The 72,089-nt window shown below is 45.4% G+C and overlaps 2 non-coding genes and 3 pseudogenes across 2 annotated transcripts; all 5 read right to left on the bottom strand.

The window, feature by feature from the left end:
• Window positions 1-21,004: 21,004 nt before the first annotated feature.
• On the bottom strand, window positions 21,005-24,188 carry LOC149578902 (25S ribosomal RNA; annotated as a pseudogene).
• Window positions 24,189-25,038: 850 nt separating this feature from the next.
• Window positions 25,039-26,615, bottom strand: LOC149578901 (18S ribosomal RNA; annotated as a pseudogene).
• Window positions 26,616-62,403: 35,788 nt separating this feature from the next.
• Window positions 62,404-65,717, bottom strand: LOC149578900 (25S ribosomal RNA). The gene has a single exon (XR_016357939.1). It is a non-coding gene; the product is annotated as a 25S ribosomal RNA (ribosomal RNA).
• Window positions 65,718-65,903: 186 nt separating this feature from the next.
• Window positions 65,904-66,057, bottom strand: LOC149578899 (5.8S ribosomal RNA). The gene has a single exon (XR_016358197.1). It is a non-coding gene; the product is annotated as a 5.8S ribosomal RNA (ribosomal RNA).
• A 25-nt stretch (window positions 66,058-66,082) lies between these two features.
• Window positions 66,083-67,132, bottom strand: LOC149578898 (18S ribosomal RNA; annotated as a pseudogene).
• Window positions 67,133-72,089: the final 4,957 nt, after the last annotated feature.

The following is a 72,089-nucleotide window of genomic DNA, read 5'->3' as shown; positions in this document are numbered from 1 at the left end:
TTGGTGAGAGTACTTGGCAGGGTGAACTGATGAACAGACTTAAAGAGTCGACTTGGTGGGAGTACTTGGTGGGCTGACCTGGTAGGGTGACTTGATAAATGGACTTAAAGAGTTGACTTGGTTAGAGTACTTGTTCTTGTGACTTGAGGAATGAACTTGAAGGGTTGACCTGGTGGGTTGACTTGATGAAAGGAATTAAAGAGTCAACTTGGTGAGAGTACTTGGTGGGGCGACTTGATGAACGGACTTAAAGGGTCGACTTGGTGGGGTGACTTGATGAACACAGTTGAAGGGTCGACTTGATGGGGTGACTTGATGAACGGACCTAAAGAGTTGACATGGTGAGAGTAATTGGTGGGGTGACTCATTAAACAGAGTTAAAGAGTCGACTTGGTGAGAGTACTTGGTTGGGTGACTTGATGAATGCACTTGAAGAATTGACTTGGTTAGAGTACTTGGTGGGGCAACTTGATCAACGAATTTAAAGAGTCGACTTGGTGGGCCGACCTGGCGGGGTGACTTGATGAACAAACTTAGAGAGTCGACTTGGTGAGAGTACTTGGTGACTTGGTGGGCCGACCTAGCCGGGTGACTTGATGAATGAACTTAAAGAGTGCACTTGGTGGGCCGACCTAGCATGGTGACTTGATGAATGAACCTAAAGAGTCAACTTGGTGAGAGTTCTTGGTGGGCAGACATAGCGGGGTGATTTTATGAACGAACTTAAAGAGTCGACTTGGTGAGAGTACTTGGTGGGTTGACCTCATGAATGAACCTAAAGAGTCAACTTGGTGGGCTGACCTAGCAGGGTGACTTGATGAATGAACTTAAAGAGTTGACTTGGTGGGCCGACCTGGCAGGGTGACTTGATGATCAAACTTAAAGAGTTGATTTGGTGAGAGTACTTGGTGGGCCGACCTGGCAAGGTGAGTTGATGAAGAAACTTAAAGAGTCGACTTGGTGAGAGTACTCGATGGGCTGACCTGGTCATGTGACTTGATGAATGAACTTAAAGAGTCAACTTGGAGGGCCAACTTGGTCGGTTGACTTGATGAATGAACTTAAAGAGTCAACTTGGTGGGTCAAACTAGCAGGGTGACTTGGTGAGAGTACTTGGTGGGCTGACCCGGTAGGGTGACTTGATGAATGAAGTTAGAGAGTCAACTTTGTGAGATTACTTGGTGGGTCAAACTGGCAGGGTGACTTGATGAACAAACTTAAAGAGTCAACTTGGTGAGAGAACTTGGTGGGCCGAGCTGGCGAGGTGAATTGATGAACGAACCTAAAGAGTCAACTTTGTGAGAGTACTTGGTGGGCCGACCTGGTGGGGTGACTTGATGATCGAACTTAAAGGGTTGACTTGGTGAGAGTACTTGGTAGGCTGACCTAGCAGAGTGACTTGATCAACAAACTTAAAGAGTCAACTTGGTGAGAGTACTTGGTGGGGTGACTTGATGAACAAACCTAAAGAGTCAACTTGGTGAGAGTACTTGGTGGGATGACCTGGCGGGGTGACTTGGTGAGCAAACTTAAAGAGTTGACTTGGTGAGAGTAGTTGGTGGGCTGACCTGGTGGGGTGACTTGATGAATGAACTTAAAGAGTCGACTTGGTGGGCTGACTTGGCAGAGTGACTTCATGAACAAACTTAAAGAGTCCACTTGGTGGGCTGACTTGGTGGGGTGACTTGATGAACGAAGTTAAAGAGTCGACTTGGTGAGAGTAATTTGTGGGCTAACCTGGCAGAGTGACTTGATGAATGAACTTAAAGAGTCAACTTGGTGGGGTGACTAGATGAACGCACTTGAAGGGTCAACTTGGTGGGGTGACTCTATGAACGGACCTAAAGAGTTGAATTGGTGAGAGTACTTTGTGGGGTGACTTGATGAACAGACTTAAAGAGTCGACTTGGTGAGAGTACTTGCTGGGGTGACTTGATGAGCAGACTTGAAGAATCGACTTGGTTAGAGTACTTGGTGGGGTGACTTGATGAACGAACTCAAAGAGTCAACTTGTTGAGAGTACTTGGTGGCTCGACTTGATGAGTAGACTTAAAGAGTCCACTTGGTGAGAGTACTTGGCGGGGTGAACTGATGAACGGACTTAAAGAATTGACTTGGTGGGAGTACTTTTTTGGTTGAACTGGTGGGGTGACTTGATGAATGGACATAAAGAGTCGACTTGGTGGGAGTACTTGTACTTGTTCTAGTGACTTGATGAACAGATTTAAAGGATGACTTGGTGGGGTGACTTGATGAAAGGACTTAAAGAGTTGACTTGGTGAGAGTACTTGGTGGGGTGACTTGATGAAAGAACTTAAAGGGTCGACTTGGCAGGGTGACTTGGTGAACAGACCTAAAGAGTTGACTTGGTGAGAGCACTTGGTGGGGTGAGTTAATGAATGGACTCAAAGAGTCGACTTGGTGAGAGTACTTGGCGGGCCGACCTAGCAGAGCATCTTGATGAAAAAACTTAAAGAGTCAACTTGGTGAGAGTACTTGGTGGGGTGATTTGATGAACAAACCTAAAGAGTCAAGTTGGTGAGAGTACTTGGTGGGTCGACTTGGCGGGGTGACTTGGTGAGAAAACTTAAAGAGTCGACTTGGTGAGAGTACTTGGTGGGCTGACCTGGCAGGCTGACTTGATGAATGAACTTAAAGAGTCAACTTGGTGGGCCAACTTGGTAGAGTGACTTCATGAATGAACTTAAAGAGTCCACTTGGTGGGCCGACCTGGTGGGGTGACTTGATGAACGAACTTAAAGAGTCCAGTTGGTGAGAGTAATTTGTTGGCTGACCTGGTAGGGTGACTTGATGAATGAACTTAAAGAGTCGACTTGGTGGGGTGACTTGATGAATGCACTTGAAGGGTTGACTTGGTGGGGTGACTCTATGAACAGACCTAAAGAGTTGACTTGGTGAGAGTACTTGGTGGGGTGACTTGATGAACAGACTTAAAGAGTCGACTTGGTCAGAGTACTTGGTGGGGTTACTTAATGAGTGCACTTGAAGAATCGACTTGGTTATGGTACTTGGTGGGGTGACTTGATGAATGAACTCAAAGAGTCAAATTTCATAGAGTACTTGGTGGCTCAACTTGATGAGCTGACTTAAAGAGCCCACTTGGTGAGAGTACTTGGCGGTGGGAACTGATGAATGGACTTAAAAAATCTACTAGGTGGGAGTACTTGGTTGGTCAAACTCATGGGGTGACTTGATGAATAGACATAAAGAGTCGAATTGGTGAGGGTACTTGTACTTTTTTTGGTGACTTGATGAATGGACTTAAAGAGTCGACTTGGAGGGGTGACTTGATGAGAGGACTTAAAGAGTTGACTTGGTGAGAGTACTTGGTGGGGTGACTTGATGAAAGAACTTAAAGGGTCGACTTGGTGGGTTGACTTGGTGAATGGAACTAAGGAGTTGACTTGGTTAAAGCACTTGGTGGGGTGACTTGATGAATGGACTCAAAGAGTCGACTTGGTGAGAGTACTTGGTGGCTCGACTTGATGAGAAAACTCAAATAGTCCACTTCGTGAGTGTACTTGGTAGGGCGAAGTGATGAAAAAACTTAAAAAATTGACATGGTGGGCTGACCTGGTAGGGTGACTTGATGAAGGGACATAAAGAGTCAACTTGGTGAGAGTACTTGTTTTGGTGACTTGATGAACGAACTTAAATAGTTGACTTGGTGGGGTTACTTGATGAAAGGACTTAAAGAGTCAACTTGGTGAGAGTACTTGGTGGGGTGAGTTGATTAATGCACTTGAAGAATCGACTTGGTTAGAGTACTTGGGGGGGTGACTTGATGAACGAACTCAAAGAGTCGACTTGGTGAGAGTACTTGGTGGCTCAACTTGATGAGCAGACTTAAAGAGTCAACTTGGTGAGAGTACTTGGTGCAATGAACTGATGAACAGAGTTAAAGATACAACTTTGTGCGCCGACTTGGTGGGGTGACTTGATGAACGGACTTAAATAGTTGACTTGGTTAGAGTACTTGTTCTGGTGACTTGATGAACAGACTTGAAGAGTCGACTTGGTGGGGTGACTTAATGAAAGGACTTAAACAGTCGACTTGGTGAGAGTACTTGCTGGGGTGACTTGATGAATTAACTTAGAGAGTCGACTTGGTGAAAGTACTTGGTAACTTGGTGGGCCGACCTAGCCAGGTGACTTGATGAACAAACTTAAAGAGTCCACTTGGTGGGCTGACCTAGCAGGGTGACTTGATGAATGAACCTAAAGAGTCGACTTGGTGAGAGTACTTGGTGGGTAGACATAGCGTGGTGATTTGATGACCAAACTTAAAGAGACGACTTGGTGAGAGTACTTGGTGGGGTGACTTGATGAACGAACCTAAAGAGTCAACTTGGTGGGCCGACTTGGCAGGGTGACTTGATGAACAAACTTAAAGAGTTGACTTGGTGGGTCAACCTGGCAGGGTGACTTGATGAATAAGCTTAAAGAGTCGACTTGGTGAGAGTACTTGGTGGGCCGACCTGGTGGGGTGAGTTGATGAAAAAACTTAAAGAGTCGACTTCGTGAGAGTAGTTGGTTGGCTGACCTAGTCACATGACTTTATGAACAAACTTAAAGAGTCAACTTGGTGGGCCAACTTGGCCAGGTGACTTGATGAAAAAACTTAAAGAATTCTCTAGGTGGGTCAAACTAGCATCTTGACTTGGTGAGAGTACTTGGTGGGCTGACCTGGTAGGGTGACTTGATGAATGAACTTAGAGAGTCAACTTTGCGAGAGTACTTGGTGGGTCGAACTGGCGGGGTGACTTGATGAACGAACTTAAATAGTTGACTTGGTGAGAGAACTTGGTAGGCCATGCTGGTGGGGTGAATTGATGAACAAACCTAAAGAGTCAACTTTGTGAGAGTACTTGGTGGGCCAACCTGGCGGGGTGACTTGATGACTGAACTTAAAGGGTCGACCTGGTGAGAGTACTTGGTCGGCCGACCTGGCAGAGTGACTTGATGAACGAACTTAAAGAGTTAACTTGGTGAGAGTACTTGGTGGGGTGACTTGATGAGAAAACCTAAAGAGTCAACTTGGTGAGAGTACTTGGGGGGCCGACCTAGTGGGGTGACTTGATGAGCAAACTTAAAGAGTTGACTTGGTGAGAGTACTTGGTGGGCTGACCTGGCGGGGTGACTTGATGAACGAAATTAAAGAGTCGACTTGGTGGGCTGACTTGGCGGAGTGACTTCATGAACGAACTTAAAGAGTCCACTTGGTGGACCGAGCTGGCGGGTGACTTGGTGAACAAACTTAAAGAGTCGACTTGTTGAGAGAAATTTGTGGGCCGACTTGGCAGGGTGACTTGATGAACGGACCTAAAGAGTTGACTTGGTGAGAGTACTTGGTGGGGTGAACTGATGAACGAACTTAAAGAGTTGACTTGGTGGGAGTACTTGGTGGGCCAACCTGGTGGGGTGAGTTGATGAACGGACTTATAGAGTTGACTTGGTGAGAGTACTTTTTCTGGTGACTTGATGAATGGTCTTAAAGAGTCGGCTTGCTGGGGTGACTTGATGAAAGGACTTAAAGAGTCAACTTGGTGGGGTGACTTGATGAACAAACTTAATAGGTCAACTTTGCAGGTGACTTGATGAACGGACCTAAAGAGTTGACTTGGTGAGAGTACTTGGCAGGGTGACCTGATGAACAGACTTAGAAAGTTGACTTGGTGAGAGTACTTGGTGGGCCGACCTGGTGGAGCGACTTGATGAACAAACTTAAAGATTTGACTTGGTGAGAGTACTTGGTGGGGTGACTTGATGAACAAACCTAAAGAGTCAACTTGGTGAGAGTACTTGGTGGGCCGACCTGGCGGGGTGACATGATGAACAAACTTAAAGAGTTGACTTGGTGAGAGTACTTGGTGGGCTGACCTGGCAGGGTCACCTAATGAACGAACTTAAAGAGTCGACTTGGTGGGCTGACTTGGCAGAGTGACTTCATGAATGAACTTAAAGAGTCCACTTGGTGGGCCGACCTTGTGGGGTGACTTGATGAACGAACTTAAAGAGTCAACTTGGTGAGAGTAATTTGTGGGCTGACCTGGTGGGGTGACCTGATGAATGAACTTAAAGAGTCAACTTGGTGGGGTGACTTGATGAACGCACTTGAAGGGTCAAATTGTTAGGGTGACTCTATGAACGGACCTAAAGAGCTAACTTTGTGAGAGTACTTGGTGGGGTGACTTGATGAACAGACTTAAAGAGTCAACTTGGTGAGAGTACTTGGTTGGGTGACTTGATGAGCGCACTTGAAGAATCGACTTGGTTAGAATACTTGGTGGGGTGACTTGATGAACAGACTCAAAGAGTCGACTTGCTGAGAGTACTTGGTGGCTCGACTTGATGAGCATACTTAAAGAGTCCACTTGGTGAGAGTACTTGGTGGGGTGAACTAATGAACGAACTTAAAGAATCGACTTGGTGGGAGTACTTGGTTGGTCAAACTGGTGGGGTCACTTGATGAACGGACATAAAGAGTTGACTTAGTGAGAGTACACGTACTTGTTTTGGTGACTTGATGAATGGACTTAAAGAGTCGACTTGGTGGGGTCAATTGATGAAAGGACTTAAAGAGTTGACTTGGTGAGAGTACTTGGTGGGGTAACTTGATGAAAGAACTTAAAGGGTTGACTTGGCGGGGTGACTTGGTGAACGGACCTAAAGAGTTGACTTGGTGAGAGCACTTGGTGGGGTGACTTGATGAATGGACTCAAAGAGTCAACTTGGTGAGAGTACTTGGTGGCTCGACTTGATGAGTAGACTCAAAGAGTCCACTTGGTGAGAGTACTTGGCGGGGTGAACTGATGAAAGAACTTAAAGAGTCAACTTGGTGGGAGTACCTGGTGGGTTGACCTGGTTGGGTGACTTGATGAAGGGACATAAAGAGTCAACTTAGTGAGAGTACTTGTTCTGGTGACTTGATGAACGGACTTAAATAGTTGACTTGGTGGGGTGACTTGATGAAAGGACTTAAAGAGTTGACTTGGTGAGAGTACTTGGTGGGGTGACTTGATGAACGCACTTGAAGAATTGACTTGGTTAGAGTACTTGGTGGGGTGACTTGATGAATAGACTCAAAGAGTTGACTTGGTGAGAGTACTTTGTGGCTCGAGTTGATGAGAAGACTTAAAGAGTCAACTTGGTGAGAGTACTTGGTGAGGTGAACTAATGAATGGACTTAAAGAGTTTACTTGGTGCGAGTACTTGGTGGGCCGACCTAGTGGGGTGACGTGATGAATGGACTTAAAGAGTCTACTTGGTTAGAGTACTTGTTCTGGTGACTTGATGAATGGACTTGAAGAGTTGACTTGGTGGGGTGACTTGATCAAAGGACTTAAAGAGTTGACTTGGTGAGAGTACTTGGTGGGGCGACTTGATGAACGGACTTAAAGTGTTGACTTGGTGGGGTGACTTGATGAACACACTTGAAGGGTCGAATTGGTGGGGTGACTTGATGAACAGACCTAAAGAGTTGACTTGGTTAGAGTACTTGGTGGGGTGACTTGATGAACAAAGTTAAAGAGTCAACTTGGTGAGAGTACTTGGTCGGGTGACTTGATGAACGCACTTGAACAATTGACTTGGTTAGAGTAGTTGGTGGGGTGACTTGATGAAGGAACTTAAAGAGTCAACTTGGTGGGCCAATCTGGTAGGGTGACTTGATGAACGAAATTAGAGAGTCAACTTGGTGAGAGTACTTGGTGACTTAGTGGGCCGACTTGGCCAAGTGACTTGATGAACAAAGTTAAAGAGTCCACTTGGTGGGCTGACCTGGTGGGGTGACTTGATGAATGAACCTAAAGAGTCAACTTGGTGAGAGTACTTGGTGGGTAGACATAGCGGGGTGATTTGATGAACGAACTTAATGAGTCGACTTGGTGAGAGTACTTGGTGGGGTGACTTGATGAACGAACCTAAAGAGTCAACTTGGTGGGCTGACCTGGCAGAGTGACTTGATGAACGAACTTAAAGAGTCAACTTGGTGGGCAAACTTGGCAGGGTGACTTGATGAACAAACTTAAAGAGTTGACTTAGTGAGGGTACTTGGTGGGCCGACCTGGCGGGGTGACTTGATGAACAAACTTAAAGAGTCAACTTGGTGAGAGTACTCGAAGGAATGACCTGGTCATGTGACTTGATGAAAGAACTTAAAGAGTCAACTTTTTGGGCCAACTTGGCTGGGTGACTTGATGAACGAACTTAAAGAGTCAACTTGGTGGGTCGAACTAGTGGGGTGACTTGGTGAGAGAACTTGGTGGGCTGACCTAGCAGGGTGACTTGATGAAAAAACTTAGAGAGTCAACTTTGCAAGAGTACTTGGTGGGTCGAACTGGCAGGGTGACTTGATCAATGAACTTAAAGAGTTGACTTGGTGATAAAACTTGGTGGGCTGAGCTGGCGGGGTGACTTGATGAGCAAACTTAAAGAGTCGACTTGGTGAGAGTACTTGGTGGGCTGACCTGGCGGGGTGACTTGATGAACTAACTTAAATAGTCAACTTGGTGGGCCGACTTGGAAGAGTGACTTCATTAACAAACTTAAAGAGTCCACTTGGTGGGGTGACCTGGCGGGGTGACTTGATGAACGAACTTAAAGAGTCGACTTGGTGAGAGTAATTTTTTGGCTAACCTGGTAGGGTGACTTGATGAATTAACTTAAAGCATCGAATTGGTGGGTTGACTTGATGAATGCACTTGAATGGTCAACTTGGAGGGGTGACTCTATGAACAGACCTAAAGTGTTGACTTGGTGAGAGTACTTGGTGGGGTGACTTGATGAACAGACTTAAAGAGTTGAATTAGTGAGAATACTTGGTGGGGTGACATGATGAGCGCACTTGAAGAAATGACTTGGTTAGAGTACTTGGTGGGGTGACTTGATGAACGAACTCAAAGAGTCGACTTGGTGAGAGTACTTGGTGGCTCGACTTGATGATTGGACTTAAAGAGTCCACTTGGTGAGAGTACTTAGCAGGGTGAACTGATGAACGAACTTAAAAAATTGACTTGGTGGGAGTACTTGGTTGGCCGAACTGGTGGGGTGATTTGATGAATGGACATAAAGAGTCGACATGGTGAGAGTAATTGTACTTATTTTGGTGACTTGATGAATGGACTTAAAGAGTTGACTTGGTGGGGTGACTTGATGAAAGGACTTAAAGAGTTGACTTGGTGAGAGTACTTGGTGGGGTGACTTGATGAAAGAACTTAAAGGGTCGACTTGGTGGGGTGACTTGATGAATGGACTTAAAGAGTTGACTCGGTGAGAGCAATTGGTGGGGTGACTTGATGAATGGACTCAAAGAGTCGACTTGGTAAGAGTACTTGGTGGCTCGACTTGATGAGTAGACTTAAAGAGTCCACTTGGTGAGTGTACTTGGCGGGGCGAACTGATGAATGGACTTAAAGAGTCGACTTGGTGGGAGTACTTGGTGGGTTGACCTGGTGGGGTGACTTGATGAAGGGACATAAAGAGTCGACTTGGTGAGAGTACTTGTTCTGGTAACTTGATGAACAAACTTAAACAATCAACTTGGTGGGGTGACTTGATGAAAGGACTTAAAGAGTCGACTTGGTGAGAGTACTTGGTGGGGTGACTTGATGAACGCAATTGAAGAATCGACTTGGTTAGAGTACTTGGTGGGGTGACTTGATGAATGGACTCAAAGAGTCAACTTTGTGAGAGTACTTGGTGGCTTGACTTGATGAGCAGACTTAAAGAGTCAACTTGGTGAGAGTACTTGGCAGGGTGAACTGATGAACAGACTTAAAGAGTCGACTTGGTGGGAGTACTTGGTGGGCTGACCTGGTAGGGTGACTTGATAAATGGACTTAAAGAGTTGACTTGGTTAGAGTACTTGTTCTTGTGACTTGAGGAATGAACTTGAAGGGTTGACCTGGTGGGTTGACTTGATGAAAGGAATTAAAGAGTCAACTTGGTGAGAGTACTTGGTGGGGCGACTTGATGAACGGACTTAAAGGGTCGACTTGGTGGGGTGACTTGATGAACACAGTTGAAGGGTCGACTTGATGGGGTGACTTGATGAACGGACCTAAAGAGTTGACATGGTGAGAGTAATTGGTGGGGTGACTCATTAAACAGAGTTAAAGAGTCGACTTGGTGAGAGTACTTGGTCGGGTGACTTGATGAATGCACTTGAAGAATTGACTTGGTTAGAGTACTTGGTGGGGCAACTTGATCAACGAATTTAAAGAGTCGACTTGGTGGGCCGACCTGGCGGGGTGACTTGATGAACAAACTTAGAGAGTCGACTTGGTGAGAGTACTTGGTGACTTGGTGGGCCGACCTAGCCGGGTGACTTGATGAATGAACTTAACGAGTGCACTTGGTGGGCCGACCTAGCATGGTGACTTGATGAATGAACCTAAAGAGTCAACTTGGTGAGAGTACTTGGTGGGCAGACATAGCGGGGTGATTTTATGAACGAACTTAAAGAGTCGACTTGGTGAGAGTACTTGGTGGGTTGACCTCATGAATGAACCTAAAGAGTCAACTTGGTGGGCTGACCTAGCAGGGTGACTTGATGAATGAACTTAAAGAGTTGACTTGGTGGGCCGACCTGGCAGGGTGACTTGATGATCAAACTTAAAGAGTTGATTTGGTGAGAGTACTTGGTGGGCCGACCTGGCAAGGTGAGTTGATGAAGAAACTTAAAGAGTCGACTTGGTGAGAGTACTCGATGGGCTGACCTGGTCATGTGACTTGATGAATGAACTTAAAGAGTCAACTTGGAGGGCCAACTTGGTTGGTTGACTTGATGAATGAACTTAAAGAGTCAACTTGGTGGGTCGAACTAGCAGGGTGACTTGGTGAGAGTACTTGGTGGGCTGACCCGGTAGGGTGACTTGATGAATGAAGTTAGAGAGTCAACTTTGTGAGATTACTTGGTGGGTCAAACTGGCAGGGTGACTTGATGAACAAACTTAAAGAGTCAACTTGGTGAGAGAACTTGGTGGGCCGAGCTGGCGAGGTGAATTGATGAACGAACCTAAAGAGTCAACTTTGTGAGAGTACTTGGTGGGCCGACCTGGTGGGATGACTTGATGATCGAACTTAAAGGGTTGACTTGGTGAGAGTACTTGGTAGGCTGACCTAGCAGAGTGACTTGATCAACAAACTTAAAGAGTCAACTTGGTGAGAGTACTTGGTGGGGTGACTTGATGAACAAACTTAAAGAGTCAACTTGGTGAGAGTACTTGGTGGGATGACCTGGCGGGGTGACTTGGTGAGCAAACTTAAAGAGTTGACTTGGTGAGAGTAGTTGGTGGGCTGACCTGGTGGGGTGACTTGATGAATGAACTTAAAGAGTCGACTTGGTGGGCTGACTTGGCAGAGTGACTTCATGAACAAACTTAAAGAGTCCACTTGGTGGGCTGACTTGGTGGGGTGACTTGATGAACGAAGTTAAAGAGTCGACTTGGTGAGAGTAATTTGTGGGCTAACCTGGCAGAGTGACTTGATGAATGAACTTAAAGAGTCAACTTGGTGGGGTGACTAGATGAACGCACTTGAAGGGTCAACTTGGTGGGGTGACTCTATGAACGGACCTAAAGAGTTGAATTGGTGAGAGTACTTTGTGGGGTGACTTGATGAACAGACTTAAAGAGTCGACTTGGTGAGAGTACTTGGTGGGGTGACTTGATTATCAGACTTGAAGAATCGACTTGGTTAGAGTACTTGGTGGGGTGACTTGATGAATGAACTCAAAGAGTCAACTTGTTGAGAGTACTTGGTGGCTCGACTTGATGAGTAGACTTAAAGAGTCCACTTGGTGAGAGTACTTGGCGGGGTGAACTGATGAACGGACTTAAAGAATTGACTTGGTGGGAGTACTTTTTTGGTTGAACTGATGGGGTGACTTGATGAATGGACATAAAGAGTCGACTTGGTGGGAGTACTTGTACTTGTTCTAGTGACTTGATGAACAGATTTAAAGGATGACTTGGTGGGGTGACTTGATGAAAGGACTTAAAGAGTTGACTTGGTGAGAGTACTTGGTGGGGTGACTTGATGAAAGAACTTAAAGGGTCGACTTGGCAGGGTGACTTGGTGAACAGACCTAAAGAGTTGACTTGGTGAGAGCACTTGGTGGGGTGAGTTAATGAATGGACTCAAAGAGTCGACTTGGTGAGAGTACTTGGCGGGCCGACCTAGCAGAGCATCTTGATGAAAAAACTTAAAGAGTCAACTTGGTGAGAGTACTTGGTGGGGTGATTTGATGAACAAACCTAAAGAGTCAAGTTGGTGAGAGTACTTGGTGGGTCGACTTGGCGGGGTGACTTGGTGAGAAAACTTAAAGAGTCGACTTGGTGAGAGTACTTGGTGGGCTGACCTGGCAGGCTGACTTGATGAATGAACTTAAAGAGTCAACTTGGTGGGCCAACTTGGTAGAGTGACTTCATGAATGAACTTAAAGAGTCCACTTGGTGGGCCGACCTGGTGGGGTGACTTGATGAACGAACTTAAAGAGTCCAGTTGGTGAGAGTAATTTGTTGGCTGACCTGGTAGGGTGACTTGATGAATGAACTTAAAGAGTCGACTTGGTGGGGTGACTTGATGAATGCACTTGAAGGGTTGACTTGGTGGGGTGACTCTATGAACAGACCTAAAGAGTTGACTTGGTGAGAGTACTTGGTGGGGTGACTTGATGAACAGACTTAAAGAGTCGACTTGGTCAGAGTACTTGGTGGGGTTACTTAATGAGTGCACTTGAAGAATCGACTTGGTTATGGTACTTGGTGGGGTGACTTGATGAATGAACTCAAAGAGTCAAATTTCATAGAGTACTTGGTGGCTCAACTTGATGAGCAGACTTAAAGAGTCCACTTGGTGAGAGTACTTGGCGGTGGGAACTGATGAATGGACTTAAAAAATCTACTAGGTGGGAGTACTTGGTTGGTCAAACTCGTGGGGTGACTTGATGAATAGACATAAAGAGTCGAATTGGTGAGGGTACTTGTACTTGTTTTGGTGACTTGATGAATGGACTTAAAGAGTCGACTTGGAGGGGTGACTTGATGAGAGGACTTAAAGAGTTGACTTGGTGAGAGTACTTGGTGGGGTGACTTGATGAAAGAACTTAAAGGGTCGACTTGGTGGGTTGACTTGGTGAATGGAACTAAGGAGTTGACTTGGTTAAAGCACTTGGTGGGGTGACTTGATGAATGGACTCAAAGAGTCGACTTGGTGAGAGTACTTGGTGGCTCGACTTGATGAGAAAACTCAAATAGTCCACTTCGTGAGTGTACTTGGTAGGGCGAAGTGATGAACAAACTTAAAAAATTGACATGGTGGGCTGACCTGGTAGGGTGACTTGATGAAGGGACATAAAGAGTCAACTTGGTGAGAGTACTTGTTCTGGTGACTTGATGAACGAACTTAAATAGTTGACTTGGTGGGGTTACTTGATGAAAGGACTTAAAGAGTCAACTTGGTGAGAGTACTTGGTGGGGTGAGTTGATTAATGCACTTGAAGAATCGACTTGGTTAGAGTACTTGGGGGGGTGACTTGATGAACGAACTCAAAGAGTCGACTTGGTGAGAGTACTTGGTGGCTCAACTTGATGAGCAGACTTAAAGAGTCAACTTGGTGAGAGTACTTGGTGCAATGAACTGATGAACAGAGTTAAAGATACAACTTTGTGCGCCGACTTGGTGGGGTGACTTGATGAACGGACTTAAATAGTTGACTTGGTTAGAGTACTTGTTCTGGTGACTTGATGAACAGACTTGAAGAGTCGACTTGGTGGGGTGACTTAATGAAAGGACTTAAACAGTCGACTTGGTGAGAGTACTTGCTGGGGTGACTTGATGAATTAACTTAGAGAGTCGACTTGGTGAAAGTACTTGGTAACTTGGTGGGCCGACCTAGCCAGGTGACTTGATGAACAAACTTAAAGAGTCCACTTGGTGGGCTGACCTAGCAGGGTGACTTGATGAATGAACCTAAAGAGTCGACTTGGTGAGAGTACTTGGTGGGTAGACATAGCGTGGTGATTTGATGACCAAACTTAAAGAGACGACTTGGTGAGAGTACTTGGTGGGGTGACTTGATGAACGAACCTAAAGAGTCAACTTGGTGGGCCGACTTGGCAGGGTGACTTGATGAACAAACTTAAAGAGTTGACTTGGTGGGTCAACTTGGCAGGGTGACTTGATGAATAAGCTTAAAGAGTCGACTTGGTGAGAGTACTTGGTGGGCCGACCTGGTGGGGTGAGTTGATGAAAAAACTTAAAGAGTCGACTTCGTGAGAGTAGTTGGTTGGCTGACCTAGTCACATGACTTTATGAACAAACTTAAAGAGTCAACTTGGTGGGCCAACTTGGCCAGGTGACTTGATGAAAAAACTTAAAGAATTCTCTAGGTGGGTCAAACTAGCATCTTGACTTGGTGAGAGTACTTGGTGGGCTGACCTGGTAGGGTGACTTGATGAATGAACTTAGAGAGTCAACTTTGCGAGAGTACTTGGTGGGTCGAACTGGCGGGGTGACTTGATGAACGAACTTAAATAGTTGACTTGGTGAGAGAACTTGGTAGGCCATGCTGGTGGGGTGAATTGATGAACAAACCTAAAGAGTCAACTTTGTGAGAGTACTTGGTGGGCCAACCTGGCGGGGTGACTTGATGACTGAACTTAAAGGGTCGACCTGGTGAGAGTACTTGGTCGGCCGACCTGGCAGAGTGACTTGATGAACGAACTTAAAGAGTTAACTTGGTGAGAGTACTTGGTGGGGTGACTTGATGAGAAAACCTAAAGAGTCAACTTGGTGAGAGTACTTGGGGGGCCGACCTGGTGGGGTGACTTGATGAGCAAACTTAAAGAGTTGACTTGGTGAGAGTACTTGGTGGGCTGACCTGGCGGGGTGACTTGATGAACGAAATTAAAGAGTCGACTTGGTGGGCTGACTTGGCGGAGTGACTTCATGAACGAACTTAAAGAGTCCACTTGGTGGACCGAGCTGGCGGGTGACTTGGTGAACAAACTTAAAGAGTCGACTTGTTGAGAGAAATTTGTGGGCCGACTTGGCAGGGTGACTTGATGAACGGACCTAAAGAGTTGACTTGGTGAGAGTACTTGGTGGGGTGAACTGATGAACGAACTTAAAGAGTTGACTTGGTGGGAGTACTTGGTGGGCCAACCTGGTGGGGTGAGTTGATGAACGGACTTATAGAGTTGACTTGGTGAGAGTACTTTTTCTGGTGACTTGATGAATGGTCTTAAAGAGTCGGCTTGCTGGGGTGACTTGATGAAAGGACTTAAAGAGTCAACTTGGTGGGGTGACTTGATGAACAAACTTAATAGGTCAACTTTGCAGGTGACTTGATGAACGGACCTAAAGAGTTGACTTGGTGAGAGTACTTGGCAGGGTGACCTGATGAACAGACTTAGAAAGTTGACTTGGTGAGAGTACTTGGTGGGCGAACCTGCTTGGGTGACTTCGTGAATAGACTTAAAGATTCAACTTGGTGGGAGTACTTGGTGTGCTGACCTTTTGTGGTGACTTGATGATCAAACTTAAAGATTTGACTTAGTGAGAGCACTTCGTGTGCCGACCTGGGGAGCTGAGCTGGTGAGTCAAATTGGTGAGCGAGCTTAAAAAGGCAACTTGGTTGGGAAAGTTGGTGAGGAAAGATGGTAGGCTAACTTGGTGAGCCAACTTGTCGAGCAAACTAAAAGAGTCAACTTGTTGAGGATACTTTGTGGGGTGGCCTGGTGACCCCACTTGGTGAGGTGACCCAGTGAGCGAAGCTATCCAACCCTTGGTTGCCAGCCCTAAGGAGATTCAACTTGACAAGCTGACTTGGTGAACAGACTTAAAGGGTCAATTTGGTGAGGTAACTAGATGAGTTGGGTCATTGAGGTGACTTAGTGGGGTGACTCGATGAGCTGACCATGCGAGAAGACCTTGTGAGAAAACTAAAAGTGTCAACTTGGTGAGCGTGCTTAAAAACTTGACTTGTTCAACTGACTTGGAAAGCCGACATTGTGAGTAGGGCTTAAGACGTGACTTGGTGAGGTAACGTAGGAAGGTCTCATTAATACCATAAACTTATAACAGAACCATAGAAATAATAGAAAATGTGAGAAAAAAATATGGTCTTGTCATTTGGAACACAGAAGTGGAATTGCATAATTCATAAGCACAATATGCTAACCCACACGGGTGCCTTCACTACAACAGTCTGCAAGACAAGCTGCCAGCTATCACCTAGAGTTGTCCCAGACAATGTTCGGGCCTTTCTTATATAGGCAATTGTATGCCAGTCGGGAAGGTTCTAGATGCTCAGACTTAATGCCTATGCCTGGAAGACCCTGACAATACACATAAGTCTTCCTAATACATCTTTGACAAATTATTTTAGAAATTTCGATAGCCCAACTTTCGAAAGCCATAACTCACGAATCATTGCTTTGATTGGCTATTATAACCACTTTTCAGAAATGCCAGCTCCTGGTCTACAGGCTCAAGAATGCTATTATAACCCTTCCCTCAATTTTTTGAACCTCATTCGGGCACTCTAAGGCTTCCAATGGTGAGCCTAAATATTTTAAGCATATTTTTCCACCAAAAATTTGCAATAAATTCTCGACACTTATGCTTGAGCTAACTTGGTGGGCGGACTTAGAGAGTCAACTCATTGAGGCGACTTGGTGGGGTTGACCTGGCAAGGTGAAACCCACTTGGTGAGAAAACTACAAGATTCAGCTTGGTGAGCGCGCTAGAATTGTCGGCTTGGCGAGTTGACATGGTGAATGGGATAAATGAGGAGAGTTGGTGGGGAAACTTGGTGAGTGGAATTAAAGAGCCAACTTGGTGAGGTGACTTGGTGAGTTAGTTCATTTAGATGACATGGTGAGTCAAATTGAGGAGGCGACCTGGCGAGCGAACTTGGTGAGCTGACTTGGCGAGCCGAATTGGGGAGTCAACTTGGCGAGAAAACTTGAAGAGTCAACTCATTAAGGAAACATTGCAAGTCCACCTTGTGAACTAACCTAAGGAGATGACCTAGGGGCAGACTTGGTGAGCGTGCTTGAATTGTTGGCTTGGCAAGCTGACACGGGGAGCGAACCTAGCGAACCGACGTGGTGAGTGGGCCCAATGGGGCGAGTTGGTGGGGCGACTTGGTGAGTGGAATTAGAGAGCCAACATGGTGAGGTGACTCGATGAATTGGTTTGTTGAGATGACATGGTGAGCTAACTTGGTGAGTCGACTTGGCGAGCGAACTTAAAGAGTCAACTTGGCAACATACTCGAGTTGACTTGGTGAGGTGACCTGGCGAGCGGGCTCAAAGAGTCAACATGGTGAGGTAACTCATGGTGAGGAGCTATCCTTGAGGCAACTTGGTGGGCCTACTTGATTAGTCAACTTGGTGAGCCGACATGATGATCTGACATGGTGAGCGGGCTTAAAGAGGTGACTTGGTGGGGTAACTCGGCAAGCAAACTTATCGAGGCGAGATGGTGAGTCGACTTGGTGAGCTGACTTGGTGAGAACACTTAAAGAGTCAACTTCGTGAGGTGACTCGACAAGTTAGCTTGCTGATGCAACTTGGGCAAGCCGACCTGGCAAGCAAAATTAAAGAGGCAACTTCGGCATGCTAACCTGGTGAGAAAACTTAAAGAGTTGACTTGGCAACATACTTGAACAACCAACTTGGTGAGCTGACATTGTGAGTGGGCTTAGAGAAGCAACTCGGTGGGGCAACTTGGTGAGCACACTTGTTGGGGCAAGGTGGTAAAAAGACTAGGTGAGTTGACTTGGTGAGCTGACTTAGGGAGCTGACTTGGTGAGCGAACTTAAGGAGTTAACTTGGTGAGGCAACTTGAATAGTCAACTCGGTGAGCTGACTTGGGGAGCCAACATGATGAGCGGTCTTAACGAAGAGGCAACCTGGTGGGGCAACCTGGTGAGGCGAGATAGTAAGTCATCTTGGTGAGCTAGCTTGATGAGCTGTGAGCGGACTTAAAGAGTGAATTCTTGATTTTGCAAAGACCACATAGTCAGATGACTTGGTGAGCTGACCTAGCTAGCAAAATTGGAAAGCAAACTTATAGAATCAACTTGCTATCCCCAACCAGGATCACACACCTGGTTTGACCCAACTTGGGTCACCCAACTGGGTCAATCCATCGTCGTTGCGCCAGCCTCGGGCGACCCGACTAGGTCACCAGAGTGGGTCGACTAGGGAAAAAAAATCATGGGAGGCCCTGTACAGCGAAAAGTGCTAAATTTTGGGCATTACAAAAAAAAAGACAAGTTACCCACTTTTTAATCATGCATAGGTTTTAGTTCACGTATTGTCGAGCTGACTCAAGGCGTTACGCCTAGCTAGCCAGATTCAAGGTAGGGTAGCTAAAATGATCTGATTTGAGAATTTTCTTTATAAAAAGAGATCATGATAGGCCCTGTAAGGCAAAAAAGAAAGAAATTTTGGGAGTTCAAAAAAAAAGTTACCCGATTTTGGATCACGCATAGGGCTTGGGTCACATAGCATCGAGGTGGCCTGGGTGACATGATTCGAGCAAAAAGTCAATAGTGGCATGTGTCATGCAAAAACATTGGAGGCCATTAAGGCTCAAGGCGCTTTGAGTTAAGGTTTCCGAGGTAGGTCGGGTTGAAAACTTTTGGCATTAACCAAAAAGAAAAAGTTAACCGCTTTTGGATCACGTACATGGCTTGGGGCACTTAGAATCAAGTCGAGCATGGTGACATGAGTCATGCAAAAAATTTGGAGATGACTCGAGTCAGGGCATCTGACTCTATTTGAGTTCAAAACTTTGGGACTTGACAAAAAAAAGAAAAAAGAAAAAGTTACCCAGTTTTGGATCACGTAAGTGACTCGGGCCACTCAGAATCAAGGCGAGTGCGGTTACATGAGTCGAGCAAAAAAAATGGAGGCCGTTAAGGCTCGAGGGAATTCGAGTCGAGGTAGCTGAGTCGATTCAAAAACTTTGGCCATTAGCTAAAAAAAGAGTTAATCACTTTTGGATCATGTACATGACTTGGGGCACATAGAATCAAGTCAAGCATGGTGACATGAGTAGTTCAAAAAAATTGCAGGCGATTAAGGCTCGAGGCGATTTGAGTCAGGGTTGCTGACACGATTCGAGTTCAAATCTTTGGGTGTTAACCAAAGAAGGAAAAAGTTAACTACTTTTGGATCACGTACATGACTTGGGGTACCAAGTCAAGTACGGTGACATGAGTCCTACGAATAAACTGGAGGCGGTTAAGGCTCGAGGCGATATGAGTTGGGGTTGTCGACACAATTTGGGTTGAAAACTTTGGGTGTTAACCCAAAAAAAGAGTTGACCGCCTTTGGATCACGCACATCACAAGATGCACTTAGAATCATGTTGAGCATAGTGACATGAGTCGTGCAAAAAAATTGGAGGCAGTTAAGGCTCGACATGATTTGAGTCAGGGTTGCGGTAGTTGGGGCGATTCGTGTCTTGGTTGCCGACATGGTTCGAGTTGAAAACTTTGGGCATTAACCCAAAAAAAAAAGTTGACCTCTTTTAGACCATGTACATGACTCAGGGCACTTAGAATCAAGTTGAGCACGGTGACATGGGTTGTGCAAAAAATTCAGAGGCGATTCGAGTAGGGGTAGCCAACATGATTTGAGTTCAAAAATTTGGGTGTTAACCAAAAAAAATAAGTTGACCGATTTTGGATCACGTACATGAGTTGTCTGCCCTCACAAAAATTACAAAATCTGGGGACCTGCCTGGAATTTTCAGTTGGAAGATTTTTCTTCCCTCACAAAAATTTACAAACCCCACTCGCTCGAAATTTGAACTTGGAAGATTTTTTCGCCCTCGCGAAATTTACAAACCCCACCCACTTAGAATTTGGCACTTGGAAATTACGAAACCCCGCCCGCCCAAAATTTGAACTTGGAAGATTTTTCTGCCCTCACAGAAATTGCAAACTTGACTCGCCCAAAATTGCATTGATTACGAACCAGACCCACATGGAAATTGCACTTGGAAGACTTTTTTGCCCTTGAGGAAACTTTGGCACTCGAGAGATTTTTTTGCACTCGCGAAAATCACAAAACCCCACCCGCCTAGAATTCAGCACTTGGGAGATTTTTCTGCCCTTCCGAAAATTGCAAACCCCACTAGCTCAGAATTTGGGACTTGGGAGATTTTTTTCCCCCTCGTGGAAATTTTACAAAACCCCACTTGCCCAAAATTTGGCACTCGGGAGATTTTTTTGCCCTGGCAGAAATTTCTACAAAACCCCTCCCTCCTACCCAAAATTTGGCACTGGGGAGATTTTTCTACCCTGGCGGAAATTGCAAACCCCACCCACCAGGAATTTGGCACCTAGGAGATTTTTATGCCCTCCCAAAAATTGCAAACCCCACCCACTGAGAATTTGGCATGCAGGAGATTTTTCTGCCCTGGCAGAAATTGCAAACTCCACCCGCCAAGAATTTGGCACCTGGGAGATTTTTACGCCCTTGCAAAAATTGCAAACCCCACCCACTAAGAATTTGGCACTTGGGAGATTTTTTCACCCTCGCAAAATTTTTTACAAAACCCCAAACACTCGAAATGTGGCACTTGGGAGATTTATTTGCCCTCGCAGAAACTTTTACAAAACCCCACCCGCCGGGAATTTGGCACTTGGAAGATTTCTTTGCCCTCGCGGAAATTTTCACAAAACCCCACCCACTCAAAATTTGGCACCTGGGAGAGTTTTTCTGCCCTTGTGAAAATTGCAAACCCCACCCACCCAGAATTTGGTACTTGGTAGATTTTCCCGCACTCGCACAAATTGCAAACCCCTCTTGCCGGGAATTTGGCACCTGAGAGATTGTTATGACCTTGCAAAAAATAACCTTCCAAACCCCACCCACCTAGAATTTGGCACTTGGGAGATTTTCTTGCCCTCGCACAAACTACAAACCCCACCCACCTCAGAGTCGAAAAAGGTTTTACAAATTGAGGCGACAGAGGGCTGAATCTCAGTGGATCATGGAAGCAAGGCCACTCTACCACTTACAATACCCCCATCACTTATTTAAGTCATCTGCAAAAGATTCTTCTCACTGACTGCTTGAAATTAATATCCAAGGTTGCTCCAACGGGCTAGTGCACCGATCAGAGATGGCCAATGACACGAGCCCCTAGGAGTGCAAGAGCACCCCTAATGCGGGTTGCGATGCAGCCAGAGAGAGATATGCACTGCATCTAGCATGGATTTTGACTTAGAAGCATTCAGTCATAATTCGCCACGCGGTAGCTTTGTGCCACTGGCTTTTCAACCAAGCGCGATGACCAAATGTGTGAATCAATAGGTCCTCTCGTATTAAGTTGAATTACTATCGTGACGTGAATCATCAGTAGGGTAAAACTAACCTTTCTCACGACGATCTAAACCTAGCTTACGTTCCCTATTGGTGGGTGAACAATCCAACACTTGGTGAATTCTGCTTGACAATGATAGGAAGAGCTAACATCGAAGGATCAAAAAGCAATGTCGCTATGAACGCTTGGCTACCACAAGTGAGTTATCCCTGTGGTAACCTTTTTGACACCTCTAGCTTCAAATTCTGAAAGTCTAAAGGATTGATAGGCCACACTTTCATAGTTTGTATTCATACTAAAAATCAAAATCAAATGAGCTTTTACCCTTTTGTTCCACACAAGATTTCTATTCTCATTGAGCTCATCTTAGGACACCTGCGTTATCTTTTATCTTTTAATAGAGTCAAGCTCAACAGGGTATTCTTTCCCCGCTGATTCTGCCAAACCCATTCCCTTGGCTATGGTTTCGCTAGATAGTAGATAGGGATAGTGGGAATCTTTTTAATCCATTCATGCATGTCACTAATTAGATGATGAGGCATTTGGCTACCATAAGAGGGTCATAGTTACTCCCGCTGTTTACCCGCGCTTGGTTGAATTTCTTCACTTTGACATTCAGAGCACTGGGTAGAAATCACATCGCGTCAGCATCCACAGGGACCATCGCAATGCTTTTTTTTAATTAAACACTTGGATTCCCCTTGTCTGTACCATTTCTAAGTCGACTGTTTGCCACCTAGGGAAACCCCTCCGAAGGGGGCATCTTGCATTCATCGCCCGATCGGCACGTGACGGCCCACCCTCACCGCGGGAGCAGCTTGGGCAGGCTGCCAATAGGCCACAAGTTTGGGGTGCAGACCCCTAGGCCTAGCCCTCAGAGCCAATCCTTTTCCCAAAGTTATGGATCCATTTTGTCGACTTCCCTTACCTACATTGTTCTATTGACCAGAGGTTGTTCACCTTGGAGACCTGATGCGATTATGAGTACGACTGGGCATGAACAGTACTTGGTCCTCTAGATTTTCAAGGGCCGTCGAAGGCACACCAGACACCGCAGGACGTGTGTTTCTCTTCTAGCCGTTGGACCCTATCTCTGGTTTAACCTATTTTAGGGTGGGTAGGCTATTAAAAAGAAAAGATAAATCTTCCCGGGGCCCTCGCCGACGTCTCTAGATTTCCTGACATTGCTGTCCGCCGCCATGTCTCGATTCATGAATATTAACCAGATTCCCTTTCGATGATTGCGTAAAGTGCACCCTTGAAATAGGGTTTCCCCATCTCTTAGGATCGACTAACCCATGTCCAAGTGCTATTCACATTGAACCTTTCCTCACTTCACTCTTCAAAGTTCTCATTTGAATATTTTCTACTACCACCAAGATCTGCACTAGGGGCCAGTCCACCTAGGCTCACGCCCAAGGTTTCACAACAACCCCCGCATCCTCCTACTCATCGGAGCCTGGCACTTGCCTCGACGGCCGAGTATAGGTTGCGTGCTTCAGCGCCATCCATTTTTGGGGCTAATTGATTTGGCAGGTGAGTTGTTACACACTCCTTAGAGGATTTTGACTTCTATGACCACCATCCTACTGTCTTAATCAACCAACACCCTTTGTGGGATCTAGGTTAGCGCGCAATTTGGCACTGTATCTCGGTTTTTGGTTCATCCCGCATCACCAGTTCTGCTTACCAAAAATGGCCCACTTGGAGCTCATGATTCTGTGGCGCAGCTCAATAGAGCAGCTGTGTCCACTTACCTATTTTAAGTTTGAGAATAGCTCAAGGGCGTTATGCCCCCGATGCCTCTAATCATTTACTTTACTCGATAAAACTCGCACGTGAGCTCCAGCTATCCTGAGGGAAACTTCGAAGGAAACCAGCTACTAGATGATTCGATTAGTCTTTTGCCCCTATACCCAAGTCAAATGAACGATTTTCATGTCAGTATCGCTGTGGGCCTCCACCAGAGTTTCCTCTGGCTTTGCCCTGCTCAGGCATAGTTCACCATCTTTCAGGTCCCAACAGGTGTGCTCGCACTCAAACCCTTCATAGAAGATCAGAGTCGGTCAGCGGTGCACCCCCTGAGAGGGATCTCGCTAGTCAACTTCCTTGCGCCTCATGAGCTTTCCCAACCTGCCAACTCGCACACATGTTAGACTCCTTGGTCCGTGTTTCAAGATGGGTCAGATGGAAAGCCCGCTGGCCAGCGCCACGAGAATATAGGTGCCCAAGAGCTTGCCATAAAGGTGTGAGCTTCGCTCCTTGATCGCCACGATAGAAGTATTTGTGCAACCAGAAGGTCACACTTGTGCTGCCGTAACAGCCCACGCTAGCATGTCCCATGAACTGAGTGGAAAATTGGCTCACAGCATTCCACATGTGACTGTGGCACATCGTCGGCTTCCATCCACTTTGCTCCCAGCAATTTCAAGCACTCTTTAACTCTCTTTTCAAATTCCTTTTCATCTTTCCCTTGTAGTACTTGTTTGCTTTCGGTCTCTCACTCATATTTGGCCTTGGACAGAATTTACCACCCGATTAGGGTTGCATTCCCAAACAACCTGACTCACCGACAGTGCCTCATGGTACGACAGGGTCCAGGTTTGACGGGGCTCTCACCCTCTTTGGTGCCCCCTTCTAGGGGACTTGGGCCTGGTCCATCACTGAGGATGCTTCTATAGACTACAATTTGATAGGTGCAACCATCAATTTTCATGTAGGGCTCTTCCCAGTTCGCCGCTGAGCCACTTGCGGATAGGGACAGCCATATCTGCTCCTCGCTGGGGAGGGCAAAATTTTGTAGTGCGACGCCCAAGAAGACATGTCCTTGGCCGAGGCCTCGGGTGCAACTTGTGTTCAAATACTTGATGATTCATGGGATTCTACAATTCACACTAAGTATCGCATTTCACTACATTCTTTATCATGGCGAGAGCCGAGATATCCATTCTCGAGAGTCATGATTTTGGTATGTTTTTGTCTTTTGGCTACCCAAGCGCACAAGGCACTAGCTCGTGCTTCATTCTTTGGATTTCTAAGGTGCACAATGCACCTGTGTGTTGGGTGTTGACACATCCCGAACCCTGAGCACCCAATGGGTGTGATAAGGAATGTTGTGGTGTGTCCCCACCCCATCACTTCGCAAAGGTGGGAGTCGACACATGGGAGAGCCGTGTCAGCAGACGGGGCCCCTGGCCTACAAATCATGTGAGTGCACCCATCCTAAACACAAAATGCTCCAAGAGATGAGTCAACACACCTGGGCAAGGCAACGGGGGGTTACGACAGTCCTGACTTGCCGCCGTTGAAATAACAGATCCCTAGCACAGTGCCACGCACGCGATTGAAACATGAAATCTCAACAGGGGATGAGGCCCAGACCCCCTCTAAACTACAACTGAGCAAAGAGCTCTCGCTCTAATGTGAACATCGTTCGAAGGCACCAATCCTAATCTAGATTGCATCTAAGTCTCTTCTTTGCCTCGCGGGAAATCCACACTTTTGATCACAGCATTCGATATGACCCTCAACCTCAACGGTGCTGCACCCATAGCTTAGTCATCCAGCACATCACTGCAGGGCCAAGTGTCCGCACATCACTAAGATTTTGGGGGCAAGGAGGAGGCTAGCTCCATCCCCTACATGATTCAGGTCTTTAACCAACAATGATCCTACCGCAGGTTCACCTACGGTAACCTTGTTATGACCTCTCCTTCCTCTAAATGATAAGGTTTAGGGAACTTCTTGTGACATTGCCAACAGGAATTGCCATTGTCATCGTGATCAAAACACTTCACCAGATCATTCAATCAGTAGGAGCAACGAGCGGTGTGTACAAAGGGCAGGGACATAGTCAATGCGAGCTAATGACCTGCACTTACTAGGAATTCCTTGTTGAAGATCAATAATTGCAATGGTCTATCCCCATCATGATGCAATTTGGCAATATTTCCCAAACCTTTTAGGCTAGGGAGAGAAACTCGTTGGTTGCTTCAGTGTAGCATGCGTGTGGCCCAAAAAATCTAAGGGCATCACAGACCTATTATTGCCTCAAACTTCCATGGCCTAGGAGGCCATAGTCCCTTCCGTCAATTCCTTTAAGTTTCAGCCTTGTGACCATACTCCCCCCAGAACCCAAACACTCTGATTTCTCAAAAGGTGCTGGCGAAGTCCTTAGAGCAACATTCACTGATCACTGGTCGGCATCGTTTATGGTTGAGACTAGGACGGTATCTGATCATCTTCGAGCCCCCAACTTTCGTTCTTGATTAATGAAAACATTCTTGGCAAATGCTTTCGCAATGGTTTGTCTTCCATAAATCCAAGAATTTCACCTCTGACAATGAAATACGAATGCCCTTGACAGTCCTTATTAATCATTACTCTGGTCCTAAAGGCCAACAGAACAGAACCAGACTCCTATCGCGTTATTCCATGCTAATGTATTTAGAGCGTAGGCTTCCTTTGAGCACTTTAATTTTTTCAAAGTAACGGTGCCGGAACCACGACCTAGCCAATTAAGGCTAGGAACACGCTACCGGCAGAAGGGATGTGAGGGCCAGTGCATACCCAGAAGGTGGACTGACCGTGATGACCCAACGTCCAACTACGAGCTTTTTAATAGCAACAAATTAAATATACGCTATTGGAGCTAGAATTACCACGGCTTCTGGTACCAGAATTTCCCTCCAAAGGATCCTCATTAAGGGATTTAGATTGTACTCATTCCAATTACCAGACTTGATGAGCCCAACATTGTTATTTATTGTCACTACCTCCTCGTGTTAGGATTGGTTAATTTGCGCGCTTGCTACCTTCCTTAGATGTGGTAACCGTTTCTCAGGCTCCTTGTCTAGAATCAAACCCTAATTCTTCATCATCTGTCACCACCATAGTAGGCCTCTATCCTACCATCAAAAGTTGACAGGGCAAAAATTTGAATGAAGCGTCGCCAGCACAAAGGCCATGCGATCCGTCGAGTTATCATGAATCACTAGAATAGCGGGCGACCCCGTGCCAGCCTTTTATCTAATAAATGCATCCCTTCTTAGAGTCAGGATTTGGTGCATGTATTAGCTCTAGAATAACTATGGTTATCTAAGTAGCAAAGTACCATCAAAGAAACAATAAGTGATTTAATGAGCCATCTACAGTTTCACAGTCTGAAATAGTTCATACTTAGACATGCATGGCTTAATCTATGAGACAAGCATATGACTACTGGCAGGATTGACTAGGTAGCTTCTAACAATGAGGGGACCCCCAAGACCTGCTACAGCCAAGGGATGCCCACCGTGATGGGAAACCAAAATTTGCATTCGCTATGTCATGCATCCAAACATAATCTGTTGCACAAGCAACAAGAATGATGTTCACAGCACATGTAGGACTCACAATGCTCAAAGATTTCACACAAGAGGAAAGTGTCCCATCATCGACCAAAGAGGGCCAAATAGGGAGCCTCGATTCACAGGCACTTGGGAAGAAGATCTCATACAGAACCCTTTACCCTCAAACTCATTGTCGCCACTACTCAGAAAGAAGCCTCGAGACTGTATGAGATGCACCACGCACGTAGCCACCTCAATTGTAAGGCCACTCAAAGACATCCATTTCCCAGGTATATGCCTCCTAAATGCCTATTGAGGTGCACCCACATAGACAAAATCCTTCTCGATCGCAACAAACATTTTCCCATGACGAAGAGCTGGTTGCTCAAGTGCCAACGGAGACTACCGTGCTGAAGGGTGAAGGGTCGTGAAAGTTGAAAACATGGCTAGTTATGCGATTGGCAGGGGCATCACTATGCATGCGACCACCTCAATTATAAGGCTACTCAAGGGCATCGTGTATAACACCCCCTCAGCACATTTGTAGGTGATGAGAGCCTGCTCGCATACACAGACATGTCTAACCTCTAGAAAATATCTCCTTTCCTAGCATAGCCTCGCTAACCATTCCCCATGACATGTGATCTACCAGTGCAAGTACAAAAAAGTTCCTATGGGTGAACACTCACACTAGTGTTGTCAGACCAGCTTCAATCTCATGCACATGCACATACCGAAGAACTGCACCACGAGGGAACCACCCGCGAGCACCCACATCTCAGCAAAAAGCATTTGTGTGATTTCTTCCCCTAGACAGACACATTGGGCCTACACTTGTTAGAGCATTGCAAAGACGAGCACTTTGGTTCGGAGGAGCCTGAGAAAAACATCTCGTACGAAACCCATTCCCCCAAAATGCTTGAATCACAAATGCTCGCAGCAGAGTCATAATGCAAAGATGTACACCGTGCATGCGATCAAGTAAGGACACTCAGAGACATCCATTTCCCAGGCATATGCCCCCTACATGCTTTTTGGTGCACCCCATACAAATTTCCATACTTCGACAAGCCCTCACAGAATTTTGCATTTGAAGAGAGATGAAATGCCTTGGGCTTTTTGTCTACACAATGCAAACAACGAACGCTCTCTTTAGGGGGAAGCTGAAGAAGAGTATCTCCCACAAAACCCATGAGCCACAACCATTCAGATCACATGGGTACGATAGGGTATGGAGAGTTTCCACATCCAAACAAAAATTATTAGTAATACTCTATGCTTCTACTAGCCCAGACCACAAAATTTGTCACGACAGTGCCATGCACTTCTGTAGGATGAGATAGTGAAGAGGCGAGCACGCACCGAGAATGCACTAGCAAATAAATTATGTGGCATCCAAAGCTTTCGCCGGCCCCACTCTCAATCCCAAGGCTCTACCAATCAGCAAAAACTTAGGGTGGAGAGTGGACCCTTGATGAAATTAGGGACGTCGAGCAATGCACCCGTGCAACCATCTCTTTCCTTCTTGCCATCTGGGCAGGATAAAAATTCAATGATAGAATGTGCCATGAGATGAAGGCCTTGGCTAAAAGATACAATTCCATACACTCAGCAACAAGCGCATCTTAGAATCAAACACCAAATGTGCAGTGCATTGCAAGCCGTGCATACACCTACATATAGGGTATCCAACAAAACTAAGTGACAAGTACTTCCCACCAGCTTCGCCATTTCAATTACTGAATGGGATATACTCACTACCATAGATTAATGACCATCATTACCATCTCAGAATAGATACAAGAACATCGAGCTTGATCCGATCAATTGGATGAATTTCACCTTCAAGGGGCCCAATCCAAAAGTTTCGGAGGTCATCTCCTAGAACTGTCAAGAATAAGGCCCATCTTACATGCAATCTCTGCTACTGCGCAAACATAGGTTGCAATTAAAGAGAAATTGCAAGGCCATCACAATGGCCCAAGGCCAATGCTCTAACTAAGTCAATTTTCTCTTGCAATCACCATGCCACCATTCACAGAGAGATCTCCCCATTCACTTGTAATGACACACAATCCAAGTGCTAGACACGAGCTCGCCCTTGAAAGACCACTTTCCAAGACATCCCATTGACACATTGGAATGATAGCTGCTGTCAAACCATTCCCAATGTTGTGCCGATTGAGTTGCATAGAGGTGACCTTAATGAGCTCTCGCATAGAAATCGGGATGTACTTTTGTACCCATCTCTCACAAAAACCAATGTTAGCTGTGAACAAATTTAGAATCCAAGGCTCGTATCCATCAATATTGTCGGTACTGGGTCTATATTCAAAGGCCACGGAGAGGTTTCGATAAGAGAAGCTCCCCTGCTCGCTTGCACAAACATCCCAAATGCTAGACACCAGCTCCCGCCCTTGGCATTACTCTCGAGATCATTGTAATGACACATTGGAATGACAATGTCTATCGAACAACTCCCAAATTTGTGGCAATGGAGTGAGAAAGAAGAGCAACTTTGGGGAGCCGTGCATAGAAAACGGGATACTACTTCATTCTGCTCTTATATATAGATCCGATGTTGTTTATTTCATTTGGAATCTAAGGTTGCATTCATCCTTTCTCAAATAAGCAATGGCTCTTTTGATCGAATGACCAAGGGGAGCTTTCGATAACAAAGGCTCCCTTGTCACTCGTGATGCACAGCCCAACTGCTAGATGATAGCTCGCCCTTCGGATCGCTGCCCAGGCAACCACCACAATGGCAACATTGGAATGACAATTGCTGCCAAACCATTCCAAAAATTTTGCACCAAAGAAGTTGTTGCAAAGAGAATGACTCTGGGGAGAGAGCCCTCGCATAGCAAAATTGGGATGGCTTTACGACCCTTCCAATAGAAATGGTGCTGGTGCCAATATTCAAAATCCAAATAACATGTCTTTCTCGAACACCAGCACTGGTTCTATTAGGGAGGGTCACCGAGAGCTTTATTTATCAAAGCCTCCCATTGTAGCCACGATAGGCATGCAAAAATTTGCTAGAGTGCCAAACACCCACCTCATGGCTAGACAAGGGCTCGCCATTAGATCAACTTCAAAATCGCTGAACAGACGCATTGTAGACTGGCAACCGCTGCCAAGCCTCTTCCGTAATTGCATCGGTTGAGTGATCAAAGAAGGTGATCTAAGAGAGGGTCCAAGGGTAGGCATTCCTTGGGGGATTCGTGCCGATATAAAAAATTTATGCAATACCCGAGCAACATCGGATGGAGGTGCTAGACGAGGGCTCCCGTTTTAGATCAAGTTTTAAAATGACCAAGTAGAAATGGTGAGGGTTGGCACAGGAGAGGCTCGCGACAACCACCTCTCCTATATAAGCTATTAATGCAAGGCTCGCTCTGCATTAGAAATTAGCGAACACACCGACATCTACCTTAAAAATCCAAATCGTTGAAAATTCTGACCAAACAGCCATCCACGACCAAATTTTTTATGAGGTCGACAGAGGAGCAAAAGATTGTCATCGGTTAGGAGATGTAAATTCATGGAGCTAAGGGACTGAAATGGTCATCGAGCTCATCCGATCAACTGGATGAATTTCACCTTGAGGGGGCCCAATCCAAAAGTTCAAAAGGTCATCTCCTGGAACTGTCAAGAACAAGGCCAATCTTACATGCAAACTCTGCTACTGCGCAAACATAGGTTGCAATTAAAGAGAAATTACAAGGCCGTCACAATGGCCCAAGGCCAATGCTCTGACTAAGTCAATTTTCTCTTCCAATCACCATGCTTCTGTTCATAGAGAGATCTCCCCATTCACTTATGATGCGATGCACAATCCAAGTGCTAGATGCAAGCTCGCCCTTGAAAGACCACTTTCAAAGACATCCCCCGATGACACATTGGAACGAAAACTGCTATCGAACCATTCCCAATGTTGTGCCAATCAAGTTGGCACAGAGATGACCTTAGGGAGCTCCTGCATAGCAATCAAGATGTGCTTTTGTACCCATCTCTCACAAAAACCAATGTTAGCTGTGAACAAATTTTGAATCCAAGGGCTCGCATCCATCGATATCGACGGTACTGGGTCTATATACAAAGGCCACGGAGAGGTTCTGTTAAGAGAAGCTCCCCTCTCGCTCGCACAAACACCCCAAATTCTAGACACAAGATCTCACCCTTAGCATTGCTCTCTAGATCACCACAATGACACATTTGAATGACAACCGCTATCAAACAACTCCCAAAATTGTGGCAATGGAGTGAGAAAGAAGAGCAACTTTGGGGAGCTGCACATAGAAAATGGGTTGTTGTTGCTTTATTCTGCTCTTATATAGATCCGACGTCATTTATTTCGTTTGGAATCTAAAGCTACATTCATCCTTGCTCACACAAGAAATGGCTCTTCTACTCAAATGGCCACGAGGAGCTTCCGATAACAAAGGCTCCCTTGTCACTCGTGATGCGCAGCCCAACTGCTAGACGACAGCTCGCCCTTTAGATCGTTTCCCAGGAAACCACCACAGTGGCACCATTGGAATGACAACTGCTACTAAACCATTTCAAAAATTTTGTGCCAAAGAAGTAGTTGCAAAGAGAATGACTCTAGGGAGAGAGCCCTTGCATAAAAAAATTGGGATGGCTTCACGGTCCTCCCAATAGAAAGGATGCTAGTGCCAATATTCCAAATCTAAATAATGTGTCTTTCTCGAACACCAGCATCGATTCTATTGGGGAGGGTTGCTGAGATCTTTTTTTATCAAAGCTCCCATTGTAGCCATGATAGGCAAACAAAAAATTGCTAGAGCACCAAGCACCCACCTCATGGCTAGACAAGGGATCGCCATTAGATCAACTTCGAAATCGCTAAACAGATGTGTTGTAGAATGGCAACCGCTGCCAAGTCTCTTCCGTAATTACATCGATCGAGTGATCAAAGAAGTTGATCTAAGAGATAGTCCAAGGAGAGGCATTCATTGGGGGATTCGCGCCGATAGCAAAAAATTATGCAATACCCGTGCAACACCAGATGGATGTGCTAGATGAGGGCTCCCATTTTAGATCAAGTTTTAAAATCACCAAGTAGACACAGTGAGGGCTGGCAACCACTACCAAACCTTTTTTCAAAATTGCACCAGCTGAGTGACAGGAAAACATGATCTAAAGGAGAGTCTAGGAATAGCACCTCGAGGGTGGGCTTCATGCCCCTCTAATTGATTCAACGTTGGCGTCCACCTATTCAAAATCTGACATATCCATCCGCCTTAACATTGATGTTTAATCAATGAGGGGGGCATGGGAGAGGCTCATGGAAACCATCTCTCCCATTGTAGCTGTGATAGGCACACAAAAAATTGCTAGAGCACCGAGCACACACCTCATGGCTAGACAAGGGCTCACCATTAGATCAACTGCAAAATCGCTGAACAGACGCACTGTAGAATGGAAACCGCTGCCAAGTCTCTTCCATAATTACGTCGGTCGAGTGATCCAAGAAGGTGATCTAAGAGAAATTCCAAGGGTAGGCATTCATTAGGGGATTCACACTGATAGCAAAAATTTATTCAATACCCAAGAAACATTGGACGGACATGCTAGATGAGGGCTCCCATTTTAGATCAAGTTTTAAAATCATCGAGTAGACGTGATGAGGGTTGGCAACTGCTGCCAAACCTTTTTCTAAAATTGAACTAGCTAAGTGACAAGAAAGCATGATCTAAAAGAGAGTCCAAGAATAGCACCTCGAGGGTGGGGCTTCATGCCCCTCTAATTGATTCAATGTCAGCGTCCACCATTTCAAAATCTGACATATCCATATGCCCTGACGCCGACATTGAATCAATGAGGGGGGCACAAGAGAGGCTCACAGCAACCACCTCTCCCATTATAGCTGCGATAGGCACACAAAAAATTGCTATAGCGCCAAGCACCCAACTCATGGCTATAAACAAGGGCTCGCCATTAGATCAACTTCAAAATCGCAGAACAGACGCGTTTCAGAATGGCAACCGCTGCCAAGTCTCTTCCATAATTGCGTCGGTCGAGTGATCGAATAAGGTGATCTAAGAGAGGGTCCAAGGGTAGGCATTCATTTGGGGATTCACATCGATGGAAAAAATTTATGCAATACCTGAGCAACACTGGATGAAGGTGCCAGACGAGAGCTCCTATTTTAAATCAAGTTTTAAAATCACCAAGTAGACATGGTGAGGGCTAGCAATCACTGCCAAACCTTTTTCTGAAATTGCACCTACTCAGTGACAAGAAAATATGATTTAAAGGAGAGTCTAGGAATAGCACCTCGAGGGTGGGCTTCATGCCCCTCTAGTTAATTCAACATCGACGTCCACCATTTCAAAATCTGACATATCCATCTGCCCTAACATCGATGTTGAATCAATGAGGGGGGCACGGGAGAGGCTTGCAGCAACCACCTCTCCCACTGTAGCCACGATAGGCACACAAAATTTTTTTCTAGAGTGCCCACCACCCACCTCATGGCTAGACAAGGGCTTGCCATTAGATCAACTTCAGAATTGCTGAATAGACACGTTGTAGAATGGCAACTGCTACCAAGTCTCTTCTGTAATTGCGTCGATCGAGTGATTGAAGAAGGTGATCTAAGAGAGAGTCCAAGGGTAGGCATTCATTGGGGGATTCTCACTGATAGCAAAAAATTATGCAATACCCGAGCAACACTAGATGGAGGTGCTAGACGAGGGCTCCCATTTTAGATCAAGTTTTAAAATCACCAAGTAGACACGGTGAGGGCTAGCAACTGCTGCCAAACCTTTTTCCAAAATTGTGCTAGCTAAGTGTCAAGAAAACATGATCTAAAGGAGAGTCGAAGAATAGCACCTCGAGGGTGGGATTAATGCCCATCTAATTGATTCAACGTCAGCGTCCACCATTTCAAAATTTGACATATCCATCCACCTTGACACCGACATTGAATCAATCAGAGGGGTATGGGAGAGGCTCGCGACAACCACCTCTCCCATTGTAGCCATGATAGGTAGACAAAAAATTGGTAGAGTGCCAAGCACCCACATCATGGCTAAACAATGGCTCGTCGTTAGATCAGCTTTGAAATCGCTGAACAAAAGCGCTATAGAATGGAAACTGCTACCAAGTCTCTTCCATAATTGCATCGGTTGAGAGATCGAGGAAGGTGATCTAAGAGAGAGTCCAAGGGTAGGCATTCATTGGGGGATTTGAACCGATATGCAATACCCGAGAAACACCGAACGAAGGTGCTAGATGAGGGCTCCCATTTTAGACTGAGTTTTAAAATCACCAAGTAGATGCGGTGAGGGCTGGCAACCACTCCCAAACCTTTTTCTGAAATTGTGCTAGCTGAGTGACAAGAAAACATGATCTAAAGGAGAGTCGAGGAATAACACCTCGAGGGTGGGCTTCATGTCCCTCTAATTGATTCAACGTCGGCATCCACCGTTTCAAAATCTGACATTTCCATCTGCCTTGACACCAGTGTTGAATCAATGAGAGGGGCACGGGAGAGGATCATGGAAACCACCTCTCCTATATAAGCCATTAGTGCAAGGCTCACTCTGCATTAGAAATTAGTGAACACACCAAAATCTGCCTTAAAAATCCAAATCATTGAAAATTCTAACCAAACAGCCATCCACAACCCAATTTTTTATGAGGTCGGCAGAGGAGCAAAAGATTGTCATCGATTAGGAGATGTGAATTCATGGAGCCAAGGGACTAAAATGGTCATCGAGCTCATTTGATCAACTGGATGAATTTCACCTTGAAGGGGTCCAATCCAAAAGTTTAGAAGGTCATCTCCTAGAATTTTCAAGAACAAGGCCAATCTTACATGCAAACTCTGCTACTGCACAAACATAGGTTGCAATTAAAGAGAAATTGCAAGGCTGTCATAATAGCCTGAGGCCAATGCTCTGACTAAGTCAATTTTCTCTTGCAATCACCATGCCATCATTCACAGAGAGATCTCCCCATTCACTTATGATGCGATGCAAAATCCAAGTGCTAGACGCGAGCTCGCCCTTGAAAGACCACTTTCCAAGACATCCCCAAATGACAGATTGGAATGACAATCGCTTTCGAACCATTTCCAATGTTGTGTCAATTGAGTTGGGATAGAGGTGACCTTAGGGAGCTCCCGCGTAGCAATTGAGATGTGCTTTTGTACCCATCTCTCACAAAAACCAATGTTAGCTATGAACAAAGGCTCCCTTGTCACTCGTGATGCGTAGCCCAACTGCTAAATGACGACTCACCCTTCAGATCACTACCCAAGAAACCACCACAATGGCACCATTGGAAAGACAACTGCTGCCAAACCATTCCAAAAGCTTTGTGCCAAAGAAGTTGTTGCAAAGAGAATGACTCTGGGGAGAGAGCCCTCACATAGAAAAATTGAGATGGCTTCACGGCCCTCCCAATAAAAAGGATGCTGGTGCCAATATTCCAAATTTGAATAACATGTCTTTCTCGAACACCAGAACTGATTCTATTGGGGAGGGTTGCCAAGAGCTTTTGTTATCAAAGCTCCCATTTTAGCCGTGATAGGCACACAAAAAATTGCTAGAGCATAAAGCACCCACCTCATGCCTAGACAAGGGCTCGCTGTTAGATCAACTTCAAAATTTCTGAACAGATGCGCTATGGAATGGAAACAACTGCCAAGTCTCTTCTGTAATTGCATCGGTCGAGTGACCGAAGAAGGTGATCTAAGAGAGAGTCCAAGGCTGGGGATTTTTTGGGAGATTCGCAACAATAGAAAAAATTTATGCAATACTCGAGCAACACCGGACGGAGGTGCTAGACGAGGGCTCCTATTTTAGATCAGGTTTTAAAATTACCAAGTAGACACGGTGAGGGCTGGTTTTAAAATTGATTCAATGTTACCATCCACCATTTCAAAATCTGACATATCCATCTGCCCTGACACCGGTGTTGAATCAATGAAGGGGGGTAGAAGAGAGGCTCACAGCAACCACCTCTCCCATTGTAGCTGCGATAGGCACACAAAAAATTGCTAGAGCGCCAAGCACCCACCTCATGGCTAGACAAGGGCTCACCATTAGATCAACTTCGAAATCACAGAACAGACGTGGTGTAGAATGGCAACCACTGCCAAGTATCTTTCGTAATTGTGTCGGTCAATTGATCGAAGAAGGTGATCTAAGAGAGGGTCTAAGGGTAGGCATTCATTGGGGGATTCACGCCAATAGCAAAAAATTATGCAATACCTGAGCAACACCAGACGGAGGTGCTAGACAAGGGCTCCCATTTTAGATCAAGTTTTAAAATCACCAAGTAGACGTGGTGAGGGCTGGCAGCTACTGCCAAACCTTTTTCTAAAATTGTGCTAGCTGAGTGACAAGAAAACATTATCTAAAGGAGAGTCAAGGAATAGCACCTCGAGGGTGGGCTTCATGTCCCTCTAATTGATTCAACGTAGGCGTCCACCATTTCAAAATTTGACATATCCATCTACTTTGACACTAGCATTGAATCAATCAGAGGGGCACGAGAGAGGCTCACGGCAACCACCTCTCCTATTGTAGTGGTGATAGGCACACAAAAAATTGCTAGAGCGCCAAGCACCCACCTCATGGCTAGACAAGGGCTCGTCGTTAGATCAACTTCAAAATCACTGAACAGATGCGCTATAGAATGGCAACTGCTGCCAAGTCTCTTTCATAATTGCGTCAGTCAAGAGATCGAGGAAGGTGATCTAAGAAAGAGTCCAAGGGTAGCCATTCATTGGGGGATTTGCGCTGATAGCAAAAATTTATGCAATACTTGAGCAACACCCGACGGAGGTGCTAGACGAGGGCTCCCATTTTAGATCGAGTATTAAAATCACAAAGTAGATGTGGTGAGGGCTCGCAACCGCTGCCAAACCTTTTTCTGAAATTGCACCAGCTAAGTGACAAGAAAACATGATCTAAAGGAGAGTTGAGGAATAGCACCTCGAGGGTGGGCTTCATGGCCCTCCAATTGATTCAACGTCGGCATCCACTATTTCAAAATTTGACATTTCCATTTGCCTTGACACCAACATTGAATCAAAGAGAGGGGCACGGGAGAGGCTCACAGCAACCACCTCTCCTATATAAGCTATTAGTGTGAGGATCACTCTGCATTAGAAATTAGCAAACACACCGTCAACTACCTTAAAAATCCAAATCATTGAAATTTTTGACCAAACAACCATCCACGACCCAATTTTTTATGAGGTCGGCAAAGGAGTAAAAGATTGTCATTGGTTAGGAGATGTGAATTCATGGGGCCAAGGGATTGAAATGGTCATCAAGCTCATCTGATCAACTAGATGAATTTCACGTTGAATGGGCCTAATCAAAAAGTTCCAGAGGTCATCTCCTAGACTTGTCAAGAACAAGGCCAATCTTCTATGCAAACTCTGGTACTTTGCAAACATAGGTTGCAATTAAAGAGAAATTGCAAGGCCGTCACAATGGCCTAAGGCCAATGCTCTGACTAAATCAATTTTCTCTTGCAATCACCATGCTTCCATTCATAGAGAGATCTCCCCATTCACTTGTGATGCGACACACAATCCAAGTGCTAGACGCGAGCGTGCCCTTGAAAGACCACTTTCCAAGAAATCCCCCAATGACACATTGGAACAACAACTACTGTCGAACCATTCCCAATGTTGTGCCGATCGAGTTGGCACAGAGGCGACCTTAGGGAGCTCCCACGTACCAATCGGGATGTGCTTTCATACCCATCTCTGACAAAAACCAATGTTAGCTGTGAACAAATTTAGAATCCAAGGCTCGTATCCATCGATATTGTCGGCACTGGGTCTATGTTCAAAGGCCACAGAGAGGTTCCAATAAGAGAAGCTCCCCTGCTCGCTCATACAAACATTCCTAATGCTAGACACAAGCTCCTGCCCTTAGCATCGCTCTCCAGATCATCGCAATGACACATTGGAATGACAACTGCTATCGAATAACTCCCAAATTTGTGCCGATGGAGTGAGAAAGAAGAGCAACTTTGGGGAGTTGCGCATAGCAAGCAGGCTGCTGCTTCATTCTGCTCTTATATAGATCCAATGTCATTGATTTAATTTAGAATTTGAGGCTCACCCTTCAGATCGCTACCTAGGCAACCACCATAACGGCACCATTGGAACGACAACCGCTACCGAACCATTCAAAAAATTTTGTGCCAAAGAAGTTGTTGCAAAGAGAACCACTCTGGGGAGAGAGCCCTCACACAGTAGAATCAGGATGGCTTCACGACCCTCCCAATAGAAATGATGCTAGTGCCAATATTCCAAATCTGAATAACGTGTCTTTCTCAAACACCAGTATTGATTCTATTGGGGAGGGTCACTGAGAGCTTTTGTTATCAAAGCTCACAGTGTAGCCATGATAGGCACATAAAAAATTTCTAGAGCACCAAGCACCCACCTCATGGCTAGACAAGGGCTCACCATTAGATCAACTTCAAAATTGTTGAATAGATGCACTATAGAATGGCAACCGCTGCCAAGTCTCTTCCATAATTGCGTCAGTCGAGTGATCAGAGAAGGTGATCAAAGAGAGAGTTCAAAGCTAGGCATTCGTTGGGGGATTCATGTCGATACCAAAAATTCATGCAATACCCAAGCAACACTGGATGGAGGTGCTAGACGAGGGCTCCCATTTTAGATCAAGTTTTAAAATCACCAAGTAGACATGGTGAGGGCTAGCAACCACTGCCAAACCTTTTTGCAAAATTGTGCTAGCTGAGTGACAAGAAAACATGATCTAAAGGAGAGTCGAGGAATAGCACCTTGAGGGTGTGCTTCATGCCCCTCTAATTGCTTCAATGTCAACATCCACAATTTCAAAATTTGACATATCCATCTTCCCTGACACCAGCATTGAATCAATGAGAGGGGCATGGGAGAGGCTCGAAGAAACCACCTCTCTTATATAAGCTATTAGTGTGAGGCTTGCTCTGCATTAGAAATTAGCAAACACACCAACAACTGCCTTAAAAATCCAAATCGTTGAAAATTTTGACCAAACAGCCATCCACGACCCAATTTTTTATGAGGTCGTCAGAGGAGCAAAAGATTGTCATCGGTTAGGACATCTGAATTCATGGAGCCAAGGGAGTGAAATGGTCATCGAGCTCATCTGATCAACTGGATGAATTTCACCTTGAAGGGGCCGAATCCAAAAGTTCTGGAGGTCATCTCTTGGAACTGTTTAGAACAAGGCCAATCTTACATGCAAACTCTACTACTGCACAAACATAGGTTGCAATTAAAGAGAAATTGTAAGGCCATCACAATGGCTTGAGGCCAATGCTCTGACTAAGTCAATTTTCTCTTGCAATCACCATGCGGTCATTCATAGAGAGATCTCCCCATTCACTTGTGACATGACACACAATCCGAGTGCTAGACACAAGCTCACCCTTGAAAGACCACTTTCCAAGACATCCCCCAGTGACACATTGGAATGACAACTGCTATGGAACCATTCCCAATGTTGTGGCAATCGAGTTGGCACAAAGGCAACCTTAGAGAACTCCCACATAGCAATTGAGGTGTGCTTTCATACCCATCTCTCACAAAAACCAATGTTAGCTGTGAACAAATTTAGAATCCAAGGCTCATATCCATCAATATCGTCGGCACTGGGTCTATATATTCAAAGGCAACAAAGAGGTTCCGATAAGAAAAGCTCCCTTGCTCGCTTGCACAAACATCCCAAATGCTAGACACAAGCTCCCGCCCTTAGCATCACTCTCTAGATCAATGCAATGACACATTGGAATGACAACTTCTATCGAACAACTCCCAAATTTGTGCCGAAGGAGTGCTAGACCCGAGCAACACTGGACAAAGGTGCTAGACGAGGGCTCCCATTTTAGATAAACTTTTAAAATCACCAAGTAGACATGGTGAGGGGTGGCAAATGCTGTCAAATCTTTTTTTGAAATTGCGCCAGCTAAGTGACAAAAAAATATGATCTAAAGGAGAGTCAAGGAATAGCACCTCGAGGGTGGGCTTCATGCCCCTCTAATTGATTCAACATCAGTGTCCACCATTTCAAAATCTGACATATCCATCTTCCTTAACACCGGCATTGAATCAATGAGAGGGGCATGAGAGAAGCTCACGACAACACCTCTCCTATATAAGCTATTAGTGTGAGGCTCGCTCTGCATTAAAAATTAGTGGACACACCGATAACTGCCTTAAAAATCCAAATCGTTGAAAAATGTGACAAAATAGCCATCCACGACCCCATTTTTTATGATGTTGGTAGAGGACCAAAAGATTTTCATTGGTTAGGAGATTGGAATTCATTGAGCCAAGGCAGTGAAATGGCCACCTTTTGGAGATCGGGCGGAACAGCTTGAGTCTGGTGGAATAGCTCGGGTAGGACAACTCGACAATACCATTTGCCTTAGTGCCTTTTTTGAGGTTTACTTGAGAGGAGCGGACATAATGTCAGCCTTGATCATCTAGGAGTCTGAGTAGGATGGCATGGTAATAACGGCTTGGCATTTGGAGTGTCTATGGCAGCTGGATGGGATTTGAATTCATTTAGCCAAGGGAGTGAAATGGTCATCAAGCACATCTGATCAGCTGGATGAATTTTACCTTGAAGGGGCCCAATCCAAAAGTTTTAGAGGTCATCTCCTGGAACTATCAAGAACAAAGGCCAATCTTACATGAAAACTCTACTACTGTGCAAACATAGGTTGCAATTATAGAGAAATTGCAAGGCTGTCACAATGGCTCGAGGCCAATGCTTTGACTACTAAGTCAATTTTCTCTTGCAATCACCATTCTGCCGTTCACGAAGAGATCTCCCGATTCACTTGTGACGACACACAATCCAAGTGCTAGATGCAAGCTCGCCCTTAAAAGGCCACTTTCCAAGACATCTCGATGACACATTGGAATGAAAACCACTGTCGAGCTATTCCCAATGTTGTGCTGATCGAGTTGGCACAGAGGTGATCTTAGGGAGCTCTTGCGTAGAAATCAAGAAGTGCTTTCATACCCATCTCTCATAAAAACCAATGTTATCTCGGCCAGATCGGGTCAACAAAAATGGCTCATCCAGATCGAGTCATCCAGAATGGCTCGCCCAGATCATGTCGGCCAAAATGGCTCGCCCAGATCGGGTCGGCCAACATGGCTCACCCAGATCGCGTCGGCCAGAATGGCTCACCCAGATCGCATCTGCCAGCATGGCTCGACCACCATTTTTTGCTTAGAGCTTTTGGTATTAATGTTCCCATGTGGCCATGATAAGTACACCATGAAAAATTGCTAGAGTGCCAAGCACCCATAGCAAATTGCCATTATACCAAGCAACGTCGGAGTGCTAGACAAGGGCTCACGTTTAGATCAAGTATTAAAATCACCAAAAAGACACACCATGGATCGGCAACCACTGCCTCACCTTTTCCAAAATTGAGTCATTAGAAAACATGATCTAAAGGAGAGGCAAGGAAAAGCACTAAGATCCCTTCATGCCCCTTTCATTGATTCAACATCAGCATACACCATTTGAAAACCCAACAATCCGATCCGCCTAGACACCAATGTTGAATCAATGAAAGGGGCATGGGAGAGGCTCACGGCAACCACCTCTCCTATATAAGCTATTAGTGTGAGGCTCCTTCTACATTTGAAATCTACGATAGCATGGACAACTCCCTTAAAAATCCAATTCAATGAAAAATGTGACCAAACAACCATCCATGACACCATTTTTGGAGCTCGTCCAGATCGACTCGACCAGAATGACTCGGCCAAATTGGCTCAGCCAAAATGGCTTGCCAAGATCAGCTCAACCAGCATGGATCAACCAACATGGCTCAGCTAGCATGTTCAGCTAGCATGGCTCAGCCAGCATGGCTCTACCAGATCGGGTCGGCCAGAATGGCTCACCCAGATCGGCTCGGCCAGCATGGCTCGCCAACCATTTTTCAAGCACACTACCTCCCCTATATAATCTATTAGTGTAAGGCTTACTCTACATGATAAATTTAAATTCAGTGGACAAGTACCTTAAAATCCAATTCAATGAAAAATGTGATCGAATAGCCATCCACAACCCCATTTTTGATGAGGTTGTCAACAAAGACAAAGATTGGCATTGGTTAGGCAATTTGATTGCATTCGTCAGGGGGGTAAATTGATCAATTTTTGGAGACCGACTAGAATGGCTCGACGACCATTTTATATCGAAAGCTACCCGATTTGAGAATTATGACTCAAGTAAAATGGCTCGGGTACCCATTTTATATTGCAAGCTACCCAAATTTGAAAATTATGGCTCGACTTGAATTTTGTATCGTAGGCAACCCAATTCAAAAAGTATGCCTCGGCTAGAATGGCTCAACTTCAATTTTATATCCAAGGGTACCCGATTTGAAAATTATGACTCGACTTTATTTCAAGCACACTGCCTCTCCTATATAAGATATTAGTGCAAGGCTTGCTCTGCATTTGAGAATATGCATTCATGTAGACAAGTGCCTTAAAAAAATTAATTCATTGAAAAATGTAACCGAATAGCCATCCACAATCCCGTTTTTGCTGAATTTGGCAATGAAGCCAAAAACTGACATCAATTAGGTGGCATGATTTTATGAGCCACGAGAGTATATTGACAGTGATGAAAGATGGTAAGTCAACTGGGTGAGATGACTTGACTCGGTGAGCTGACCTAGCGAGCGGACTTGGTGAGCGAACTTAAAGACTCAACTTGGTGGGCACCCTTGAACTTTTGACTCGTGAGCCACCTGGGCAAGCTGACTTGGGGAATCGAGCTAGAAATCTGACATGATGAGCAAACTTTAAGATGTGACCGGGTAGGGCACATTGGTAAGGTGACATGGTAAGTCAATGTGGTGACTTGACTTGGTGAGCATCTACTTAAAGAGTCAACTCGTTGAGGCAACTTTTTGGGGTGACTTGGCGAGCCCACATGGTGAGATGCCTCGGCGAGCAGAGCTGGCTAGCCTAGTGGTGAGATGACTTGGCCAGAGGACTTGGCTAGCCTAAATGAACTTAAAGAGTCAACTTGGCGAGACTACCTGGTGGGCTAACCTTGTGGGGTGACTTGGTGAGAAAACTTAAAGAGTTGACTTGGTGAGAGTACTTGGTGGGCTGACCTAGCGAGGTGACTTGATGAACGAACTTAAAGAGTCAACTTGGTGGGCCGACTTGGTAGAGTGACTTCATGAATGAACTTAAAGAGTCCACTTGGTGGGCCGACCTGGTGGGGTGACTTGATGAACAAACTTAAAGAGTCGACTTGGTGAGAGTAATTTGTGGGTTGACCTGGTAGGGTGACTTGATGAATGAACTTAAAGATGACTTGGTGGGGTGACTTGATGAACGCACTTGAAGGGTCGACTTGGTGGGATGACTCTATGAACAAACGTAAAGAGTTGACTTGGTGAGAGTACTTGGTGAGCTGACTTGATGAACAGACTTAAAGAGTCAACTTGGTGAGAGTACTTGGTGGGGTGACTTGATGAGCGTACTTGAAGAATCAACTTGGTTAGAGTACTTGGTGGGGTGACATGATGAACAAACTCAAAGAGTCAACCTACTGAGAGTACTTGGTGGCTCGACTTGATGACCAGACTTAAAGAGTCCACTTGGTGAGAGTGCTTGGCAAGGTGAAATGATGAATGGACTTAAAGAATCAACTTGGTGGGAGTACTTTGCTGGTTGAACTGGTGGGGTGACTTGATGAAGGGACATAAAGAGTCAACTTGGTGAGAGTACTTGTACTTATTTTGGTGACTTGATGAACGGACTTAAAGAGTTGACTTGGTGGGGTGACTTGATGAAAGGACTTAAAGAGTTGACTTGGTGAGAGTACTTGGTGGGGTGACTTGATGAAAGAACTTAAAAGGGTCAACTTGGCAGGGTGACTTGGTGAACAGACCTAAAGAGTTGACTTGGTGAGAGCACTTGGTGGGGTGACTTGATGAATGGACTCAAAGAGTCAACATGGTGAGAGTACTTGGTGGCTCAACTTGATGAGCAGACTCAAAGAGTCCAGTTGGTGAGAGTACTTGGCGGGGTGAATTGATGAATGAACTTAAAGAGTAAACTTGGTGAGAGTACCTTGTGGGCCAACCTGGTGGGGTGACTTGATGAAGGGACATAAAGACTCGACTTGGTGAGAGTACTTGTTTTGGTCACTTGATGAATGGACTTAAATAGTCGACTTGGTGGGATGACTTGATAAAATGACTTAAAGAGTCGACTTGGTGAGAGTACTTGGCATGGTGAACTGAGTAACAAACTTAAAGAGTCAACCTGGTGGGAGTACTTGGTGGGCCGACCTGGTGGGGTGACTTGATGAACGGACTTAAAGAGTCAACTTGGTTAGAGTATTTATTCTAGTGACTTGATGAACAGACTTGAAGAGTTGACTGGGTTGGGTGACTTGATGAAAGGACTTAAAGAGTCAACTTGGTGAGAGTACTTGGTTGGGCGACTTGATGAACGGACTTAAAGGGTCGACTTGGCAGGGTGACTTGATGAACGCACTTGAAGGGTCAACTTGGTGGGGTGACTTGATGAATGGACCTAAAGAGTTGACCTAGTGAGAGTACTTGGTGGGGTGACTTGATGAACAGAGTTAAAGAGTCAACTTGGTGAGAGGACTTGGTCGGGTGACTTGATGAATGCACTTGAAGAATCGACTTGGTTAGAGTAACTGGTGGGGTGACTTGATGAACGAAATTAAAGAGTCGACTTGGTGGGCTGACCTAGCAGGGTGACTTGATGAACGAGCTTAGAGAGTTGACTTGGTGAGAGTACTTGGTGACTTGGTGGGCTGACCTGGTCAAGTGACTTGATGAGTGAACTTAAAGAGTCCACTTGGTGGGCCAACCTGGCGGGGTGACTTGACGAATGAACCTAAAGAGTCGGCTTGGTGAGAGTACTACGTGGGTAGACATAGTGGGGTGATTTGATGAAAGAACTTAAAGAGTCGACTTGGTGAGAGTACTTGGTTGGGTGACTTGATGAATGAACCTAAAGAGTCGACTTGGTGGGCCGACCTGGCAGGGTGACTTGATGAACAAACTTAAAGAGTCAACTTGGTGGGCTGACCTAGCAGGGGGACTTCATAAACAAACATAAAGATTTGACTTGGTGGGCCGACCTAACGAGGTGAGTTGATGAACAAACTTAAAGAGTCAACTTGGTGAGAGTACTCGGTAGACTGACCTGGTCACATGAGTTGATGAACGAACTTAAAGAGTCAACTTGGTGGGCTGACTTGGCTGGTTGACTTGATGAACGAACTTAAAGAGTTGACTTGGTGGTTTGAACTAGCAGGGTGACTTGGTGAGAGTACTTGGTGGGCTGACCCGACAGGGTGACTTTTTGAACGAACTTAGAGAGTCGACTTTGTGAGAGTACTTGGTCGGTCGAACTGGTAGAGTCACTTGATGAAAAAATATAAAGAGTCGACTTGGTGAGAGAACTTGGTGGGCTAAGCTGGTGGGGTGAATTGATGAATAAACGTAAAGAGTCAACTTTGTGAGAGTACTTGGTGGGCCGACCTAGCAGGGTGACTTGATGACCAAACTTAAAGTGTCGACTTGGTCAGAGTACTTGGCAGGCCGACTTGGCAGAGCGACTTGATGAACAAACTTAAAGAGTAGACTTGGTGAGAGTACTTGGTGGGGTGACTTGATGAACAAACCTAAAGAGTCGACTTGGTGAGAGTACTTGGTGGGCCGACCTGGCAGGGTGACTTGGTGAGCAAACTTAAAGAGTCGACTTGGTGAGAGTACTTGGTGGGCTGACCTGGCAGGGTGACTTGATGAACGAACTTAAAGAGTCAACTTGGTGAGATTAATTTGTGGGCTGACCTAGTGGGGTGACTTGATGAATGAACTTAAAGAGTCAACTTGGTGGGGTGACTTGATGAATGCACTTGAAGGGTCAACTTGCTGGGGTGACTCTATGAATGAACCTAAAGAGTTGACTTGGTGAGAGTACTTGGTGGGGTGATTTGATGAACAGACTTAAAGAGTCGACTTGGTGAGAGTACTTGGTGAGGTGACTTGATGAGTGCACTTGAAGAATCGACTTGGTTAGAGTAGTTGGTGGGGTGATTTGATGAACGAAATCAAAGAGTCAACTTGCGGAGAGTATTTGCTGGCTCGACTTGATGAGCAGACTTAAAGAGTCCGCTTGGTGAGAGTACTTGGTGGGGTGAACTGATGAATGGACTTAAAGAATCGACTTGGTGGGAGTACTTGGTTGGTCAAACTGGTGGGGTGACGTGATGAATTGACATAAGGAGTTGACTTAGTGAGAGTACTTGTACTTGTTCTAGTGACTTGATGAATGGACTTAAAGAGTTGACTTTGTGGGGTGACTTGATGAAAGGACTTAAAGACTTGACTTGGTGAGAGTACTTGGTGGGGTGACTTGATGAAAGAAATTAAAGTGTCGACTTGGCAAGGTAACTTGGTAAACGGACCTAAAGAGTTGACTTGGTGAGAGCACTTGGTGGGGTGACTTGATGAATGGACTCAAAGAGTCGACTTGGTGAGAGTACTTGGTGGCTCGACTTGATGAGCAGACTCAAAGAGTCCACTTCATGAGAGTACTTGGCGAGATGAAGTGATGAACAAACTTAAAGAGTCAACTTGGTGGGAGTACTTGGTGGGCTAACCTGGTGGGGTGACTTGATAAAGGGACATAAAGAGTTGAATTTGTGAGAGTACTTGTTCTGGTGACCTGATGAACAAACTTAAATAGTCGACTTGGTGGGGTGACTTGATGAAAGGACCTAAAGAGTCAACTTGGTGAGACTACTTGGTGGGGTGACTTGATGAACGCACTTGAACAATCGACATGGTTAGAGTAATTCATGGGGTGACTTGATGAACGAACTCAAAGAGTCGACTTGGTGAGAGTACTTGGTTGCTCGACTTGATGAGCAAACTTAAAGATTCAACTTGGTGAGAGTAGTTGGCGGGGTGAATTGATGAATAGACTTAAAGAGTCAACTTGGTGGGAGTACTTGGTGGGCCGACCTGGTGGGGTGACTTGATGAATGGACTTGAAGAGTCGACTTGGTTAGAGTACTTTTTTTGATGACTTGATGAACGGACTTGAACAATCGACTTGGTGGGGTAACCTGATGAAAGGACTTAAAGAGTCAACTTTGTGAGAGTACTTGGTGGGGTGACTTGATGAACAGATTTAAAGGGTCAACTTGGTTAGGTGACTTGATGAATGGACCTAAAGATTTAACTTGGTGAGATTACTTGACGGGGTGAACTGATGAACAAACCTAAAGAGTCAACTTGGTAAGAGTACTTGGTGGGCCGACCTAGTGGGGTAACTTGATGAACAGACTTATAGAGTTGACTTGGTGAGAGTACTTGTTCTGGCAACTTGATGAATGGACTTAAATAGTCAACTTGGTGGGGTGACTTGATGAAAGGACTTAAAGAGTCAACTTGGTGAGAGTACTTGGTGGGATGACTTGATGCATGCACTTGAAGAATCGACTTGGTTAGAGTACTTGGTGGGGTGACTTGATGAACGGACTTAAAGAGTCGACTTGGTGAGAGTACTTGGTGGCTTGACTTTATGAGCAGTCTTAAAGAGTCAACTTGGTGAGAGTACTTGGACAGGTGAACTGATGAACGAATTTAAAGAGTCGACCTGGTGGGAGTACTTGGTGGGCCGACCTGGTTGGTGACTTGATGAATGGACTCAAAGAGTCGACTTGGTTAGAGTACCTATTCTAGTGACTTCATGAATGGACTTGAAGAGTCAACTTGGTGGGGTGACTTGATGAAAGGACTTAAAGAGTCAACTTGGTGAGAGTACTTGGTGGGGCGACTTGATGAACAGACCTAAAGGGTCGACTTGGCAGGGTGACTTGATGAATGGACCTAAAGAGTTGACTTAGTGAGAGTACTTGGCGGGATAAACTGATGAACAAACTTAAAGAGTCGACTTGGTGGGAGTACTTGGTGGGCCGACCTGGTGGGGTGACTTGATGAACGAACTTATAGAGTTTACTTGGTGAGAGTACTTATTCTGGTGACTTGATGAATGGACTTAAAGAGTCAGCTTGGTGGGGTGACTTGATGAAAGGACTTAAAGAGTCAACTTGGTGGGGTGACTTGATGAATGAACTTAAAGGGTCGACTTTGCAAGGTGACTTGATGAACGGACCTAAAGAGTTGACTTGGTGAGAGTACTTGGTGGGGTGACCTAATGAATAGACTTAGAGAGTCAACTTGGTGAGAGTACTTGGTGGGTTGACCTGGTTGGGTGACTTCATGAACAGACTTAAAGAGTCAACTTTGTGAGAGTACTTGGTGGGGTGACTTGATGAACGGACTTCAAGGGTTGACTTGGTGGGGTGACTTGATGAACGGTCCTAAAGACTTGACTTGGTGAGATTACTTGGTGGGGTGACTTGATGAACAAAATTAAATAGTCAAATTGGTGAGAGTACTTGGCGGGGTGACTTGATGAATGCACTTGAAGGGTTGACTTGGTGGGGTGACTTGATGAATGGACCTAAAGAGTTGACATGGTCAGAGTACTTGGTGGGGTGACTTGATGAACATAGTTAAAGAGTCGACTTGGTGAGAGTACTTGGTCGGGTGACTTTATGAACGCACTTGAAGAATTGACTTGGTGAGAGTACTTGGTGGGCTGACCTGGTGGGGCGACTTGATGAACAAACTTAAATAGTCGACTTGGTGGGCCGACTTGGCAGAGTGACTTCATGAACGAACTTAAAGAGTCCACTTGGTGGGCCGACCTAGCAGGGTGACTTGATGAATGAACTTAAAGAATCAACTTAGTGAGAGTAATTTTTGGGCTGACCTAGTGGGGTGACTTGATGAATTAACTTAAAGAGTCAACTTTGTGGGGTGACTTGATGAATGCACTTAAAGGGTCAACTTGGTGGGGTGACCCTATGAACAGACCTAGAGAGTTTACTTTGTGAGAGAACTTGGTGGGGTGACTTGATGAAAAGACTCAAACAGTTGACTTGGTGAGAGTACTTGATGGCTCGACTTGATGAGTGCACTTGAAGAATCGACTTGGTGAGAGTACTTGGTGGGGTGACTTGATGAAAATACTCAAAGAGTCAACTTGCTAAGAGTACTTAGTGGCTCGACTTGATGAGTACACTTAAAGAGTCCACTTGGTGAGAGTACTTGGTGGGGTGAACTGATGAACAAACTTAAAGAATTGACTTAGTGGGAGTACTTGGTTGGCCGAACTGGTGGGGTGACTTGATGAATGGACATAAAGAGTCGACTTGGTCAGAGTACTTGTACTTGATATGGTGAATTGATGAATGGACCTAAAGAGTCAACTTGGTGGGGTGAATTGATGAAAGGACTTAAAGAGTTTACTTGGTGAGAGTACTTAATGGGGTGACTTGATTAAAGAACTTAAAGGGTCGACTTGGCGGGGTGACTTGGTGAACAGACCTAAAGAGTTGACTTGGTGAGAGCACATGGTGGGGTGACTTGATGAATGGAATCGAAGAATTAACTTTGTGAGAGAACTTGGTGGGGTGACTTGATGAATAGACTCAAAGAGTCGACTTGGTGAGAGTACTTGGTGGCTCGACTTGATGAGAAGACTTAAAGAGTCCACTTGGTGAGAGTACTTGGTGGGGCAAACTAATGAATGGACTTGAAAAGTCAACTTGGTGGGAGTACTTGGTGGGCTGACCTGGTGGGGTGACTCGATGAAAGGACATAAAGAGTCGACTTGGTGAGAGTACTTGTTCTGGTGACTTGATGAACGGACTTAAATAGTCAACTTGGTGGGGTGACTTGATGAAAGGACTTAAAGAGTTGACTTGGTGAGAGTACTTGGTGGGGTGACTTGATGAACGCACTTGAAGAATCAACTTGGTTAGAGTACTTGGTGGGGTGACTTAATGAACGAACTCAAAGAGTCGACTTGGTGAGAGTACTTGGAGGCTTGACTTGATGAGCAGACTTAAAGAGTCAACTTGGTGAGAGTACTTGGCAGGGTGAACTAAGGAATAGACTTAAAGAGTCGACTTGGTGGGAGTACTTGGTTGGCCGACCTGGTGGGGTGACTTGATGAACGGACTTAAAGAGTCAACTTAGTTAGAGTATTTATTCTAGTGACTTGATGAATGGACTTCAAGAGTGGACTTGGTGGGGTGACTATATGAAAGGACTTAAAGAGTCGACTTGGTGAGAGTACTTGGTTGGGCGACTTGATGAACAGACTTAAAGGGTTGACTTGGTGGGGTGACTTGATGAATGCACTTGAAGGGTCAACTTGGTGGGGTGACTTGATGAATGGACCTAAAGAGTTGACCTGGTGAGAGTACTTGGTGGGGTGACTTGATGAACAGAGTTAAAGAGTCGACTTGGTGAGAGTACTTGGCAGGTGACTTGATGAACACACTTGAAGAGTCGACTTGGTTAGAGAACTTGGCGGGGTGACTTGATGAACAAACTTAAAGAGTCAGCTTGGTGGGCCGACCTGGTAGGGTGACTTGATGAACGAGCTTAGAAAGTCAACTTTGTGAGAGTACTTGGTGACTTGGAGGGCTGACCTGGCTGGGTGACTTGATGAACGAACTTAGGGAGTCCACTTGGTGGGCCAACTTGGTGGGGTGACTTGATGAATGAACCTAAAGACTCGACTTGGTGAGAGTACTTGGTGGGTAGACATAGCGGGGTGATTTGATGAACAAACTTAAAGAGTCAACTTGGTGAGATTACTTGGTGGGGTGACTTGATGAACAAACCTAATGAGTCGACTTGGTGGGCCGACCTGGCAAGGTGACATGATGAACGAACTTAAAGAGTCAATTTGGTGGGCTGACCTAGCAGGGTGACTTGATTAACAATCTTAAAGAGTTGACTTGGTGAGAGTACTTGGTGGGCTGACCTGGCGAGGTGATTTGATGAAAAAACTTAAAGAGTCAACTTGGTGGGCCGACTTGGCTGGTTGACTTGATGAATGAACTTAAAGAGTTGACTTGGTGGGTCAAACTAGCAGGGTGACTTGGTGAGAGTACTTGGTGGGCTAACCCGGCAGGGTGACTTGATGAACAAACTTAGAGAGTTGACTTTCTGAGAGTACTTGGTGGGTCAAACTGGTGGGGTGACTTGATGAACAAACTTAAAGAGTCAAATTGGTGAGAGAACTTGGTGGGCCGAGCTGGCGGGGTGAATTGATGAATGAACCTAAAGAGTCGACTTTGTGAGAGTACTTGGTGGGCCGACCTATCAGGGTGACTTGATGACCAAACTTAAAGTGTCGACTTGGTGAGAGTACTTGGTAGGCCGACCTAGCAGAACGACTTGATGAATGAACTTAAAGAGTGGACTTGGTGACAGTACTTGGTGGGGTGACTTGATGAACAAACCTAAAGAGTTGACTTGGTGAGAGTACTTGGTGGGCCGACCTGGTGGGGTGACTTGGTGAGAAAACTTAAAGAGTTGACTTGTTGAGAGTACTTGGTGGGTTGACCTGGCAGGGTGACTTGATGAACGAACTTAAAGAGTCGACTTGGTGGGCCAACTTGGCAGAGTGACTTCATGAACGAACTTAAAGAGTCCACTTGGTGGGGCGACCTGGCGGGGTGACTTAATGAATTAACTTAAAGAGTCAACTTGGTGAGAGTAATTTGTGGGCTGACCTGGCGGGGTGACTTGATGAATGAACTTAAAGAGTCAACTTGGTGGGGTGACTTGATGAGCGCACTTGAAGGGTCAACTTGGTGGGGTGACTCTATGAATTAACCTAAAGAGTTGACTTGGTGAGAGTACTTGGTGGGGTGACTTGATGAACAGACTTAAAGAATCAACTTGGTGAGAGTACTTGGCGGGGTGACTTGATGAGCGCACTTGAAGAATCGACTTGGTTAGAGTACTTGGTGGGGTGACTTGATGAACAGACTCAAAGAGTCGACTTACTAAGAGTATTTGGTGGCTTGACTTGATGAGCAGACTTAAAGAGTCCACTTGGTAGGAGTACTTGGTGGGGTGAACTGATGAATGGACTTATAGAATTGACTTTGTGGTAGTACTTGGTTGGTCAAACTGGTGGGGTGACTTGATGAATGGACTCAAATAGTCGACTTGGTGAGAGTACTTGGTGGCTCGACTTGATGAGTAGACTCAAAGAGTCCACTTGGTGAGAGTACTTGGCAGGGTGAAGTGATGAGCAGACTTAAAGAGTTGGCTTGGTGGGAGTACTTGGTGGGCTGACCTGGTGGGGTGACTTGATGAAGGGACATAAAGAGTTGACTTCATGAGAGTACTTGTTTTGGTGACCTGATGAATGAACTGAAAAAGTTTACTTGGTGGGGTGACTTGATGAAAGGACTTAAAGAGTCGACTTGGTGAGAGTACTTGGTGGGGTGACTTGATGAATGCACTTGAAGAATCGACTTGGTTAGTGCACTTGGTGGGGTGACTTGATGAATGGACTCAAAGAGTTGACTCAGAGTGAGTACTTGGTTGCTCAACTTGATGAGTAGACTTAAAGAGTCAACTTGGTGAGAGTACTTGGCGGGGTGAACTGATGAACAGACTTAAAGAGTCGACTTGGTGGGAGTACTTGGTGGGCCGACCCGGTGGGGTGACTTAATGAACGGACTTGAAGAGTTGACTTGGTTAGAGTACTTTTTTGGTGACTTGATGAACGGACGGTAAGAGTCAACTTGGTGGGGTGACTTGATGAAAGGACTTAAAGAGTCAACTTGGTGAGAGTACTTGGTGGGTCGACTTGATGAACGGACTTAAAGGGTCAACTTGTCGGGGTGACTTGATGAACAAACCTAAAGATTTAACATGGTGAGAGTACATGGCGAGGTGAACTGATGAACAAACTTAAAGATTTGACTTCGCAGGATTACTTGGTGGGCCGACCTAGTGGGGTAACTTGATGAACGGACTTATAAAGTCGACTTGGTGAGAGTACTTGTTCTGGTGACTTGATGAATGGACTTAAATAGTCAACTTGGTGGGGTGACTTTATGAAAGGACTTAAAGAGTCAACTTGGTAAGAGCACTTGGTGGGGTGACTTGATGAATGCACTTGAAGAATCGACTTGGTTAGAGTACTTGGTGGGGTGACTTGATGAATGGGCTTATAGAGTCGACTTGGTGAGAGTACTTGGTGGCTCGACTTGATGAGCAGACTTAAAGAATCAACTTGGTGAGAGTACTTGGCAGGGTGAACTGATGAACAAACTTAAAGAGTCAACTTGGTGGGCCGACCTGGTGCGGTGACTTGATGAATGGACTTAAAGAGTCGACTTGGTTAGAGTACTTGTTCTAGTGACTTGATGAATGGACTTGAAGAGTCAACTTGGTGGGGTGACATGATGAAAGGACTTAAAGAGTCGACTTGGTGAGAGTACTTGGTGGGGCAACTTGATGAATGGACTTAAAGGGTCGACTTGGCAAGGTGACTTGATGAACGGACCTAAAGAGTTGACTTAGTGAGAGTACTTGGCGGGGTAAACTGATGAACGAACTTAAAGAGTTGACTTGGTGGGAGTACTTGGTGGGTTGACCTAGTGGGGTGACTTGATGAACAGACTTATAGAGTTGACTTGGTGAGAGTACTTGTTCTGGTGACTTGATGAACGGACTTAAAGAGTTAGCTTGGTGGGGTGACTTGATGAAAGGACTTAAAGAGTCAACTTGGCAGGGTGACTTGATGAACAAACTTAAAGGGTCGACTTTGCGGGGTGACTTGATGAACGGACCTAAAGAGTTGACTTGGTGAGAGTACTTGGTGGGGTGACCTGATGAACAGACTTAGGGAGTTGACTTAGTGAGAGTACTTGGTGGGCCGACCTAGTTGGGTGACTTCATAAACAGACTTAAAGAGTCGACGTGGTGAGAGTACTTGGTGGGGTGACTTGATGAATGAACTTTAAGGGTCGACTTGGCGGGGTGACTTGATGAACAATCCTAAAGAGTTGACTTGGTGAGAGTACTTGGTGGGGTGACTTGATGAACAGACTTAAAGAGTCAAATTGGTGAGAGTACTTGGTAGGGTGACTTGATGAACGCACTTGAAGGGTCGACTTGGTGGGGTGACTTGATGAAGATAGTTAAAGAGTCAACTTGGTGAGAGTACTTGGTCAGGTGACTTTATGAACGCGCTTGAAGAATCTACTTGGTTAGAGTACTTGGTGGGGTGAGTTGATGAACGAACTTAAAGACTCAACTTGGTGGGCCGACCTGGCAGGGTGACTTGATGAACAAACTTAGAGAGTCGACTTGGTGAGAGTACTTGGTGACTTGGTGGGCCAACCTGGCTAGGTGACTTGATGAATGAACTTAAAGAGTCCACTTGGTGGGCTGACCTCAGAGGGTGACATGATGAATGAACCTAAAGAGATGACTTGGTGAGAGTACTTGGTGGGCAGACATAGCGGGGTGATTTGATGAACGCACTTAAAGAGTGGACTTGGTGACAATACTTGATGGGGTGACTTGATGAACGAACCTAAAGAGTCGACTTGGTGGGCTGACTTGGTAGGGTGACTTGATGAACAAACTTAAAGAGTTGACTTGGTTAGAGTACTTGGTGGGCTGACCTGGCTGGGTGACATGATGAACAAACTTAAAGAGTCGACTTGGTGAGAGTACTCGGTGGGCTAACCTGGTCATGTGACTTGATGAACGAACTTAAAGAGTCAACTTGGTGGGCCGACTTGGCCAGGTGACTTGATGAACAAACTTAAAGAGTCGACTTGGTGGGTCGAACTAGCGGGGTGACTTGGTGAGAGTATTTGGTGGGTTGACTCGGTAGGGTGACTTGATGAATGAACTTAGAGAGTCGACTTTGTGAGATTACTTGGTGGGTCGAATTGGTGGGGTGACTTGATGAATGAACTTAAGGAGTGGACTTGGTGAGGGAACTTGGTGGGCCGATTTGGCGAGGTGAATTTATGAATGAACCTAAAGAGTCAACTTTGTGAAAATACTTGATGGGCCGACCTGGCGGGGTGACTTGATGACCAAACTTAAAGGGTAACCTTGGTGAGAGTACTTGGTGGGCCAACCTAGTGGAGCAACTTGATGAACGAACTTAAAGAGTCAAATTGGTGAGATTATGTCATGTCCCCTTTTCAAATAATTAAAAAATAATAATCTTTGCTAAGGCAGGCCCAAGAAAGTGAAGTTTCGGAAAAAGGGGGTTAATCTTTGGAAACCGTTGGACTAATAAATGAAAATTATTATTAAAATATGTTTCATTAACCTCTCTTGGATGTGAGTTACAGTTATGCCCTATTTTAAGGGGTTTGGAGGCATTTTGGGTGGGGAGCAGAACTTGATTTTTGCTCATTCTTTGTTATTCTTCAGAGGCTGCCAAACCTATGGAGAAGGAGACCCAAGAACGGGAGTTTGCAGGTTTCCAGGGAGACCCAAGAATGGGAGTTTGCAGGTTTCTAGGAAGGCTAAGGATGGGATTTTGAAGCCATTCCATGTGCATGCTCATACAAAGTTTGCCTTTGTGCTGAACAGTGTAGATTTGTGGGTTTTTGGGTGTGTTTTTGCATGAGTTTGGTGTTTTCAGTTGAGCATTTCATATCAGTTTTGGTTGCTTCTGTATTTCAGACTTTAAGCTGTTAAAATAGAGCTGAATATATGTATTGGGACGTGATTAAACTTCTGAGATAGTTTATTAGTGTTTTTGTGGTGTTTCCGGGCATTTCTGTGTTAATTTCGGGAGCCCGATGAGCATAGTTTTTGTCCTACATTTGTGAGCTGTTGTGTAAAGGTTATATAGATCTGGAAATGTCATTTTTTAGGCTGTTATGCTGCTGAAAAATCTGTAAAAATGGATATTTTCAGATTTATTAATAATAGGTGAAGCTGTGAAGCTTTTGGCACCATTTCTGGCATACCCGATTTGGGGTTTCTTGAGAAATTTGGAGGATCTTTGTGATATTAGTTGTTTGATCTTAAAGATCTGATTAAAGATTGGAAATATCATACAAAATCAGAAAAGGGACATTTCAGAGTACTTGGTGGGGTGACTTGATGAACAAACCTAAAGAGTCGACTTGGTGAGAGTACTTGGTGGGCTGACCTGGCGGGATGACTTGGTGAGCAAACTTAAAGAGTCGACTTGGTGAGAGTACTTGGTGGGCTGACCGGGCAGGGTGACTTGATGAATGAACTTAAAGAGTTGACTTGGTGGGCTGACTTGGTAGAGTCAATTCATGAATGAACTTAAAGAGTCCACCGACCTGGCGAGGTGACTTGATGGACGAACTTAAAGAGTAGACTTGGTGAGAGTAATTTGTCGGCTGACTTGGCGGGGTGACTTGATGAATGAACTTAAAGAGTCAACTTGGTGTGGTGACTTGATGAGTGCACTTGAAGGGTTGACTTGGTGGGGTGACTCTATGAACAGACCTAAAGAGTTGACTTGGTGAGAGTACTTGGTGGGGTGACTTGATGAACAGACTTAAAGAGTCAACTTGGTGAGAGTACTTGGTGGGGTGACTTGATGAAAGGACTTAAAGAATAAACTTGGTTGGCCGAACTGGTGGGGTGACTTGATGAACAGATGTAAAGAGTTGACTTGGTGAGAGTACTTGTACTTGTTTTGGTGACTTGATGAACAAACTCAAAGAGTTGACTTGGTGGGGTGACTTGATGAAAGGACTTAAAGAGTTGACTTGGTGAGTGTACTTGGTGGGGTGACTTGATGAAAGAACTTAAAGGGTTGACTTGGTAGGGTGACTTGGTGAATGGACCTAAAGAGTCGACTTGGTGAGAGCACTTGGTGGGGTGACTTGACGAATGGACTCAAAGAGTTGACTTGGTGGGAGCACTTGGTAGGGTGACCTGATGAATGGACTCAAAGAGTTGACTTGGTGAGAGTACTTGGTGGCTTGACTTGATGAGCAGACTTAAAGAGTCCACTTGGTGATTGGCAGGGCAAACTGATGAATGAACTTAAAGAGTCAACTTGGTGGGAGTACTTGGTGGGCCGACCTGGTGGGGTGACTTGATGAAGGGACATAAAGAGTCAACATGGTGAGAGTACTTGTTCTGGTGACTTGATGAATAGACTTAAACAGTCGACTTGGTGGGGTGACTTGATGAAAGGACTTAAAGAGTCGACTTGGTGAGAGTACTTGGTGGGGTGACTTGATAAACACACTCAAAGAATTGACTTGGTTAGAGTACTTGGTGGGGTGACATGGTGAGCGTACTTGGTGGCCCAACCTGGTTGGGTGACTTCATCAACAGACTTAAACAGTCGACTTGGTGGGAGTACTTGGTGTGCCGACCTTGTGGGGTGGCTTGATGAATGGACTTAAAGAGTCGACTTGGTGTACTGACCTCATGTGATGACTTGAAAATCAAACTTAAAGATTCAACTTGGTGAGAGAACTTCGTGTGCCAACCTGGGGAGCCAAGCTGGTGAGTCAAATTGGTGAGCGAGCTTAAAAAGGAAACTTGGTTGGGAAAGTTGCTAAGGTGAGATGGTAGGCTGACTTGGTGAGCCAACTTTGTCGAGCAAATTAAAAGAGTCAACTTGTTGAGGCTACTTGGTGGGGTGGCCTAGGGACCCCACTTGGTGAGGTGACCCAGTGAGCGAAGCTATCCAACCCTTGGTCACCAGCCCTGAGGAGAGGCAACTTGATGAGCTGACTTGGTGAGCAGACTTAAAGGGTCAACTTGGTGAGACAACTAGATGAGTTGGGTCATTGAGACAACTTGGTGGGGTGACTCGATGAGCTGACCCTACGAGAAGACCTTGTGAGTGAACTAAAAGTGTCAACTTGGTGAGCGTGCTTGAACAGTTGACTTGTTCAGCTAACTTGGAAAGCTGACATTGTGAGTAGGGCTTAAGATGTGACTTGGTGAGGTGATGCAGGAAGGTGTCGTTAATACCATAAAATTATAACAGAACCATAGAAATAATAGAAAATGTGAGAACAAAATGTGGTCTTGGCATTTGGATCGCAGAAGTGGAATTGCATAATTCATAAGCACAATATGCTAACCCACACGAGCACCTTCACTACAACAGTTTGCAAGACAAGCTGCCAGCTATCACCCAGAGTTGTCCTAGACAACGTTTGGGCCTTTCTTAAATAGGAAATTGTATGCTAGCTCCTGATCTACAGGCTTAGGAATTATTATAACCCTTCCCTCAATTTTTCAAACCTCATTCAAGCACTCTAAGGCCTCCAACGGTGAGCCTAAAGATTTTTAGCATATTTTTCCACTGAAAATTGACAATAACTTCTCGACACTTATGCTTGAGCTAGCTTGGTGAGAAAACTTAGAGAGTCAACTCATTGAGGCGACTTGGTGGGGTTGACTTGGCAAGGTGAAACCCACTTCGTGAGAAAACTGCAAGAGTCAGCTTGGTGAACGCACTGGAATTGCCACAGTGAGCTGACATGGCGTGTGGGCTTAACGAGGTGAGTTGGTGGGGAAACTTGGCAAGTGGAATTAAAGAACCAACTTGGTGAAGCCACTCGGTGAGTTAGTCCATTTAGATGACATGGTGAGCCAAACTGGGGAGGCGACCTGGCGAGCGAACTTGGTGAGCTGACTTGGCGAGCCGAATTGGGGAGTCAACTTGGCGAGAAAACTTGAAGAGTAAACTCATTAATGAAATTTTGCAAGTCCACCTTGTGAGCTGACCTAGGGAGATGACTTGGGGGTAGACTTGGTGAGCGTGCTTTAATTTTTGGCTTGGCGAGCTAACACGGGGAGCCAACCTAGCAAACTGACGTAATGAGTGGGCTCAATGGGGCGACTTGGTGGGGCGACTTGGCGAGTGGAATTAGAGAGCTAACATGGTGAGGAAACTTGGCAAGTTGGTTCATTGAGATGACATGGTGAGCTGACTTGGTGAGTCGACCTGGTGAGCGAACTTAAAGAGTCAACTTGGCAATGTACTCGAGTCGACTTGGTGAGGCGACCTTGCGAGCGGGCTCAAAGAGTCAACATGGTGAGGTGACTCATTGAGTAAACATGGTGAGGTGACTCATTGAGTCAACATACTGAGGTGACTCATGGTGAGGAGCTATCCTTGAGGTGACTTGGTGGGCCTACTTGATTAGTCAACTTGGTGAGTCGACCTGACAAGCTGACATGGTAAGCGAGCTTAAAGAGGTGACTTGGTGGGGTAACTCAGCAAACCAACTTATGGAGGTGAGATGGTGAGTCAACTTGGTGAGTTGACTTGTTGAGCACACCTAAAGAGTCAAGTTTGTGAGGTGACTCAACAAGTTAGCTCGTTGATGCAACTTGGGCGAGCCGACCTAGAGAGAAAACTTAAAGAGGTGACTTGGGTGGGCTGACCTGGTGAGCGAACTTAAAGAGTTGACTTGGAAATGTACTTGAACAATCAACTTGGTGAGCTGACATGGTGAGTGGGCTTAGAGAAGCAACTTGGTGGGGCAACTTGGTGAGCACACTTTTTGGGGCAAGGTGGTAAAATGACTAGGTGAGTCGACTTGGTGAGCTGATTTAGGGAGCTGACTTGGTGAGAAAACTTAAGGAGTCAACTTGGTGAGGCAACCTGAATAGTCGACTCAGTGAGATGACTTGGGGAGCCAACATGGTGAGTGGTCTTAAAGAAGAGGTAACCTGGTGAGGCAAGACGGTAAGTCATCTTGGTGAGCAGGCTTGCCAAGCTATGAGTAGACTTAAAGACTCAATTCTTGATTTGGAAAAAACCACATGGTCAGATGACTTGGTGACCTGACCTGGCTAGAAAAATTGGCAAGCAAACTTATAGAATCAACTTTTTGTCCCCAGCCAGGACTGGGTCACCCGACTGGGTCAACCCATCTCCATCGCCCCAGCCTCGGGCGACCCGATTGGGTCGCTAGAGTGGGTCGATGAGGGGAAAAAAAAATCATGGGAGGCCCTGTACAGTGAAAAGTGCTACATTTTGGGCATTACAAACAAAAAACAAGTTACTCGCTTTTGGATCACACATAGGTTTCAGTTCGCGTATTGCCAAGCTAACTCGTGGCGTTACGCCTAGCTAGCCAGATTCGAGGTAGTGTAGCAAAAATGATCCTATTTGAGAATTTTCTTTATTAAAAGAGATCATGATAGGCCCCATAAGGAAAAAAAGAATGAAATTTTGGGAGTTCAAAAAAAAATGTTACCCAATTTTGGATCGCGCATAGGGCTCCGGTCACGTAGCATCAAGGTGCCCTAGGTGGCATGATTCGAGCGAAAAGTCGACGGTGGCATGAGTCATGCAAAAACATTGGAGGCCATTAAGGCTCAAGGTGCTTCGACTCAAGGTTGCCGAGGTGGGTCAGGTTGAAAACTTTGGGTGTTAACCAAAAAGAAAAAGTTAACCGCTTTTGGATCACGTACATGGCTCGAGGCACTTAGAATCAAGTCGAGCACGGTGACATGAGTCATGCAAAAAATTTGGAGACGACTCAAGTCCGGGCATTCAACTCTATTCAAGTTCAAAACTTTGGGACTTGACAAAAAAAAGAAAAAAGAAAAAGTTACCCGGTTTTGGATCATGTAAGTGACTCGGGCCACTCAAAATTAAGGTGAGTGTGGTTACACGAGTTGAGCAAAAAAAAAATGGAGGCGGTTAAGGCTCGAGGCAATTCGAGTCGAGGTAGTTGAGTCGATTCAAAAACTTTAGGCATTACCCAAAAAAAGAATTAATCACTTTTGGATCATGTACATGACTTGGGGTGCATAGAATCAAGTCAAGCATGGTGACATGAGTGGTTCAAAAAAATTGCAGGCAATTAAGGCTCGAGGCAATTTGAGTGGGGGTTGCTAACATGATTTAGGTTGAAATCTTTGGGTTTTAACCAAAGAAGGAAGAAGTTAACCTCTTTTGGATCACGTACATGATGGAGAGCACAAAGTCTAGCATGGTGACATGAGTCCTGCGAAAAATTGGAGGTGGTTAAGGCTCGAGGCAATACGAGTCGGGGTTGCTGACACAATTTGGGTTGAAAACTTTGGGCGTTAACCCAAAAAAAGAGTTGACCGTGTTTGCATCACGCACATGACTCAGCGCACTTAGAATCATGTCGAGCATGGTGACATGAGTCATGCAAAAAAATTGGAGGTGGTTAAGGCTCGACGCGATTAGATTTGGGGTTGCGGTAGTTGGGGCGATTCGTGTCAGGGTTGCCGACACGGTTCGAGTTGAAAACTTTGGGCATTAACCCAAAAAAAAAAAAATTTGACCTCTTTTGGACCACGTACATGACTCGGGGCACTTAGAATCAAGTTGAGCATGGTGACATGGGTTGTGCAAAAAATTCGGAGGCAATTCAAGTCGGGGTAGCCAACTCGATTTGAGTTCAAAACTTTGGGCTTTAACCAAAAAAAATAAGTTGACCAATTTTGGATCATGTACATTAGTCGTCTACCCTCACAAAAATTACAAAACCTGGGGACCTGCCTGGAATTTGTAGTCGGAAGATTTTTCTGCCCTCACAAAAATTTACAAACCCCACCTGCTCAAAATTTGGACTTGGGAAGATTTTTCCACCCTCGTAGAATTTACAAACCCCACCCACTCAGAATTTGGCACTTGGAAATTACGAAACCCCGCCCGCCCGAAATTTGGACTTGGAAGATATTTTTGCCCTCATAGAAATTACAAACTTGACCCGCCTAAAATTGCACTGATTACGAACCCGACCCAGATGGAAATTGCACTTGGAAGACTTTTTTGCCCTCGAGGAAACTTTGGCACTCGAGAGATTTTTTCGCACTCGCAAAAATCACAAAATGCCACCCACCGAGAATTCGGCACTTGGGAGATTTTTCCGCCCTTTCAAAAATTGCAAACCCCACTAGCTCATAATTTGGGACTTGGGAGATATTTTTCCCCCTTGTGGAAATTTTACAAAACCCCACTCGCCCAAAATTTGGCACTGGGGAGATTTTTCTGCCCTGGCAGAAATTTCTACAAAACCCCTCACTCCTGCTCAAAATTTGGCACTCGAGAGATTTTTTTGCCCTGGAAGAAATATCAAACCCCACCTGCAAGGAATTTGGAACCTGGGAGATTTTTACGCCCTCGCGTAAATTGTAAACTGCACCCACCAAGAATTTGGCACTCGGTAGATTTTTCCTCCCTGGCAGAAATTGCAAACCCCACCCGCTAGGAATTTGGCACTTGGGAGATTTTTACACCCTTATGAAAATTGCAAACCCCACCTACTGAGAATTTGGCACTTGGGAGATTTTTTCACCCTCGCAGAAATTTTTACAAAACCCCACCCACCCAGAATGTGGCACTTGGGAGATTTCTTCTCCGTCACAAAATTTTTGACAAAACCCCACCCGTCGAGAATTTGGCACTTGGGAGATTTCTTTGCCCTCGTGAAAATTTTCACAAAACCCCACCCACTCAAAATTTTGCACCTGGGAGATTTTTTCTGCCCTCGCAAAAATTGCAAACCCCACCCGCCCAGAATATGGCACTTGGAAGATTTTCCCGCACTTGCATAAATTGCAAACCCCACCCATTGGGAATTTGGCACCTAAGAGATTGTTACGACCTCTCAAAAAAAAACCTTGCAAACCCCACCCACTCAGAATTTGGCACTTGTGAGATTTTCTCGCCCTCGTGCAAATTACAAACCCCACCTACCTCAGAGTCAAAAAAGGTTTTATGAATCGAGGCGACAGAGGGTTGAATCTCAATGGATCGTGGCAGCAAGGCCACTCTACCACTTACAATACCATGTCACTTATTTAAGTTTTCTGCAAAATATTCTTCTCGCTTACCACTTGAAATTAATATCCAAGGTTGCTCCAACAGGCTAGTGCATCGATCAAAGATGGCCAATGACACAGGCCCCTAGGAGTGCAAGAGTACCCCTACTACGGGTTGCAATGTAGTCAGAGAGAGATATGCACTGCATCTAGCATGGATTCTAACTTAGAGGCATTCAGTCATAATCTAACACATGGTAGCTTTGCACAACTGGCTTTTCAACAAAGCGCGGTGACCAAATGTGTGAATCAACGGTTCCTCTCATACTAAGTTGAATTACTATCGCAGCACGAATGATCAGTAGGGTAAAAATAACCTATCTCACGATGGTCTAAACCCAGCTCACATTCCTTATTGGTGGGTGAACAATCCAACACTTGGTGAATTCTGCTTCACAATGATAGGAAGAGTCAACATCGAAGGATCAAAAAGCAACATCGCTATGAATACTTGGCTGCCACAAGCTAGTTATCCCTGTGGTAACTTTTCTGACACCTCTAGCTTCAAATTTTGAAATTCTAAAGGATCGATAGGCCACGCTTTCACGGTTTGTATTTATACTGAAACTAAAAATCAAAAGAGCTTTTACCCTTTTGTTCCACACGAGATTTTTGTTCTCATTGAGCTCATCTTAGGACACCTACATTATCTTTTAATAGATGTGTCGCCCCAGCCAAACTCCCCACCTGACAATGTCTTTCGCTCAGATCGGTGTGCCTAGATGCACCTTAAGGCCAAAAATAGGGGCATTGCCCCATCTCTGCCTCACAGAATAAGTAAAATAATGTTAAAAGTAGTGGTATTTCACTTGTACCTGAAAGCTCCCACTTATTCTACACCTCTCAAATCATTTCACAAAGTCGGACTAGAGTCAAGCTCAACAGGGTCTTCTTTCCCCACTGATTCTGGCAAGCCCATTCCCTTGGCTGTGGTTTTGCTAGATAGTAGATAGGGACAGTGGGAATCTCATTAATCCATTCATGTGCATCACTAATTAGATGACAAGGCATTTGGCTACCTTAAGAGAGTCATAGTTACTACCATCACAATGCTTTGTTTTAATTAAATAGTCGGATTCCCCTTGTCCATACCAGTTCTGAGTCGACTGTTCACCACCTACGAAAAGCCCACCGAAGGGGGCATCCTGCATCTATCGCCTGATCAACACACGACGGCCTGCCCTCACCACAAGAGCAGCTCGGGTAGGCTGCCAACAGCCCATGAGTTTTGGGTGCAGACCCCTAGGCCCAACCCTCAGAGCCAATCCTTTTCTCAAAGTTACGGATCCATTTTGCCAACTTCCCTTACCTACATTGTTCTATTGACCAGAGGTTGTTCACCTTGGAGACCTAATGCGGTTATGAGTATGACCAAGCGTGAATGGTACTCGATCCTCTAGATTTTCAAGGGCCGTCAAAGGTGCACCAGACACCACAGGATGTGCGGTGCTCTTCCAACCGCTGGACCCTATCTCTGGTTGAATCGATTTCATGGTGGGCAAGCTGTTAAAAAGAAAAGAAAACTCTTCCCGGGGCCCCCGCCGATGTCTCCAGATTTCCTAATTTTGTCATTTGCCGCCACGTCCTAGTTTGGGAATATTAACTTGATTCCCTTTCGATGATCATGCAAAGTGCACCCTTGAAATAGGGTTTCCCCATCTCTTAGGATCGACTAACCCATGTCTAGGTGCTATTCACATGGAACCTTTCCCCACTTCAGTCTTCAAAGTTCTCATTTGAATATTTGCTACTACCACCAAGATCTGCACTGGGGGCCGATCCACCCAGGCTCATGCCCAAGGTTTCACAACAACCCCCATGTCCTCCTACTCATTGGAGCCTGGCACTTGCCTCGACGGCTAAGTATAGGTTGTGCACTTCAGTACCATCCATTTTCGAGGCTAGTTGATTCGGCAGGTGAGTTGTTACACACTCCTTAATGGATTTTGACTTCCATGACCACCATCCTGTTATCTTAATCAACCAACACCCTTTGTGGGATCTGGGTTAGCGCACAATTTGGCATTGTAACTCAGCTTTTGGTTCATCTTGCATCGCCAGTTCTACTTACCAAAAATTGCCCACTTGGAGCTCATGATTCTGTGGTGCGGCTCAACAGAGCAGCCGCATCGACTTACCTATTTAAAGTTTGAGAATTGGTCGAGGTCGTTACGCCCCTGATGCCTCTAATAATTTGCTTTACCTGATAAAACTTGCATGTGAGCTCTAGCTATCCTAAGGGAAACTTCGGAGGAAACCAGCTACTAGATGGTTCGATTAGTCTTTCACACCTATACCCAAGTCAGATGAATGATTTGCATGTTAGTATCGCTGCGGGCCTTCACCAGAGTTTCCTCTGGCTTCACCCTGCTCAGGCATAGTTCACCATCTTTTGGGTCCCAACAGGTGTGCTCACACTCGAACCCTTCACAGAAGATCAGGGTCGGTCGGCGGTGTAGCCCCCTTGAGGGGATCTCGCCAATCAGCTTCCTTGTGCCTCGCAAGTTTTCCCAACCTGCCAACTCACACACATGTTAGACTCCTTGGTCTGTGTTTCAAGATGGGTCAGATGGAAAGCCCACTGGCCAGTGCCATGAGCGCACAGGTGCCTGAGAGCCCATCGTAAAGCCATGTGCTTTGGTCCTCAACTGCCATGATGGAAGTATTTGTGTGACCAAAAAGTCGAGCTTGTGCTACCATGACAACCCACGCTGGCGCATCCCCCAAACTGAGCGGCAGACTACCTCACACTGTTATGCATCCGATCGGGGCACATCGCCGGCCTCCATGCACTTCCCTCCCAGCAATTTCAAACACTCTTTAACTCTCTTTTCAAAGTCCTTTTCATCTTTCCCTTGCGGTACTTGTTCACTATTGGTCTCTTGCCTGTATTTAGCCTTGGACAAAATTTACCACCCGATTAGGGTTGCATTCCCAAACAACCCGACTCGTCGATAGCGCCTCGTGGTGCGACAGGGTCTAGGCATGATAGGGCTCTCACCCTCTCTAGTGCCCCCTTCCAGGGGACTTGGGCCTGGTCTGTCATTGAGGATACTTTTACAGACTACAATTCGATAGGCGCCGCTATCAATTTTCATGTTGGGCTCTTCCCAGTTTGCTTGTCGTTACTAGGGGAATCCTAGTAATTTTATTTTCCTCTACTTATTGATATGCTTAGAGATGTAGCAATGCCTGCACTATGGTAGGCTACTGAGACCAAAATAAAGTTCCTCACGAGGAATCATTTGATTATCGCAAACCAATGCTGGCCTTTGCGAGCCACTACTTGTCATGACGGATCAATGGACCTCATGCTCATTTCAGCTGACCACATTCCACTTTCGAACACAGATGGCCATCCTTGCTCCTCACTGGGGAGGGAAAAATTTTGTAGTGCGATGCCCAGGAACACGTGCCCTTGGCCGAGGCCTTGGGCACAACTTGCATTCAAAGACTTGATGATTCATAGGATTCAACAATTCACACTAAGTATCGCATTTTGCTACACTCTTCATCATGGTGAGAGCCGAGATATCCATTTCTGAGAGTCATGATTTTGTTATGTTTTTGTCTTTCGATGACCCAAGTACGCAAGGTGCTAGCTCGCGCTTCGTTCTTTGGATTTCTAAGGTGCCCCCAACTTTTGTTCTTGATTAATGAAAACATTCTTGGAAAATTCTTTTGCAGTGGTTCATCTTCCATAAATCCAAGAATTTCACCTCTACCAATGAAATACAAATGCCCCCGATAGTCCCTATTAATCATTACTCCAATCCTAAAGGCCAACAGAATAGGACCAGACTCCTATCGCGTTATTCCATGCTAATGTATTTAGAGTGTAGGCTTGCTTTGAGCACTCTAATTTTTTCAAAGTAACGGCGTCGAAACCGCTACCCAGCCAATTAAGGCCAGGAACACACCGCCGACAGAAGGGACGTGAGGGCTAGTGCACACCTAGAAGGCAGACTGACTGTGACAACCCAAGGTCCAACTACGAGCTTTTTAACTGCAACAACTTAAATATATGCTATTGGAGCTAGAATTACCGCTACTGCTAGCACCAGACTTGCCCTCCAATGGATCCTCATTAAGGGATTTAGATTGTACTCATTCCAATTACTAGACTCGATGAGCCTAGTATTGTTATTTATTATCACTACCTCCCCGTGTCAAGATTGGGTAATTTGCACGTCTGCTGCCTTCCTTAGATGTGGTAGCCATTTCTCAGGCTCCCTCTTTGGAATCAAACCCTAATTCTCCGTCACCCATCACCACCATGGTAGGCCTCTATCCTACCATCAAAAGTTGATAGGGCAGAAATTTGAATGAAGCATCGCTAGCACAAAGGCCGTGTGATCCGTCGAGTTATCATGGATCACCAAAATAGCAGGCGAGCCCGTGCCAGCCTTTTATCTAATAAATGCATCCCTTCCGAGAGTCAAGATTTGGTGCACTTATTAGCTCTAGAATTACTACAGTTATCCAAGTAGAAAAGTACCATCAAAGAAAGTATAACTTATTTAATGAGCCATCCGCAGTTTCATAGTTTGAAATAGTTCATACTTAGACATGCATGGCTTAATCTTTTAGACAAGCATATGACTACTGGCAGGATCAACTAGGTAGCTTCTAACAACGAGGGGACCCCCAAGACCTACTATAGCAAAGGGATGCCCACCGCGATGGGAAACCAAAATTTGCATTTGCTCCATCATGCATCCAAACATAATCTGCCGAACAAGAAACAAGAATGACAGTCATAGCACATGTAGGACTCGCAACGTTCAAAGATTTCACACAAGAGGAAAGTGTCCTATCATTGACCGGAGAGGGCCGAATAGGGAGCCTCTGTTCATAGGAACCTGGGAAGAACATCCTATATGAAACCCACTCAAAAAGAAGCCTCGAGCCTATATGAGATGCACCACGCACATAGCCACCTCAATTTTAAGGCCACTCAGAGACATCCATTTCCTAGGCATATGCCTCCTACACACCTATTGAGGTGCACCTACATAGAAAAAATCCTTCTTGATCACAACAAACATTTTCCCATGACAAAGAGCTGGTTGCCAAAGTGCCAACGAAGACCACCGTGCTAAAGGGTGTGCAGGTTGAAAACATGGCTAGTTATGTGATTGGCAGGGGCATCACTGTGCACGTGACCACCTCAATTATAAGGCCACTCAAGGGAATCATGTATAACACCCCCTCCACACATTTATAGGTGATGAGAGCCCGCCCGCATACATGGACATGTCTAACCTCTGGCAAATATCTCCTTTCCCAGCACAACCTCGCTAACCATTCCCTGTGACATGTGATTTACTAGCACAGGTACAGAAAAGTTCCTACCAGTGAACACTCACACTAGCATTGTCAGACAAGCTTCAATCTCATGCACATGCATATACCAAAGAACTGCACTACGAGGGAACCACCCGTGAGTATCCACATCTTGGCAAAAAGCATTCGTGTGATATCTTCCCCTAGACAGACACGTTGGGCCTGCACTTGTTAGAGCTTTGCAAAGACGAGCTCTCTAGTTTGTAGGAGCCTGAGAAGAACATCTCGTATGAAACCTGTTCCCCCAAAATTCTCGAATCACAAATGTTTGCAGTAGAGTTGTAATGCAAAGATGTACACCATGCACACGACTGAGTAAGGAGACTCAGAGACATCCATTTCCCAAGCATATGCCCCCTACACACTTTTTGGTGCACCCCGTACAAACGACCATACTTCGACAAGCCCTCCCAAAATTTTGCATCTGAAGAGAGATGAAATGCCCTGGGCTTTTTGTCTGCATAATGCAAATGCCGAACGCTCTCTTTAGGGGCAAGTTGAAGAAGAGTATCTCTTGCAAAACCCATGAGCTGCAGTCGTTTGGATCGCACAGGCAGGATGGGGCATGGAGAGTTTCCGCATCCAAAAAAAAAATATTGGTAATACTCTATGCTTCTACTGGCCCAAACCATAAAAGTTGTCACGATAGTGCCATGCACTTCTGTAGCATGAGACAGTGAAGAGGCAGGCACGCACCAAGAACGCACTAGTGAATAAATTATGTGGCAACAAAACCTTTCATTGACCCCACTCTTAATCCCAAGGCTCTACCAATCGAAAAAAACTTAGGGTGGAGAGTGGACCCTTGATGAAATTAGGGACGTTGAGCAATGCACCCGTGCAACCATGTCTTTCCATCCTTCCATCCGAGCAAGATAAAAATGCAATGATAGAACGTGCCAAGAGACGGAGGCCTTGGCTAAAAGATACAACTCCATACACTCAGCAACCAACACATCTTAGAATCGAACACCAAATGTGCAATGTGTTGCAAGCCTTGCAGACACCTACATATAGGGTATCCAAAAAAACAAAGTGATAAGTACTTCCCACCAGCTCCACCATTGTGATTATCGAATGGGATATACTCACAACCACAAATTAATGACCATCATTACTGTCTTGGAATAGATACAAGCACATTGAGCTTCATTCGATCAACTAGATGAACTTCACCTTGAAGGGGCCCAATCCAAAAGTTTTGGAGGTCATCTCCTGGAACTGTCAAGAACAAGGCTCATCTTACATGCAAACTTTGCTACTGCACAAACATAGGTTGCAATTAAAGAGAAATTGCAAGGCTGTCACAATGGCCTGAGGCCAATGCTCTAACTAAGTCAATTTTCTCTTGCAATCACCATGCCGCCGTTCACAGAGAGATCTCCCCATTCACTTTTGATGCAACACACAATCCAAGTGCTAGATGCGAGCTCACCCTGGAAAGACCACTTTCCAAGACATCCCCCGATGACACATTGGAACAACAACCACTGTCGAACCATTCCCAATATTGTGCCAATCGAGTTGGCATAGAGGCGACCTTAGGGAGCTCTTGCATAGCAATCAAGATGTGCTTTTGTACCCATCTCTTACAAAAACCAATGTTAGCTGTGAACAAATTTAGAATCCAAGGCTTGTATCCATCGATATTGTCGGCACTGGGTCTATATTCAAAGGCCACGGAGAGGGTCTGATAAGAGAAGCTCCCCTGCTCACTCGCACAAACATCCCAAATGCTAGACACAACCTCCCGCCCTTAGCATTGCTCTCTAGATCACCACAATGACACATTGGAATGACAACTGCTATCAAAAAACTCCCAAATTTGTGTCGATGGAGTGAGAAAGAAGAGCAATTTTGGGGAGCCGCACATAGCAAATGGGCTACTACTTCATTTCGCTCTTATATAGATCCAATGTCATTGATTTAATTTGGAATCCGAGGTTGCATTCGTCCTTGCTCACAAAAGCAATGGCTCTTCTCATCGAATGGCCACGGGGAGCTTCTGATTACAAAGGCTCCCTTGTCACTCGTGATGCGCAGCCCAACTGCTAGACAACAGCTCACCCTTCAGATCACTGCCCAGGCAACCACCACAACAACACCATTGGAATGACAATCGTTGCTGAACCATTCCAAAAATTTTGTGCCAAAGAAGTTGTTGCAAAGAGAACCACTCTGGGGAGAGATCCCTTGCATAGCAGAATCGGGATGGCTTCACGGCCCTCCCAATAGAAATGATGCTGGTGCCAATATTCCAAATCCAAATAACATGTCTTTCTCTAAAACTAGCACTAATTCTATTGGGGAGGATCACCGAGAGCTTTTTTTATCAAAGCTCCCATTGTAGCTGCAATAGGCACACAAAAAATTGCTAGAGCGCTAAGCACCCACCTCATGGATAGATAAGGGCTCGCCATTAGATCAACTTCGAAATTGCTGAATAGACGCACTGTAGAATGGCAACTATTGCCAGGTCTCTTTCATAATTGTGTCAGTTGAGTGATCGCAGAAGGTGATCTAAGAGAGAGTTCAAGGCTAGGCATTCATTGGGGGATTTGCACTGATAGCAAAAATTCATGCAATACCTGAGCAACACCGGACGGACATGCTAGACAAGGGCTCCCATTTTAGATCAAGTTTTAAAATCACCAAGTAGATGTGGTGAGGGCTGGCAACCACTGCCAAACATTTATTTAAAATTATGCCAGCTGAGTGACAAGAAAACATGATCTAAAGGAGAGTCGAGGAATAGCACCTCAAGGATGGGATTCATGCCCCTCTAATTGATTCAACGTCGGCATCCACCATTTCAAAATTTGACATATCCATCTGCCTTGACACTGACATTGAATCAATGAGAGGGGCATGGGAGAGGCTCGCGAAAACCACCTCTCCTAAATAAGCTATTAGTGTGAGGCTCACTCTGCATTAGAAATTAGCGAACACATCGACAACTGCCTTAAAAATCCAAATCATTGAAAATTTTTACCAAATAGCCATCCACGACCCAATTTTTTATGAGGTCGTCAGAGGAGCAAAAGATTTTCATCAGTTAGGAGATTTGAATTCATGGAGCCAAGGGAGTGAAATGTCATCGAGCTCATCTGATCAGCTGGATGAATTTCACCTTGAAGGGGCCCAATCAAAAAGTTTTGGAGGTCATCTCCTGGAACTGTCAAGAACAAGGCCAATCTTAGGTGCAAACTCTGCTACTGCACAAACATAGGTTGCAATTAAAGAGAAATTGCAAGGCCGTCACAATGGCCTGAGGCCAATGCTCTGACTACTAAGTCAATTTTCTCTTGCAATCACCATGCTACCGTTCATAGAGAGCTCTCCCCATTCACTTGTGATGACGCACAATCCAAGTGCTAGACGCAAGCTTGCCCTTGAAAGGCCACTTTCCAAGACATCCCAATGACACATTGGAATGACAACCACTGTCAAACCATTCCCAATGTAGTGCCGATCAAGTTGACACAGAGGCGATATTCTAGGTCTATATTCAAAAGCCACAGAGAGGTTCCAATAAGAGAAGCTCCCCTGCTCGCTTGTACAAACATAGACGCAAGCTGTCGCTCTTAGCATCGCTCTCCAAATCACCGCAATGACACATTGGAATGAAAACCGCTATTGAAAAACTCCCAAATTGGCTCGGCCACCATTTTTTGTCAAGAGCTTTTGATATTAAAGCTCCCATGTAGCCGTGATAAGTACACCATGACAAATTGCTAGAGCGTCAAGCACCCATAGAAAATTGCCATTATACCAAGGAATGCCAGAGTGCTAGACAAGGGCTCATGTTTAGATCAAGTTTTAAAATCACCAAAAAGACAAGCCATGGATCGGCAACCGTTACCTCACCTTTTCCAAAATTGAGTCATCGAAAAACATGATCTAAAGGAGAGCAAAGCTAAAGCACTCAAAGATCACTTCATGCCCCTTTCATTGATTCAACATTAGCATACACCATTTGAAAATCTAACAATTCGATCCGCCTAGACACTAATGTTGAATTAATGAAAGGGGCATGGGAGAGGCTCACGGCAACCACCTCTCCTATATAAGCTATTAGTGCGAGGCTCCTTTTGCATTTGGAATCTGCGGTAGCATGGACAAATCCCTTAAAAATCCAATTCAGTGAAAAATGTGACCAAACAGCCATCCATGACACCATTTTTGGAGCTCGACAAGATCGGGTCGATGAAAATGGCTTGGCCAGATTGGGTCGGC

The sequence above is a fragment of the Cupressus sempervirens genome, chromosome 1, assembly GCF_028749045.1.
Source record: "Cupressus sempervirens isolate cs-2001-9-10 chromosome 1, ASM2874904v1, whole genome shotgun sequence".
Classification (NCBI taxonomy): Eukaryota; Viridiplantae; Streptophyta; class Pinopsida; order Cupressales; family Cupressaceae; genus Cupressus; species Cupressus sempervirens.
The sequence above is the reverse complement of the archived record's forward strand: the minus strand, read 5'-3'. Positions and strand labels throughout refer to the sequence as shown.